The sequence below is a fragment of the Palaemon carinicauda genome, chromosome 8 (assembly GCF_036898095.1).
Source record: "Palaemon carinicauda isolate YSFRI2023 chromosome 8, ASM3689809v2, whole genome shotgun sequence".
Lineage (NCBI taxonomy): Eukaryota > Metazoa > Arthropoda > Malacostraca > Decapoda > Palaemonidae > Palaemon > Palaemon carinicauda.
The window spans coordinates 34,975,799-35,044,268 of NC_090732.1; the positions used below are offsets into that span (position 1 = coordinate 34,975,799).

Consider the following 68,470-nt stretch of genomic DNA (forward strand, 5'->3'; position numbering starts at 1 on the left):
GCTTATGTTTTTTCCTTTATCTTGCAAGTTTGGTGACATTTCTCTTGTATAGATTCACTGGGCGGCACAGGTTCGAGCCCAGAAAAGGGATTTTGACGTAGGAAAAATCTATTTCTGGGCGAGGGACCTGTGCCGCCCAGTGAACCCTCCCAGCTCCTCTCCCTTGGAGTCCCCAAACTTTGGGTGCTAAGGAGTTGCGTTCTGAGCGGATGCAGAGTTGGTGGTGCCGAGTGAGGTTGAACGGCTCTCCTCTATTGGGGTCTTTGTCGTGGATGAATCTAAATAGTGCGGGACCTCTGGATTATACGCCCAATTTTATACCGACACCAATAGGTGAGCGAGCTAGTTAACCTAGCACTCCTTTACATTTTTTCTCTGGTATATTTAGCAGTAAATTACCTAAGAATAAGTGCTAAATGGAGCTTATTCACTGGGCGGCACAGGTCCCTCGCCCAGAAATAGATTTTTCCTACGTCAAAATCCCTTTTTTAAAGTGATTGTGCTACATTTCATTCATCTGGTAATCATATGCTCTGAAATTCTATGGTTCCGTACAACTCTGAAAGAAGTGTAAACTCCACTATTTTGAGTGCAAAAGAATAGGTTATAGAAATTTATCATACTTTAGACATTTTTTCTAAAGCAATTGCATCTTGCTTCTTTCTGCTTGTGAGCATATATTCTGAAATTCTAAGATGTGTAGCAAAAGTAATTGTAAATTCTTTCTTTATTTATAGCTGAATTAGGGTTAAAAAGAATATACAGTATTTTATTGAGTTTGAAAAATTCCTTATTAATGAAATTCTATGATCATGACTTGGACTAAATTGCCCTGATTCACTGTGACCACTGAAATTACATACATCACACATATACCAAAGGCACTTCCCCCACTGAAATTACAGTACATAAATCATTTTCAAAGTAAGATCACGCAGTTACTTTGATTCCTTTTGATACTACTATAAATATTTTCCGATGCAAGTGAACTATATGCTTTCTCTCTCACACATACAGAATGTTTTTTACTTAAAATATTTTATGGTATTTTGTTTGTTTAAATATTGAGTAGTATATTGTACTTGTTTATATAGTTCTGGAGTGTATGGCTGAATTGCAGGCTTTGAGTTGCAACTACCGTCAAGCAGCCATATTATTTCCATCGATGGCATCAAGTTCCGTCTTCTGTTGGGTGCTTGAGTGCCATGGATTAGATTTGAATCGTTCAGTGATATCTAAGAACCCCAGTCATATTTTAATCTTCAAAGCTACCAACTTCCCAACCTCTTAATGAAAAAAGTTTTGTATCCCACTCCATCTCCCTCCCTGATGCTCAGTTGACCCACTGGCACCAAAGACCTATTACTAGCAAGAACTAAACGTAATCGTCATAGGACATCCTGTGTAGACCTGCCTCTTTTGCTTTGACTTGATCAAGATTTTGTAAAGGGGTGATCTGGTAGTAGATTTTGAAGAAATTAAAAGGCATATCTTTGATTTTAAGATATGTACCAAAGTTTCTTGAGAAACTTATGGCAGAAGAAGTTGAGGGGGTATTTCAAGAGATGGCGATAGAGCCACGTGAATTGGTAACAAACGTGAAGGACTGTTGAGTCATTAAGGTACTTGGTTAGTGGCATGTGGTAAAAAAGGGAAACCCCTCTCCATTGCCTGTCACAAACTGCATAAGCACTTTGATATTTAGGTTAGTGGGTAAGGGTTTAAAAAACAATTCTGTTTTTTTAGCATTTTTTTTTTCTTATAAAAATACTGTAGTCATATCAAAATAATGAACTTTAATATTAAAGGGATTTTGACGAAGGAAAAATCTATTTCTGGGGAGAGACCTGTGACGCCCGGTGAAAAGGGTCCTTCTTACACTTTTCTAATATAAATCTTCCAAATATACTAGAGAAAGATACAAGCATGGAATGCAGAGGTTACAACCCTCGCGCGAACACCTTGTTGGTGTCGTGTATTTATCAAGGGCGTGTGGAAACCACTATTCACAGGCTGTCTTCCATTTAGATAATCCCTTCATCAAAGGGGAGGGCCGTGACAGGCCCTAGAGAATACAGTTGGGCTACGCCACAGACACCTACTACTCGCGCTCTCCAGGTCATCCTTCTGCAAGAACATATGGCTTGGCAAGGAAAGGGTGGGTCCATACAAAAATAACTGGGAAGGGTTTCACCGGGCGTCACAGGTCTCTCCCCAGAAATAGATTTTTCCTTCGTCAAAATCCCTTTTCTGGGTCGATCTGTGACGGCCGGTGAAAAAGTACCAGAGAATGCCTTCCAAGCCCAACAAAGTAATAACATAATGCGGAGAATACAATCACCATGTACGACAATAATATAATATAATAATGTAAGAAACGTCCAATTACCAACTAGCCAAATGACATAGGGAGCGTAAGGCTAAATAACTAAGACGACAAGGAATCAACTGAGTGTCAAATCGCAAAAGGCATCAAACCTTACATGTCTAAGCACATCTAAACCTTAAAGGAACGGAAACTACAATAACAGTTAAATCATAGGAATTAAACATGGCAAATATCATAGGGCTAACGAACTACCGAGGAGAGTGACGACGTTGTGTGAGTGGCGGGTAGGAGGGAGAAGAGGAGAGATGGAAGAAAGGAAGAAGCCGAGATTAATGGAGAGGGAATAGGCTCCCCGCTGCCACCGTCGGGTATTTAAGGGCCTGTAAAATCTTTAGATAGTGGCGTAAGACAACCATAGGGGATTTCCAACCCGTATATTTTTTATTAAAAATCATCAAAGTCCCTGTTCTGGAAGTAATTGATGTAGGTATCTACTGTCCGTATATCATGAGCCTGGGGAAATGATCCCGGATTAGTATGTTTAAAGAAGTAGAGGATTTGTTGCCTGATGCCGTGAATGGAAATAGTACCTCCTTGTTCCCCGATAGCCAAGGGGCCAGACGAGCGGGTGGCAGTTCTAGCTAAAAAAGGCCTTGAGAGTAGTGACTGAACACAGAGAAAAGATCCTGGGGAAGAAGAATAATCTTCCGAGGGGAGCACCTATTTTGCGGATCCTCATTTCTTAGCTAGGAAATTATTGTCTGGAGAAAGGAGTTCTTCGGCTGTAGGGAGGAAATCTATGTTTTCCGGGTTCGTGAGAGAGCTGCTAGTTCTGATATTCCATCACCTAAGGCCAAAGCCGTTAGAAATAAAGTCTTCCTAAGAAGAGTGATAAGAGCAGGATTCATTGTCCATGTCCGGCGCAAGTTTTGAGGACAACGTTCATAGACCAGAGTCTTTTTGTGGCCAAACCGAAGGTCAAAGCCTAGCACATGTTTTTGGAATAGATGAGAAATAGGAATCAGCTAGGTTAATGTTAAACCCAACAAGGAAGATCTTCTTCAAAGCTTTCTTGATGGTGGTTAAAGTGCTAACTGTTAGGCCTTTGCCAAATAAGAACCTCAAGAAAGAGATGTCTATATTCGGAGACATACGAGTATGGTCTGAACTCTTAGGGAATCTGCTAGTTGTTAACGGCCGAATCATATTGGCGAATTGTCGAGTCCCTTTTGTCTGATTCGATGTAGAGATCGATTTCCGGTTCAATGTTCGTGTCTCTACGAGCTGCAATCTTCCTGTAGTCCCCAAAGTCAGAGTTTCGGCTACTCTTGAGCAATCTGACACAGTGAGTTTGGATTACTTGAGTCAGTTTGGGGAACGGAAGCTGGAAGGGATGGAGTTTCAACTCGAGGAGGAGAGGAAACCAACTGTTCTTGGCCAGTGAGGTGGTACCAAAACCACTGCCCCCCGGAAGGAGCGTAGTTTGTGTAAAAGCCTCATTAGAAGATTCACTGGGGGAAATAAGTAAACCTTCTTCTAATGGTTCCCGAGTATCCACCGGAATGAAATTATGTCTAGAAACCATTCTGACTCCAGTGGTTCCGTCCTGGCTAGTGAGTCTGCTCTCATATTCTGGACTCCCGCAAGGTGAGTTACTGACAGGATCCAGTTCTTTTCTGTTGGCCAGGCGAAGATAGTGACCAGGATCCGATTCAGGTTGGGTGACTTGGATCTTCCCCTGTTGACGCAGTGTACCACGTCTGTTCTGTCTGACACTACTCTGATGTGGCTCGACCTCGGAGGAGAGAGTCTCTTCAGGGTCAAGAACACTGCCATGTCTTCGAGAACATTGATATGGGTCTGTTTCATGGCGGGTGACCAAGACCCCTGAAACATCTGATGTTCGGAGTAATCCCCCCATCCACTTAGAGGCGCGGCTGTATGGAATGTCTCTTGTGGAGGTGGGAATTGTAGAGGAACCGATTTGGAGAGGTTCTTCGGTTCGGACCATGGGCGTAGTCTCATTTTCAAGACAGAGGGGATCTTTGAGACCTTGTCTCTTAAAGGTACTGTAGCTCTCTTTCTCCAAACTCGATTGATGTCTTTGAATTTTTGTTATTGAAGTGAATTGGAGAAGGCCGATGATACTTTCTAAGGTTCTTCTGAACATCTGTTTGTGTTTGAGAAAATTCTTGTTCTTGGAAGCTATTCCTCTTACCTTTTTGGAAGGGAGAGACAACGTGTGCTTCGAAAGGTGCCACTGAATGTCTAACCATTCTAAGTGGCCTGATGGTTGCAGGCGAGACTTTTGGAGATTGACCCGAAATCACAGGTTGTCGAGAAAACGAAGTACTTCCTTCGTAGCTCTGTTGCCTTCTATGGCCGACCCGGCCCCAATGAGTCAACCGTCCAGATAAGCCATGATCTGTATCTCTTGGTTCCTGAGCTGATCTAACACTGTCTCTCCCAGTTTCGTGAATATCCTGGGATCAATGTTGAGGCTAAAGAGCCTGTCTTGAACGCAAAGGCTTTCCTGCCTAGGCGGAAACCCAGATAAGAAGAGAAGTTTCGAGCTATAGGCACATGATAATAGTCGTCGGTAAGATCGACAGAGGTGGTGACGGCCCCACGGTGAAGTAAGGTCCGTACCTGAGAGATAGTCATCATCCGGAACTTGCCGCAGAGAATGTAAGAGTTTAGCTTTGACAAGTCCCGGTCCACTCTCAATGCCGACAAGCCTTTCTTCGGAATTGTGAACAGGCGGCCTTGGAACTTCGGTGATCGGTCCCGTTTGATTGCTTTCTTCTTGAGTAACTCTGTGGTGTACTCTTTCAGGATGGGAGTGGATTTCTGGGAGAGGGTCACTGGTGGAGGAGGAGGACCTTGTGGCCATTTCCACTTCAAACCTTTAGAGATTATGCCATGAGCCCACGGACCGAAGGTCCAATGGTCTTGAAAGTGGTAAAGTCTCTCCCCTACCAGGACTACCTCGTTGTGAGGGAGTGAACCTAGGGGGATCCGGATGCATAGCCGTCGAATCAGAGGAAGACTGTGATGTCGAGTGGGTAACTGACTATTGATGGCAGTGACCCCGGTTCGTTTTGTAGAGGGCAACTCTCTGCTTCTTCTTGAAGAAAGCTTGCTTTTGGTCTTTGACCTTCTTTCTGGCAGTGAGGCCCCGCCTTTCCTGCAATTTTGGGTTGCTCTCGTATCATCTTGTAGAACCTTGTTCACCTCCTCCTGAGGGAAGAGGGTTTTACTATCAGCCTGCTCAATTCCTGTCTGATAGAGGCCTCAGACAGAACGTATTTCCCACAACTAACCCGATCAGACCACCAAACATGTAGGTCGAATTGGAAGGGGAGAGATTGGTTCTTCCTGAATATCCGAAACAAAGTCTCAGTGGGATAAATCGGGGCTAGGGTCTCCCCGAGGTGGGGTCCGGCTCTTTAAGAGCCGGTATGGCCGAACCTTTTTTGTCAGTTTGAATAGTAAGACCTGTCCATTTATCCATATTAGGCAAGGCAACAATGAGAGCAGCTGTAGATATGGCGTATTCCCCATTGTGTGGGGTGAGCTTGAAATTATCGTACCCCCCAGACCGACAACATCCTGGTCCAGACAGATCGGGCCTGCCCTTTAGGAAATAATACCGTTACCTTCGTTACCTTGTCTAACCTAACCAAGGCATGCTCTTTCAATCGAACGAATCCGTTGAATGGGAATTCTAGTCCCTGAGAGTAAATTCTAGGTCCCCCAGAGGGCGGACGTCTATGCCATCCAGAGTTATGGTACCATCTATATATGGAACATGTAAGGCAAATATCTATGCGTTGTTTTTATCGACGGAGGTTACTTCGATACGCCTGGGGCTGTAGGGGGAGTCATCCGAGTTCCTGAACGGATCCGACTCACCACCATATCTTTGAGCTCCGTCATAGCCCCTTGGCTTTCCCTAGAATGTGTTGCTTTTAGCAGTCACGGTTTTATGCAAGGTAACATGAACATCAGGATCCTTTGAGGGTCCTAGGTCGGTGACGCAGGTAATTGCAAAGCTGAAGGCTCAAAACTCATCCCCACCTACCTGCCCGTCCATGGGGTCGACGTCCAACCTTAGAGAGGACACTCCGAGGAGATAGGGTCCTCTAGATGGAGCATTCCTTCCAAACCTTGATACCTTGCAGGCTGGAGAGATTCATCATCATCCTGAAAGAAGTGAGGGGATTAGTGATGAAGGAGAAGACTGTTCTCCTCAATAAGCAATGCATACATTAATCCGGATCAAATTAAATCATCGCCAAAGGATACCAAAAGGAAACTTATTAGAACCAACTTACATCATGGGTCCGGAGTAGCGAGGACAGCTCGTAGCAGAGCGTGCATGACTCCGGGAACCATACCATGTAGGCGGACCTTCTGTAAAAGAAAGGGGACATAACCAGAGTTTCAAGGAACATCCAGTTCCTTGAAACTCTGGTTAGTGATCCTATTCACAGGCTGGGATCAGCCGTATAACTGATAAAAATGCCTATATTTATGCATATATTTAATTCTAACTAAGTATAAATATGGATAAATATCCATACAACATCGTGTTCAAATAGAAATAAATTAATTATGCCTATATTTATGCATATATTTAATTCTAACTACGTATAAATATGGATAAATATCCATACAACATCGTGTTCAAATAGAAATAAATTTCCACTCAGTACTTGGAACCGAACGCTAGCCCCTTCTAATGAAAAGGCAGGTCGAAACCAACCATGCCATGAGAGGCTATCTACTGTTCCTTGAGACTCTGGTCAGTGAACAGATGAATCAATAGAATACTAATATCCAGTAACCACATAACATGTAACTATAAACCTCATCGGTAAAATAATGTTAACCCCGGTTCTGAACGTCTGAGTCAGGGGTGGCCAACCTATGGCGCATGCGCCAACAGTGGCGCATTTCACGATTACAAGTGTCGCACTATACTCCAAAGATAGTAAATTGAATGACTTTTCTTTAAAATTGCTAATTATGTTCATATATTTTCATTAGGACTTTCAAGAATAGCTAATGAATATTACCAACGCAAATTCAAAGTGTCATTAAAGTAAGTACAGTTTACTTTGTATTCATGTTAAATCCTTTCCTATACAGCTAAAACAAAAGATTGGCCACCCGTGGTCTGAGTGATCTCTGTTGCCACCGGAGATCCGGTGACAAAGGTCCATCATAATGAAAACGTGAACATCAGAGGAAATCTAATATTAACCTCAATGCTGAACGCCTGTACGATATCCGGTTAAGCCGGAGATTCGATGAAAAGGACCGTAATAACGATATTGTGATTATTCATGAAAAAGGGTTCATACCCTGGTTCTGATCATCTGATTGATCAAAATGTTAACTCCGGTTCTGATCGTCTGATTGATCTCTGTTTGTACCGGAGAACCAGTGACAAAGGTCCGTCATCGTGAAATCGTGACCCTCAGCGGTACGATAACATTCCTCAATACTGAATGTCTGTGTTATCTCCAGTGAAGCCGGAGATTCAATGAAAAAAAAGGGACCGTAATAATGTAATTGTGATCAATCATGACAAAGGTTCGTGTGCAAAAGGCCGCAGCCGGAGTCTGAGTGCCGGATTTGACCGTTGCACTCCAAATATCTGACTAGTTCACACCTAATGAGTATCCATTATAGCGGAGTAATACTCAAGGCGGAGCTAAGGGTGTCGGCATAAAGCGACCCCCAAATAATGACTCGTACACTAACGTAACCTATTAATAGTGCTAGCTCTATTAACAGTAACCACAACAATAAAACGTGAATATCATTAAACGTAATATCATCAACTCGGAGAATAAGAGGAGGCAGGAATAACTCGTGATCGTATAAAAACGGAAAACGGGAAATCCACCTCTCTTACTCGAGCTTAATAAAGAAAACGAGTGAAGGGGTAACTCATAACTGTAGAAACAGAAAACGAGCACTCTATGCTCACGCTCTCAAGGTTACATAATAACAACTAACATCACACAATAAAATAAGAAAAATAATAAATTTGATTGCTTTTTTCTTAGTAATTGTAACCAAGAACGAAGAATAACGACAACGTAACAAATAAACATAAAGATATAGTCTAAAACGAGCACCTTCCTGAGGTGTGAACATAACTATAACAAAGACTAAATTGCTATTCTTCGTAGGTCCAAATTGGACTTGCTAGCAAATAAATACCATAGTAAAAACCAATAATAAATAATGATAATAAAATTGGTCATAAAACATATGTGATATAACCTAGATGACAGAGTACCAGATGGGCAAAATTAACTTGAAAATCTACCGAAGCGAACAACACCCAAAATGGCTGCCGATACCGAGGCAGGCCAACCGCTTCCAAAACTAAAATCCACAATACTGGAAAAGGAACAAATGCCCGGTACTGAAATAAACTGTCAAAACAAACTATGGTACTTAACATTGGTAAAGGTGAAGTAGCAACGTCAGTCATGTTGAATTAACGACAATCACTTCCGAAAATCACTGGGCAAAAACTTATCAACTTTGCGGGCAAGTCCAAATCAGAAGGATGACCTGGAGAGCGCGAGTAGTAGGTGTCGGTGGCGTAGCCCAACTGTATTCTCTAGGGCTTGTCACGGCCCTCCCCTTTGATGAAGGGATTATCTAAATGGAAGACAGCCTGTGAATAGTGGTTTCCACACGCCCTTGATAAATACACGACACCAACAAGGTGTTCGCGCGAGGGTTGTAACCTCTGCATTCCATGCTTGTATCTTTCTCTAGTATATTTGGAAGATTTATATTAGATAAGTGTAAGAAGGACCCTTTTCACCGGCCGTCACAGATCGACCCAGAAATGAATTTTATGGTGTGACATCTTGTACTATTCTCTCCTACCAGAAGTACAACTACATATTGAATATGTTTCTTTAATAAACTTATGCCCGAGTCACATACATGCGATCTAAGGCTGCAATCGTTGTAACGGCCAAAGTTTAGCTCATTACGACGTAACAACTGTGTATTAACGACAAAATCGCCAGGCTTTGCCACCACATCGCGAGATGATGGCCATGATGATGGTGTAGTTGTTTATGTGCAAACACCTATGCTGTCGTGTTGTGACAATTTGTCACTTGTCCCCATTTACAGCAATGGTACACTGGTGTTGCATGATGTTGCGAAGCGTGTCTGTGTCGCCATGTGATGGCGCAAGCATGCTTTACCATGTCAACGGTTGCTCAACAAAGGTCATTATGGTGATGGAGCTAATTTGTGATGAAAACATAACTTGGCAACACAATCAAGTGACTGTCACCGAGCATAAAAGTCAAGAGGAAAAGTATTCAGGATTGACCCATTGTGACAGTCTCATCTCGTCTAATACTTCATCACTACACCACATCTCCAACAGCTCTTTGCTACTCTTCTGGATTTTATGCCTAACTCGTACCAAGAGCCTACCAACCAAGTAGATGATAATCAGGTATATATTCCTTGCGAGGTCACCCTTGAATAATCTTCCTCTGCAGCATCCATCCAGGGATCTTCCTCTGCTTCTGTAGATCCCACTGTGGATCCTCTTCTACTATCTTCGACAGTCGAAGAGACGTCAATGTCACTGATGCCGAGCAGCGAAACAGTCATCAGTCTCAGAGACGAGATACAGATCTTGTTCGAAGATGACCCAGTGGAGGATGATGACGAATCATTGTTCAAGGGTGAGAAAGATGACAGTGCGAATATCCTCCAGAAGCTGAGAAGGAAGACAGGTCAGTGTGTCCTCTGGACATTTATTCAGGAGCACATGTTGGGAGAATAGTTGTAGGGTTGTAGGAGCACCTCTCGTATGTCAGGGGGTTCCTAGAGTTCAAGGCCGTCACCAATTAAGACTCTTCAATTAGAAGACCCGAACCTTCTATCTGCCCTTGACATAAGTGCAGCTGAGCACCTGGTTGCGTTCCACCAGGACTTATGGCCGTCTGACAAAGGTCAAAAGTGGACAGGGAGCAGAGGTGGCAGGGAAGAAAGGGAGAGATGGATTCTCAAGGAACTTATCTTCTTCGGGAAACACATTGTTCATTAGAAGAAGCTAGAGACCCTTGGATTGAAAGAGGTACTTAAGCAAAATATATTGGTTTGACTGTGCTTCATGTTATTGCTTAACAAATAATTGTGTATAATGTTCTCACTGTTAATAATACATTATTTTTATCTATACATCCTTCTGCCACACCTGTAGAGGTTTTCCTTTTGTCTCCTGCTGGATGCAGAAATGATGTTGCCCCAGTGATTGAGAAGATGAGGCCTACAAAAAAAGCTGAGGTCTAAATTTCAGTATCAACAAGGTGAAGGTTTTGTCCTTTAAAAGATAATAGTACAGTATATGTTTTCATTGCAGCTTTTAATAAAGATTTTCAATGAACATCATTTTGTAAATTTTTCATTTTATACATATTTTTAAAAATTATTCCAATTTCCTTAGAAACTTGAAAATGCAGAGGATGCAAAGGCCATATTGGAAAGCAATGAATCTGATCTGAGCAAGGCCTATTGAAACCTTGTACTGAAGATTACCAGGGACTGCGCAAAATCAACCCTTTTTTCTACCTTTACCTGTTGTAAGTACGAAGGAAACGTTCATAAAGATGGATCAACATTTGTTGGCGAGATGCCTACCTTCACAGCCTCCAGCAACTTTGCCTTAAGTTTCCTTTGCTCAGCCGGAGTACTCTTTATGTACTGGTTGCATGGCCTACCTGTGGCCCTGTATGCATGTTGTGGATATGACTCCCAAGTTTCACTTTTTCTTTTTTGGTGAACTTGACTCCAACATCTAGTTTAGCATCTAATGGGATGGCGGACAAGATGTTGCCAACGCCATAATATATTGTAGGGAGTATATTATGTATATAATGTATAGTATATATTTTTCTTCAATGTGGTTTTTTGTTGATAGTTTCTTTCATTTGTGCTGCTTTTTTATAAGTTAATTTTTCAAATCTACTTAGTTTTTTCTTGCCATTATTTTCTACTTTTACATAACGTATATATTCAATCCAAAAATACTGTACTTTATTATAAATGTAAAGGTAATCCATGTTCTTCAAATATTGATACGATGAGAGTGGCTGATCTTGTTCCCAATATAGTACGGTTATATCAGTCACTATTGATGTGATTACGTGATTATATCCCCAATAGTCTATACGTTTGAGACCTACTCCATCAAATTGCAAATGTAGCATGTGGGCGTGGTTTAATCATCACTATGAGTGTGTCATAAGGTCACATACATACGTCGCCTCATAACGATTCTCGGATGACTTTGTTGGCTATCTGAGGAAGCAGAGACAACTCTTGGCAAACTATCTGAGACTTCCTGCTCATATTGTCTGCAAGGATATTTCTTTTGCCCGGAATGAATCAGGCTGACAGGGTGATTGAGTTGTCTTCCATCCTTCTTTGTATTTCCATAACCAGATGACATAACTGCAGTGAGAAAGAACCTCCTTGTTTGTTTAAATATGTCACTACCAACGTATTGTTGCTCATTAACACTACGGAGTGTTCTGAAAGGAGCTGTTGAAAGTGCTTGAGTGCCAGAAATTCTGCTCTCATTTGCAGAAAGTTAGAAAGTTTATGTGGCACTTCTGATAGGAGTCGGACCACAGTCCGTAGGCCATAGGTAGCAACTAGTGAGTCTCCCACCCCTCTTTTGATGTATCCATGAAGAGCATCAAATCTGGGGGAGGAGACAGAAGATCTATCTTCCTAAGGAGGTTGGTATTGTCTACCCACCAACTTGGGTCTCTTTTGCTTTGGGCTATCAGAACTCGGAAGTCTGGAGGATCACTGTGCCGAGACTAAAAGGTTTCCAGTTGCATATTGACCTTTAGAACGCCGAAATGAATATACAACACCGAGTTTGCTTGCTCGTGGAGTCTGGCAGGTGCAGGTTTGCCTCATCCCATGGGTAAAGGGAGATCAGGTGCCAGCCAGATGGGTAGAACACAGAAGATAGGAATGAATCCCTCGAGTTTGATTTGAAATTTGAGAAACTTCGGCTTCAAGAATATCAATGTGACTCGTAGGTATGAAATGAATCATCTACAATGTTCTGTTGAACCTGCCTGGGTAGATATAGCCTACTGCCACATTCCCCCTTACAATAAAAAAGCCCCAACTACTGAAATACTGGGTCATGAGAAGAAAAATCTGCTTTAACATTTTTTTTTTTTTTTCATATTTACAAACCTCTCCATTATAAAATCAGTATAGCACAATAGAATATTTTTTTTAAAATATTCATTATTATCCAATGATATGCTTACAATAAAAAAAAAAATATTGTTCATTACCATCAAAGATGTAGCTGCTTAACTAAAACTTCAAAAGATAACAATATATTTTTATTATCAAATAAATTCAGTCAGTGCATTATTCAATATGCTTATTTCATATGACAAAACAATGGGATAAATACATTGTCAAACATTGTCCCTCTAACTTGGAATGCTTAAGGTATTTTCTGGCAGCACCTGGGGAATTTTCTTGCATAATAAAGACAATAATGAATTTCAAACTTTGTCTTTATACATAGAACTTTATAATACCAATCATGGTAAACGTAATGTATTTATACAACATTAACTGGTCAATATAATGGACTTTATCACAAAGGAAACTTAATATGCTTTCATAGTTCTCATCTTTTCTCAAGGCTTGTAGATCAAACGTTGCAATGGGATGCCATTACGAATGCCGATATTGTAAACAATGCACAAAAAACAATTTAGTGAACTATAATTACCGGTTTAAAATCAATGTTGTAACTACATGTGATACACATTTTCAAGACCTTTTATTTCGATAATTTCTGCAATATGAGAAAAATGCCCTCATTTTTAAGGTATACTAGAAGATGAATTAGTTATTTTATTTATGACAAAGAAAATAATCATAATGACTATTTTGTCCATAGGTGACAAAAAACCTTTAATTAAATTACAGAAATGTGCAAGATTTCTTTGAAGGTGGTTTAGATCAAAGTAGGAGGAAAAAAAACTTAATAATCCTTGTTCCAAAGTTGAGCAGGAACCACAGAGGGTTCAGAACTAATGATGGAAAACTTGATAATGGCCGCTGCATTGTCAGTTGCCTTGCTCTTTGAATTTACTTTGCTATGTCTACATATTTCTGATGCAGTTCTGGCAATTTCATTTTCTAAGGCTGACAAAAGATGAAACTAGAATTCAGACAAATTATTTTAGGACTTCAAAACTGAAAATCTTTCAATAAACTGATATAGTCAATTCATTCCAATAGGTAAAAGGAATACTAAAGCGACAGACAAAACCATACCTTTTCAAACAAAATTTCCACTATCATTCATATATATGTAAAAAGTAGGAATTAATAAAATTCATATGAAGAATATAGTATCAAACTAATATAAACCCATAAAATCCGTCAAACAAAAGAAAAACAACTTTCCCATTACCGGATATAATAATTTTTTGTAAATGCAATTTCAGTACAGTAATGGCTTTGCACAGATGAAAACTAATACATAAGTATAAAGTCAAATATATTATATATATATATACATTATATATACAGTATATATAATTTATATATATATATATAAAATTGTGAAATATGTAAAAGGCAAATGATTTGGGGATAACTTAACAATTTACTAATCTAAAATGCCCCAACACCAAATTCCTACAAAAAAAAACTTATCTACGTAAACAATGAAGAGAAACTTGGATATCAAAAGTATAACTGCACCATAGTGGGCACAATCGTGGTTACAGAAAAAAAAACTCGGTATGGAGAACATATTTTTCTTAACTATCCACGTTACCATAGAATTATAAAAATAAAATTCCTTAACAGCCCTGACATGCTGTGCTTCTATACCAACCTTCCAGCACTGCTCTTGACCCAGACATATATATATAAACTATATATATATACATATATATACATATATATATATATATTATATGTATATATATATATATATATATATATATATATATATATATATATATATATATATATTATACACACATACATACATACACACATAAACCACAGGTAAAATTAAAATATTGAGTGAATCCCTACGAGATCTATCTCTGAAGTCATTGAGGCAAAACTAGTTGGCATTCCATCAATATTTTCTATTTCTGATTTTTTTTTTTTTTTACATCTGAGCATCATGTGTTCCTGTGAGTTTTAAACAACATACACACATATACATACATACATATATATATATATATATATATATATATATATATATATATATATATACAGTATATATATATATATATATATATATATATATATATATATATATATATATATAAATATATATTGTATATATAAACAAATACACACAGTATGTATCAGTTCATTAATTCACTCATTGAGTAGCAGACCCAGACAAAAAAGGTAGGCTTAGTACTACTGGTTACTAACCTAGAGCCTCTTCACTCAAAAATATTACACTTGCACTATTCCAAGAAATGTACATTCAGGAAAAACATGACCATTTTCTTCCATTAAATGCCATTTTCCCATCACCAGCAGGTTTTTGAAAAATATCCTATTGTACCCATTGAGTTTGCTTTTTTTTCCTCTCATAGTTCTTTGTAAGCATTTCTCATGTTTTTATTGAAAAAAAAAATTTGTGCAACTTTAATCTAAAGCAAAGAGCCACTTCCTTAAAAGCTACCCTGGACAAAATGAAAGACACTACTTTGTGGTCACAAGAAACAGATTTTTCAATACACTTGTTATTCAATTTATTCACAAATTTTTCAACTTTTTGATGACTGTTGTTGACACCAAATGAAAGTTACTTTCCTTAGAGCAACCTGTGCCAATTATTCAAGGTACAGACGTTACAGAACTTAAATTTTCATATGTTCATTGTAATATCAATTAAAAATTTATAAAACACTTTCAGTGCACCGACTGTTAATTCTATGATTGCGTAAACTAAATACAGTACTGGTGATATTCTATTATCAAGTTTATAATCTTTGTACAATATTAGCATCATATCTGCTTATTATATATTTTCCTTATATTACAGTACTGAACAGAAAAGAACTATACTGGTAAATGAAAATTATATATAATTCAGAACATAAGCACTCATACAAGACAAAGCAGTTTGAAAAAATTATGTATTAAAGTACCCCTGTAGTGCCAGGAAATGCCATATTTCAATGAACTGTCTGATACAGAGGTTCACAGAAAGTCACCATTGCTTAATTATTTTCTTGTATTACCACTCAACTAAATCATGTAAAGCCAAAACACCATTGCTATTGTCAAGTGAAAATAAAAACCCTTTTCCAAACGGAAATAACCCTTACATAGCCTGAAAAAAAATTAAATAAATTAAATTCATCTCTTCCTCAACTCTTTATATACCACAGCAGCTTTCTAAGAATATACAAGTCCCATAAAATATACAATATGCCTATGGGCATAGTTCCATCACCATGTTTAAAACAGCAATCCTTTTAACTAATAAATTTTAATAATCCTGCATGGTAGTGTTGTCAAATATGATATTTAGATGACAGTATAAATGCTAGGGCTATTTACATAATGAAATGTCAAGTCAAAAAAATAAATATACTGTACTGTTAGTGATGAATTATTCAATGTAATGAAATATTCATGCATAAAGATACATACACATATAAAAATAATATAGTTATAGTGAGAGCAAACATTCTGTAAAACCCACAAAAATGTTGATAATTACAGTACTGTACTATGATCAACAATAATTCCACAAAAATTACATTAAGTTTTAAGAGATGAGCCTCATTTTCTGTTCCCATAATAATGAAACTTTTCATGCCATAGAAAAAGATATAACAAGCATTGAGAAAACAATCAACGTATGACTGCCAACACTTCTTACCTATCACTATTTAGGTTTATGAGTAAAAGTATTCAGAATTATGGTAATTTAGTTTGACAGGTTTCTAGAGCACTATAAAGAATGGAAATCAAAATAGATCGTTTCACTACTTATAACCAAATCTTAATACAATAGACTTACGAATGAAAAATTTGCAATAGGTAGAAGAAAGACTATATAGATTAACTGGACTAAAAGATTACTACTTAGTCAAAAAGGTATGCGAAAACCCAAACCAGATTGCATTTGAAAAAGTGGAAAATATCTAGCACAAGCACATGTAGAAGAATGTGATGAAAATTTCTTAGTATGGCAGTTATCCAAAATAAGGTCAAAATTTGCATGGATTACAAGTCTTCAAAACAAATACAGAGCTACTTGTGAATGAAGTCTAATCTTTGTAATGTCATCAATAAGAGTCAATTGCTGCCACATCACAACCATGCAGGGTCTGGTGAAATTAGAACATGCACACACAACCTATACTAACAAACCTCACCCTACACAATATTACTGTCAATAGTAAAGATGAGATGTAAATACTGTAACGGGCTGACAACTTGTGCGCTTTTAAATATAAAGCACAGTAGTACAGTATACCGAGCCGACAGTACAATGAAATCATATCTCTTAAGGTATTTATGCTTAAATATCCATGGCCTAATAACAATTCTAACTTAATATTTTTCTTACAATTTCAAGTTAACTGTTAGGAAAATTCTTAGACATGTGATTATTCTTACTATGTAAAATATCTTTATTATAACAAAACTACAGTATAATATTGCTACTGCATAATTCAAAACTCTTACAGTGAATCTGAATAAAAAAATGCCCCAAATGCTTATATACAAATGTTCAACCAATGAAACACCAAACTAACAGAATTACTTCAGTGTTACCCATGGATTATACAATAAAACTAACTGAATATGGTAACAGTTTCCTCATTTCATATTTTCACTGGTACAATAGTCACCTTTATTACGCATGGTTAAAAACAGATAATGACAAATGGAGATTTTAATAAAAGCTCTGGTAACTTGTACAGAAGTTTGATGTGACATACCTGTCTCAGTACACATTCCCAAAAAAGAGGCCTTAATAATAAAATTGTGAAAAAATAGAAACTAATAGAAAATCTGCTGACAAAAAATGTGTGAAAAATTCCCATATTTCACAAATGTTTTTCTTATAAAAATTCAAAAATAGAAGACAAGTGGTGTTGACGAGACATGTGATTTCCGTACTAAACCCTCACATATATCCTGGCAACTATCCAGCTCTAAAAGGGATTCTTTACAAACAATGAATCAGCAAGGTTATTTGCCTGCAAATAAAGACTATTGGATCAATAATGTTCAATGACAATAACAATAGTTTCTGCTAATAAAGAGAATACTATAAGCAATAGTTAATCCTCTTTATTTTAGCTATGCACACATGATAGCAATTAGAATTTTACTTATTACAAACCTCTATTCAAGAATGAAGACTAAAACAAGTTATAATTGTTAATGGGATACCATGAAAATATTCCAACCTTATCACAATAACTTTTTATATAAATAGATCTAGTTTCCATCAATCCTTCCAATTAAAAGATATAATCACAGGCACTAATTAAAATCCTTTACTTCACACCATGTAGGAATTTATTTGATAAAAGCTGCAAAGACTGACCACATCAAGTCATTGGCATTTGGCTTTCCTGCTTCCACATCTAGGTCTAAATCCAAGAGGTCTCGCACACGCTTCATAGCAACCTGAAAGGAGCACAAAAAGTTACACAATTGATAATGCCATTTGACATCTTGTGGACTAATTTCAACACATATCTTACAAAATTCTTACAGAATGTGGAAATCAAAGTAACACTACTATACCAACAACTTAATTAAAAGGTGATACAGCAGTAAAAATATAAAAGCAATATCTTAATAATAATTTTAATAATAATAATAAAAAAACAGTCAGAATTATGAAAAATCTTATGCAACATACATAACGAACTAATTGAAAGACTGTGCCAGAAGCTATTTATTAAAAGAGCAACCAAATTTGTCTGGCAGTCTTAGTTTGATCTCACGGATGCCATTAGTTATCAATAGAAAGGTCTACAGCAATATCTTTAGCTACCCTGTTATTCCTACCTCATAGTCATCATCTGAAAGTGGAGCAAAGGCATTCTCCAGTACATCTGAAGCATGGGCAAGGTAAATTAGGGATAAGACCCTTCGATCCATCCTCTGGGGATCCCCAACCCATCGACTTAATACACTATCTTGTACCTGAAAAAATTATCCTTCAATTAAACAGGTTACTAATACATGCATGAAAGAAAATTCTACACTGCTCAACTAATTATGTTGACCACAAGACTTCCAAATATAATGCAACCAAAGTTTGCAGATCTAATTAAAGCTTGAATGTTATTTATCTGCTTGACATTCATGTCTTAACTTTTAAAACAGTATGATATGGTTAGATTCCCAAGTTACATAAAGTGCTTCAATATAGTTTAGATGACATTCAAGCTACTTTTCCTTCCAATAAAAGATGAATTACCAATTAAAAACATAAAAATTAAGTTTTCCTGCTCTAAAAGGAAAAAAAAATCACAAGATGACAACTAGCTGCTGATGACACATTCGTAGAATTGATTGTTAAAAAACATTACCAAGCTACAGTAAATTATTTTAAATTACGGAGGTCCATGACTACAAGACCACATCTGATTACCAGTGTGGCACAGTCACTATTGTAGAGCCAAATCACAAAATAGGCAACATTTGTCATCAAGATATACTGTAAGCATGCTGCACCTTATGAATTTGGACAGAATGATGGAATTTCATTGTGAAATTCTGAGGGTAACGTTCATATACTATTATAAAATCTTTACAATACTAAATATGGAGGGTACCTGCAAGCAAGGATTTAATGTTTATGTAAAGTTAAAGGCGGCAATACAAAGGGCAGAAAATTCTAACCTTGATATTGCAATGAAATTTATTGGCAGAAGAAGAACAATGCATTCCACTTTTACCTTCACTCCTTCATTTCACCATTCACTGACTGCCCTTCCTCATGCTGCCTCCAACAAACTTCTTGCCACACACATCACTTGCAATCCCAACAAAATTTTCTTTTACTAACTTCCACTCCTCCTCTAAATTACCAGTTTCTCTTACTTTCACTTCGTCATATGCCATTTTCAACTTTTCTTGATATATACTTTATACCCCCCGTTTTATTAGCTTTTAAACCCTCACTAGCTCCTTTTTACATCCACCTACTCTATTCCCCCACTATATATTGCATTGTAAATCTTAATATTTTTTGAGAAAAAAATATTTTTTTTTTCCATTTACACTAGAAGTCTGGCAATCTACCAAATATGAATCTTATTTATTTATTCAAATTTATTCTTTTGATAATTTTCCCTATGTTATTGGGTATTATTGAGCAAAAAGAAATAAAAAATCATTAGTTTAGCAAATTTTGATGGTCAGAGAACACAACTACTTCATTTACCATTAGTATGAATTACACTGTTATTCAGAACACGACCCTACATAAATAAATTAGTGCTTATACAATTTTTTTTGTAGTATGAGAATCTTTTGAATATAAAGTACCATAATATAAACCTTCAGGCCATAAGAATAAATGTGTGGTTACCTTCTTCACTAATTTGGTTTTCATTACATTGTCTGTAAGGGGGTGTGTTGTCATGTCAAAGACGAGAAAATTTTGCTTCTCTGTTGTAAGCACTCCCTTTTCCACCAGATTTTTTGCTAATCGCTCCCGTACATTTCGTAGCTGATATCGTAACTTCAGAGGATTCCATGACTCTCCTGTAAACATATGAAACTCTTGAGGAAATACATACTTCATCTTACAAATATGGAGGAAATATATGCAATAATTCCAGATTCATGGCTCTATGACAGATACAATCTCAACATTTTGAACTACTTTTTCTTACATGCTTACCTGACAGGTACTCAATCCAAGACTGTACTGTTTCAGGTGGATCTGTCTCTTTCACATGCTTTAAAGCTTCATCTAGCAGGACATCACCAGTAGGTTGATCAGACCGTAATAGAACCTGTCACAAAAGTCAAACAAATATTCCTCAATATTATAATAAAAGTACAGTACTTCTCTAATACACGAGAGAGAGAGAGAGAGAGAGAGAGAGAGAGAGAGAGAGAGAGAGAGAGCTTTAATTTTTGTCTTCAAAAGGTTTATTCAAGAACTAGTTTTATCTTTTTATATCGGCCCCACTTATTGTTATTATTACTTGCTGAGCTACTATCCTTGTTGGAAAAGCAGGATGCTATAAGCCCAAGGGCTCCAACAGGGAAAATATCCCAGTGAGGAAAGGAAACATAGAATACTGTCCCTGAGTTTACACTCAAGCAAGAGAATTTCAAGACTAGAGAACAACAGCTTGATTTTGGAGTGTCGTCCGTCCTCCTAGAAAAGCTACTTAACATAGCTTAAATCTAACTTCTACAGTTACATATTGGAAAGTAACCACTGAATAATTACAGTGCAGTAGTTAACCCTCTGAGTGGAGGAGAATTTTTCTTATTGCTGTCAGGTGTATGAAAGAAAGAGGAGAACGTGTAAGTAATAGGTCAGACTTTAAAGTATGTACAGTCTAAGCAAAGAAATATTGAGCCATAAACAGAGGAGGCTCCAATACACTGTACAGTGCTACTATCTGGCCAATCAAAGGACCCAATAACTCTCTAGCGCGAGTATTTCAACGGGTAGTTAGTGACATTGCCCTCTATATGAAGTACAGTCAAGACTGGAGAAAAACTTTCCCTTGTCGAGTTACACAAAATCCTTCCTGATGCCACTGTCTACTACAATGAATATGAGTGGCCTCGCTCTGGCCCCATGATAGATTTTGCAGTTCTTTGCCTTAGGAAAAAGAGGTAATGTTCTTCTTCGTCGTTATCCTCCTCAATAGCGTGCTGCTCCTCTAACAACAGAATTAGTTAAATTCATTTAGGAATAAGGTTAAGAGTATATGTAGTAAAATATCTTTTCCCTTTTAACAAAATAGTTTCAGAGAAATTTTCTATATCTCACAGCCTTAAATTATGTAATAACATTTTAGAGGATTTCTTCATGTCCCACAGCCATAGCTTACATAGTAAAGTCTTAGAAGTAATTCTTTATGTCCAGTAGCCTTAAAATATTCTACGTAATGCCGTGAGTAGTGAACGTGTATAGAACAATAGATTATCTGTGAGGTAGGCTAGGCTTCACATATAACATATTCAGCAAAGCCCTTACTGTATACATACAGTATAGCATATATTGTGCATAATCAAGTGTTCATAGAAGTGTGGGAAATTGTTATATGCGTATGGGAAATTGTTTTATGAGTGTGGGAAAGTGTTATAAGAGTGTGGGAAAATGTTATAAGAGTGTGGGAAATGTTTATAATAGTGTGGGAAAGTGTTATAAGTGTGTGGGAAAGTGTTATAAGTGTGGGAAAGGTTTATCCAAACCATTGTCCTCTAGTCTTGGATAGTGCCATAGCCTCTGTACCATGGTCTTTGATGAGATGCACAGATTCCAAATTATGAGGCATGGTATTTGCCTTAAAAGGTGATTTTATAAAGTAGAAGCTTCCCATTACCTAGTTTACATGGTACTGCATTTCTCTCTGGGTATATACCCAGAGAGAAATTTTAAGGCTTTGGCGTAACTTTCTGTTTGCTTAAAAGTTACCTAGTACATCCAACACTAATATGCTCTGCATCTGATTTCTGAACAGCTGCTTCTTCTATTTGATATATTGAGGACATTTCATTTCTTATTGGTTGGCTTGTGACTGGCTACAATTAGTGCACTTTGCAAGATCAAAACAATTGACACAAATCCCTTGTTTTCACATAACCTAATTGGATGTTCAAATTTGAAGCAACTTTAGCATTACAAAGGTTTCTGTTTGTAAAGGTGAACTGGTATTCTCTTATTTTCAATATATACATGAGAGGGTACGCCATGGTCTTCAAAAGTGAAAACAATCATAGGGGTTCTGGGAATCTTATGAACCTTCCATACTTCTTTAGGGCACGTACCTGATATTTCTTCCTCACTAAATTCATAAAGGTCCAAGTTAAAAATAACCCATCTTCCATAGCTAAAATTCAAACAGTTTGATATTCACCATTAGACTTTCTTCTATTTCTATACTGTATTACTGAACATAAAAGACTGCATTTTTTATTTGGCATGCCTCAGATCTGCCAAATCTAGAAATGTCACTATGTTCTATAGCACTGTACCTACTTGCCTTTGTATTAGCTTTCTAAATCTAAAATAATTATATTCTTATCTCTTTATTGCTGCAATAATCCACATTGGTGGTTTAGGCTTTCTTTCTGATATCAGATTTATTTTGGGTCAACAGGTTCACTCTCAAACCAGTAACTGGGGCAATCTATGTACAGGTTTCTAGAAACTGTATTGCATAGTGCTCCAGGGTAATTTTGACTATTATCAATATTTATTTTTGAAATTTCACAGATCACTTTAAAAGCTTCCTCATAATCATTATTAAATGGATTGAAATTTACCAGCCCATTGAGTGAATTGTGCCTCCTACAGAGCTGTTCAGGAGATAAAATATATATGTACAGTATAATAAATCTTGTTAATGAAAAAATAAGTTAGATATTAAGACCTATGATAAATAGTTTTTTAAATTTTATCTATTAAAACTGTGTTTCTTGAAAATAGAACAATACTTAGAATTAGAAAAAGTTTTTTTACCAAAACAAGTTTGTGTGTTTTTAAAGGTCCATTCATAAAATATATGTTGGATAATTAAAATAGTATTAGAGAAGCAGATCCATGCTTCCTATTTGTCACCTTCAAAATTCATCCTAATTTTGGAAATTTAACCCCATGGGTTAAATTAGAAGTAATCCATAGTGCTTCAAAGTGAATATTTACTATTTATCACGTATTTGAATGACTCTCAAATTTATTACAATAGCAGCACTTCTTTGAACATTGGAAGAGTAGTCCTTTTTAGTGCCTGTCATCAACAGAATTTTCCATAATCGAATTGGCTGAGGTCGTCATCAGTGTTGGGGTCCAGGGGTAGGGGTAACATTGTCAATGCTATTCATTATTATTTTGAGGGGATATGTATAATATTAAAAATAAAACAAATAGAAAAAAGTTTAGGGAAAAGAAAATTTTAGATTGCCTGAGACATACTAAAAGAGACCCTAATAGACTTTCATAGAATTAATTCCTCCACCAAGCAAATGTCCACTCTCTACCTTACAATAACGGGATGGTACCACTATGATTAAAGTAGCTGAAGTGTAAGCCAAACCTGGCTAATAGGACTAAGAGCACTCCAAGAATAAAAGCATTCCAACTTTAGTCATAGTTGCAGGAAAACTGGACAGATTGCTGGGGGGGGGGGGAAATAAAAAAAAAAAGAGAGAGAGAGAGAGAGAGAGAGAGAGAGAGAGAGAGAGAGAGAGAGAGAGAGAGAGAGAGAGAGAGAGAGCGCTGGGACCCGAGGGGAAAAATTCTGCACAAGATAGTTCTGTATGCCAACAGGGGAATCTTGACAATCCTTTGGTCCAAACATTATCAGGTCATTGGCAAGACCACAGCCGCTCCCACAATTGGTTTTGGAACAAACTCCAATCCAGCAATGACATCCTTTCCTGGGCAATCTTCGCTGGAGAATAAGAAATTAATCTGTTGGAGCATACATTGTAGCTATTCGGGCCATGCCCTCTAGTTATGTATATTTCTTCCCACCTCCCCCTGACAGGAGGATGGGGACATAACACATACACACATGTATGAGGTTGTTCAGAGAGCGTGAAAATCACCCACAGAAGAACGAGGTCAGCTGTACAGGGTTCCCCGAATGCTGCACCCCAAGAGAGGGGAAGATGAAGTAGGAAGTGGCCAGTCACTGCTACATTATTCATCCTAGACTTACTTAGCGGGTAACTTCCACCCTCGAACCCCTGATACTTGTCCAACAAGGGAGCCGAGGTGTTTAGATCACGTTATGAGCAACCACCACAGGACTTCGCCTGATACAGCGCAGACGACGACTCCCGGAGGTATCTTGCCATGTGACTAGCAACTGGCTTCAAAAAGCCTCTCTTGCGAATAGTTGTTGGATAGCCTCCAGGTGTGAAGACATAGCAATGGTATCGCTTGGTGGAAAATCGTTACGTGTGGTTGTCCGAGTAGCTTGGGAAGTAGAGAGAGCTCTCTCAATGCTTCTATGAGCAGATGCAGAAGGTCCAAAATCCATTCTGCATGCTGCCACAGTGGAGCTAAAAGGGTCAATGCTAGATCTGCAATGCCCTTACCCAGTTTAATAACTTCCTTACTAGGCAGAGGGAAGGGAACGCAATGACGTCCATTTTGTCCACAGGTGTTGAAAAGCGTCTTGCAAGAATGCTTGTGGTACCGGTAATGGTGAGAAGTACACCGAAAGTACCGGTTTAGGGACGTCGCAGACAGGTTGATTGCCCATTCAGAGCCAACTATCTGCCTACTCCTGCTCAGATTATTTACCAGCATGTTCTTCTTGCGCGGGATGAAGAGTGCTGTTAAGGCTACCAAATTCCCTTCCGTCCACCTGAGGATTTTCACAGCTAGCAGGCATAGGTGCTGTGACTAGGTCTCTCCTTGTTTGCTTAAGTGGGACAATACTGTAGTGTTGATGCTCATCAGCACTACATAGTACCCTAAAAGGAGTTGCTGGAAGTACTTGAGAGTCAGGTAGGCTGCCCTCATTTCCTGAAGGTTATATGGCAACGCCTTTTGGATTCGGACCAAAGTCCGGATCACATCAGGTGTAACAGATGAACCCCAACACCCTTTTTTTAATGCGCCTGTGAAGACCAACAAATCCAGGGGAGAGAGATCCACTCCTCTGGGGAGATTGGTGTCTAGCACCCACCAACTCAGGTCTCTCTTCTGTTCGGGTCCCACCGGTACTAGGGTACTCGGAGACAATACGTGGAACCAGCCGTGGGACACTAACTTCGAGGAATGTTAGATGGCCGCGCCGTTTTGACATTGGTGCTAGCAATTTGCCTCTCGGGAGAATGCTCTACCAGTACTTGATCCCCTGACGGAAAGACATTACCTAGTATGGTCTTGACCAAAGGTGGAACAGTCTGAGGATGGTTGGTCTGTGAAGGGGAGGCTACCTGCCATCCCTCTTCGCAAGGGCAAGCGTTGGCAAGACAAGGATCGGTAAAGCACGCTGGCTTGCGCACCTCTTCCAGTTTGTCCTGCTGGGAGCATATGCTCGCAAGGTGACAGCTGGAAAAAAGAGCATATTCAGCTCTTAAATGTAATTGCTATCTCCGAGCATTTGCGAGGGGTGTGTTCATGATTGTGAGGCAAGACTGGTAGAGCGCATTCCTTCCAGTGTGCCCAACCGCAAGATGAGAACTGGAACTGCACACTGGTTTTTGAGCTTTTCCCAGTTCTCAAAGGCAACAGATCTACCCGTGCATGCCTTTCTCAGCTCGCCCAGGTGCCGTGACATGGGACTCCCTTTTATGTCGGACCATGCTTCTTGTGTGTGTGGTTCTTGATGGAAAGACTCGCCCAAGAGAGCATTCCGTGTAGCAGAAGTGAAGTGCCTCTCTTAGTCAGGCAGATGAGCTTGTCCGCCCACCTTACTCGATGAGTGGGTGCGCAACACCGTGCAAGATTCCCTTGCGAAACTAGTGTGTGTTAATGCCTGAGTAGGATTAACCAATGTATTTTCCTAAGAACTGTCTCCTGCAGCAGCCTGTTGAGTAGCATTATGCGCTCCTCCAGGAGGAGACATTCCTTCATAACAGGCTTTTAAGACTGCAGGAGACAGGTTGTATCAGCACCTGTGAGGAAAAATTCCTCCCCATCATTGGAAAATGGGAAGGTCTCTGGACCACCTGGTCAACAATACCCAGTAGGATGTCACCAATACCTCGGGATTGTCCCTATTGCCATCCCCCCTAAGGGTTAGCAAGTTCCATCGAGTGGAATAAACAACCTAGACCTTCCAGCGCAAAGTCAATTCCCCCTGTTCCTCGCGAGGGGTCTAAAGATTGCGTAGCAAGTAACATCGCAAGTTGATATCAAGACGTGCAACAGTTTGCACACACATACTACGAGGGTGGGGATTTACTCTAACTGCCACCAAACGCTATGGGAGTTGGCCGAGTAAGTATGTTAAAATCAGTAAACCAGGGTAGCCAGTACTCCTTAGAGGAAGGGGTTATTACAGTACATCGAATCTCCTTAGTGATCGCTTACGGGCAAGAGACCGGTCGATAACAACCTATGGCACACAACTACTTCTGAAAGGTAAGATTGAGACGTATCTCCAATCTATTATTGGACAGGTAATGTATGCATAAGTCCATCTACTGACCCGTAACACAGAGCAGGAAGGCAGACGAACATATGGGCATAGCCCGTATTATTAGCAGTGTCCGGAACTAGGTTGCGGAACGTTGATAAGCGTTCGTAACCGAGACCTCCTCTTTCCTATGAACGATGAATGTATTTCTTCGTCTCCAACCGGCAACACTGGAATAAGTTTCAAATTTTACCTTTCAGGAAACCGATTCACTTTTGTGAAGTTTCTGGTTTTTTTTTTTTTCTTAAACCGAGACCTAAAATCGGAAGTTAGGAAGGAACTGCCTTAGATGCAGGGAGACCGCATGTCCAGTATGTCTGGTTATGGGAAGGAAAAAGAGTATTGCATAACCTGGTACCCCGTAAAGAATATAGCCATCAACACTAATGATTTACTACATACAGTAGTTCTAATTGTAAGATGGTCTCAAGTTCTCGTCGGCAGCAAGATTAGTTTGCCAGCACGTGCATGTCTGTCTGCGGCCGCGCATGCCTAACCTCTTGCCTCCAGGTAAAAATTTGATAAAGAGTTTGAGCCCGCTTGAGGGAATAATGCTTGTGCGACGAATCGCAACATTAATGCCCAAGGAATTTGATCGTTGACTACCTGTAGTATGTTTCAAGATGTTGCGCTCATGAAAACAACACACAAGCCTAGTGTAGCGAATATAACTCCATTCTCCCTCGTTAGAGTTAGAAACTATGAGGCGCAGGTCCAAAAGAGCTTTAACAGCTTTGTTGCGCCCAAGACACAATGTGGCAATAACCCCGAAGTTAAGGCCTATGAGACTCGTCGATGGGGAAGGAGGCGGCCACCAGCGCCCGGCAGTCCTAACCATCTGCGGCAAATATCAACGAGGAATAGGGCATTGATATTTGTTTCGTAACCTGAGGGTACAACTCAGGAGAAAATCTCTCTCCTCGCAAGCAAGATCATCAATCAACACCGCTTCCTTCCGATGGCGCATCGCCTCGCGTATAAGGGAGCTGCCGCTCAGAAGGGAGTGTCAGGGTAGATCTCTCTTCTCGCAAGAGATGACTGATCGACTCCTTCCTATGGTGCATCGCCTCGCAGATGAAGGAGCTGCTGTTCAGAAGGGTGCTGGAGAAGATCTCTCCTCTCGCAAAAGAGAGATATATCAACTCCTCTTTCCTATGGCGCATCGTCTTGCGGACGAGGGAGCTGCCGCTCAGAAGAGTGTGTTGAAGAAGATCTCTCCTCTCACAATAGAGAGGATCGATCAACTCCTCCTTCCTATGGCGCATCGTTTTGCGGACGAGGGAGTTGCCGCTTGGAAGGGTGTTGCATCGTCCTACCTCGGAAGGTCGAACTGCGCAACATTTTAAGAACCTCCCAATCGTACAGGTTGCATGTCCTCCCTTCAGGCAAACCCGGCTAGAGGAACAGCACCCCCATACAACCTCCAGGCTAAGACGAAACTCCTTCCCGAGACCTGGCTGTCCTGTGACAAGTCACTCTGAGGAATTCCTTGTCAGCCACTGCTCATGCCCGCCTGCCTTGCCTGGGGAATCCGTGTGAGAAAGGCAGCTGAAAAGGAAATTTGATAAACATCAGGCCAGGTGCTTTTAGCCGTAACTGGTTAAAAGGGGATTGACGGGTGAGAAAGACTACACCTTTACTCTACCAAGCCGAAATTAAGTAGGGGTTAGTTGCTAGTGCTGGTGTGAGCGGGAGGGTTAACCTACCCCACTCCCCCCTCTCTAAATAGCGGGTGGTAGTTACACGCTGACAAAAAAAGTTTATCGGCTCCTTTCAGCTTCGCAGAAATAATTCTCCTCGGTTAAGAGTGGAAGGTTTGTATTTTGCACAGGAACAATTCGAGTTCTGTACTTGAATATAATGTACTAACTGTGCAATCTCCAAGAAAAGATGCAACTCTAGTCTTACAAAAAGTAAAGAAGTTACAGCTTTCAGCCTTCAAATATCTATAACTACTGTAGTGCATCTTACCTTTCTATTTAATAATGATTTACGTCGAAGTCCAGCTTTTTCTAATTCAACTCTTCCTCTTAGTGCTAATTCTATTAGTATGCATCCACGAAGACCAGAAGAAATACAGTCATTCCAAAAACTAGTGTAACCCTGAAACAAATGAAAAACAAATCAATTAGACCACTAAAGCTTCAAAAGCACTTTTATTATTATTATTATTATTATTTGCTAAGCTACAACCCTAGTTGGAAAAGCAGGATGCTATAAGCCCAAGGGCTCCAACAGGGAAAATGGCTCAATGAGGAAAGGAAATAAGAAAATAAACAAGAGAAATAATGGGACAGTAAATATATAAAAAACAATAACATTAAAATAGATACTCCATTTACAGACTATAAAATCTTAAAAAAAGCAAGAGGAAGAGAAATAAGATAGAAAAGTGTACCTGAGTGTACCCTCAAACAACAAGAGATAAAAAGGGTTAATGATAATGTTAAAATGGAACAAAAAACTTTGTACAACTGTATACAGTACCTAGATACCTTGACAACATGATCCATGATATCTGGGATTACCCAGTGACTTATGTTAATTAAATAATCTTTCCTGCCGTTATCCCAATATCATATTGGTATATTATTATTAATAAATGGAGATTAACCAGCCAAATGAGTCAAGCCCAACTTACAGAGCTGGCCCAATTAAATTCGGTAAGAAAAAATATTCATATTAATGGTAAATAAATTAATAATATAAAATATATATATTAAATACAATAAAAAATAGTGATAAATAGAATTTTGAACCTTCTCTACAAAACCTATATTTCTTAAAAAAAAAAAAAAAAGTTAAAATCTTACATACAGTACATACATATACCAAGGCACTTCCCCCAATTTTGGGGGGTAGCCGACATCAACAAATGAAACAAAACAAAAAAGGGGACCTCTACTCTCTACGTTCCTCCAGCCTAACAAGGGACTCAACCGAGTTCAGCTGGTACTGCTAGGGTGCCACAGCCCACCCTCCCACATTATCCACCACAGATGAAGCTTCATAATGCTGAATCCCCTACTGCTGCTACCTCCGCGGTCATCTAAGGCATCGGAGGAAGCAGCAGGGCCTACCGGAACTGCGTCACAATCGCTCGCCATTCATTCCTATTTCTAGCACGCTCTCTTGCCTCTCTCACATCTATCCTCCTATCACCCAGAGCTTTCTTCACTCCATCCATCCACCCAAACCTTGGCCTTCCTCTTGTACTTCTCCCATCAACTCTTGCATTCACCACCTTCTTTAGCAGACAGCCATTTTCCATTCTCTCAACATGGCCAAACCACCTCAACACATTCATATCCACTCTAGCTGCTAACTCATTTCTTACACCCGTTCTCTCTCTCACCACTTCGTTCCTAACCCTATCTACTCGAGATACACCAGCCATACTCCTTAGACACTTCATCTCAAACACATTCAATTTCTGTCTCTCCGTCACTTTCATTCCCCACGACTCCGATCCATACATCACAGTTGGTACAATCACTTTCTCATATAGAACTCTCTTTGCATTCATGCCCAACCCTCTATTTTTTACTACTCCCTTAACTGGCCCCAACACTTTGCAACCTTCATTCACTCTCTGACGAACATCTGCTTCCACTCCACCATTTGCTGCAACAACAGACCCCAAGTACTTAAACTGATCCACTTCCTCAAGTAACTCTCCATTCAACATGACATTCAACCTTGCACCACCTTCCCTTCTCGTACATTTCATAACCTTAAGTCCAATAAAAGGCAAATAAAACTTCTCTTAAAAAACCATAAAGCTCACCCTCTCTTACAAAAACTTTACAGTCACTAAAAAAATGTGTTACAGTTAAAATAGTCACTCATTGCACCCAGGACCTGCTTCACGAGGTGAGTACATCAAATACCCATGTGTTAGTTTAGTGTGACCTAAATCTTGCTAAAATTACTTCAATCCTCCTTTATTTTTGTACTGAAGATTCCCATAAAGAAACAACTGGCTTTATTTCTTTCAACCTATTTTCAGTAGATTCGTTATTTCAGAGGCGAGGCTAATCTAAAGACTTCTGTAAGAAGTGACCGAAGAAGCTCGGCGGTATCTTGACGAACCATGTCTTCCCATGAGACTGAATGTTCCGATCGCAAGGATAAAGAGACCGCTTCCCACCCCATTAAGGAGGATGGAAGAGACGAGAGTATCTCATGCGGGATGGACGTGGACTCTGTCGTTGGCGAAAAACATGAGTCGAGTATTTCAAGTTCGTAAGAGGGGTTTGACAATTACTGGAAAGAAATCTCACTCTAGGATGAGAAAGGAAGACCTTCCTTTCGAATAACTGCGGCTGATCGGATGGCTCCGGATATGGAAAAGTGTCACTGTCCAAATTAATGAACAAGACTAAGTCTCATGAAGGGATGGGCATGTATGTTTCCAAATTAATGAACAAGACTAAGTCTCATGAAGGGATGGGCATGTATGTTTCCCCGGGAAAATATTTCGCAGATGGAGGGTGAAGGTGCTCACATGAAGGTCTGAGGGTGTATAGGCCAACGGAGATCGGGAGTACACAAGATGCCAACAATTTATGGTGTTCGGTCACCCATCTCAGGGATAACCGGAATTCTAGCAACTAAGTTGCCATAGCTGTCATGTCAGACAGCACTGAATTCAATTCTCTAGGAACGAGAGAATGAGGGGGGGATAACCCCATGGGGTTGTGCCTCCTGATACAGGGGGAGGAACACTCCACAACCGCATCCGAGATCCGATTAGCTGCCGGAGACTGCATAACTAGTGCAGTTCCTATCCATACAAAGTTCTGTAGTAGGAACGAAGTGTAGGTAAAGAATATACATTCATGAGGGATGAAGAAACTTAGCAACATGAATGCGGGTTCTTTGAAGTTCGCAGAAGGTGATGAAAACTTCGGAAACCGAAGAAACCCTGTCTGTGAGACACAAACAAAACCCAAAAGACGAGAGGGGTATTAAGCGCCAAGGTTATCCGTCATGCATTACCCGATTCGTTAATAGAATGCTGGGTTAGATTCCCAGAAGGAAATCTGCATGAAACTCCTCCTACTCTACCTGGGAGGGCTACCGAAGTACTGTAGTGTAAACCCAAGATAGAGGTGAAAAGATGATATATGTCGTCTAAATGAGAATACTCTCCGAAGAGAAACTTGGAGCAGCTCCGTCAACTCTACGTGGGAAGGCTACCAAAGTATCGTAGGCCCAGAGAAGAGAGAAAATGACCTATGTCGTCTAGATGAGAGTATTCTCCGAAGAGAGAGACTCCGAAAGCCCATGCCTCAATAAAGTGAGTCTCTGACAGAACGGATCACTCTGGAAGTGTCTTCACCCCAGAAGGCAAAATATCCAGGGCTAATCCATTAGATATTGGTAGTAATTGCTCATTCTAACAGCAGCCTATAGGAGAGTTGACTAGTGACTATCTTGAGCTGGCGAGCAGCGAATGACGAGTTTACTAACGTCATTCGGCTATCGGTGTGATCAGTACGAAGCTGGAGATGATCTAGCCATTGAATCGGCGATTGGCGAGCTGGCGATCAACGAATAGGTGATTGGCGAGCTGGCGACCAGCGAACAGGTGATTTGAGAGCTGCAAATAGGCAATGGTCTAGCTGTGAGCTGGCAATCAGCGAGCTGAGATCTGAGATGATGCTCAGCAAGCTAGCCATCGATTATCGGTGAGCTGAAGAACAGCAGTGTGGTTCAACAATCGGCAAGTTGGCAATTGACAAGCTGACGATTAACGATCAGTGAGCTAGCAATAGGCTATCGGCGACATTACCCCAATCATCAATGGCAGTTCAGGAATCCTAAGATTCGATGGGCAACGCCGAGCCAAGAACAGCAGTTTGATGGCAAGATGTCGGAGGAGCGTTGAACAGGCGAACGACACAAGGCTGGCAAAAGGCGAGTCCGAGGAAAATCCGGTGAGACAGGCGAGGGTTGGGAACCAGGGGGTGAATAGCAAGACTAACGAGACTCGTCAAGCTGACGATACCTTGGCAAAGGCGAAAGCTGAGGAGTTGGCGAATGGCAAGGTCCTCGACTACTCTCCAAAGGGGATCGTTCGGCAGATGTCAACGACGAGCCAAACAGACGTCTCTTTGCCATAGGCGAAAGAGCACATCTGAGGCGACAAGCAAGACCACAACTCAGCAAGAATGACAATGACGATCCTCCACAAGGGTAGACTGCTCAGCAGGAAAATCTCTGAAAGGTCTTCGGATAGTTGTCTCTATGGGGGTTCTCACTCACAAGCGAGAGAGGTGACCAAGCGCATTAGAGACTTACCTCGGACATTGCTTCGTCCCCGACAGAAGAGTCAGCTTAGCATGGGGGGAGGGGAGCGTAGTCTTTGGCAAAGAAACAGCAGCTGCCGATGAGATATAGCTGTCAGCAATTCTTCCCGCAGGCAGAAATGACCAATTCGTAGATAATTTGTATTTTTCCCAACTTAGCTATTTAATAGGGGTATTACTTTCGGCGTAGCTGAAATGACGAGCCATTAATTTTTAACGAGGGTTTACTACCCACACCGCTAATTAGCGGCGTTAGGGAGGGTAGCTTGCTACCGCTCCCCCTCACACACCTGTGATTGAGCTCACTTTACTTGGAGGTAGGACTTCAAGGGGGATAGGGCTGGCGGGCAAGTTTGATTAAATAGCTAAGGTTTGTATAGTTAGGAAAAAATACAAATTATCTACGAATTTGTCATTTATTCCGTAACTGGAATACAAACCACGCTATTTAATAGGGGTGACTCGCCCATTAGGAAGGGTGAACGTTCCAGCCAGTCTGGCTTTTTGGCTTTGCCCAGGGGCTCCTTATCTGAGTGTGTTAGCACTCAAGAAATAAGGAGCCTTGCACGTCGCTAAAACCTTGCTACATAAGGTCTGCGGCCTACGCAAGCTGTGTGTGAAGGTATGTAGAAGTGTGACTCGTCCTAGAAAGTTGTTCCGAAGTTCTTTAGATGGAAACTTGTACACTAGGACGTTCCCAATACCACCTCGTCAGGGTATGGGAACGTAACAGTATTAACCTTAATACTAGGAAAACAAGGAAGTATGGTTTACCTGCAGTGGTTTGAGGTCAGATATGCAGAGAACCCAGGATGCTGCTTTCCCCAAGAGAGGGGATGATGAAGAAAATAAGGGCCAGTCAAACCTTTTCATTCATGCAGACTAAAAGCGGGTAACAATGCCCTCAACCTTTTGCTACTTGTCCAATAAGGAGCTTGAGGTTTTAAACCAGCTGTTGTGCTGCCACCACGGGACCGATAGAAAAAGTATCAAGTCTCCTGTGAGTCCCGTCTTGCAGGTAGTGGGGTGTGAACGTGTTCTGTCGTTTCCACACCCCAGCGTGAAGAACCTGCGTCACTGAAAAATTTCTTTTGAAGGCCAGGGACGTAGCTATGCACCTGACATCATGTGCTCTGGGGCGAAGTGATGGAGGGGGGTCTGGATTCAGTGCAATGTCAATGACCCTGCGAATCCATGCAGAGATGGTGTTCTTGGTGACCCTCCTCTTAGTCCTTCCTGTGCAGACAAATAGTACTGGCTGCGGCTGTTCTCTTGAAGTACAGCCTTAAGCTCCTTACTGGGCATAGTAAGAGATGGTCTGGGTCATCTGTTACAGTACGGAGACTAGAAATCCGGAAGGAGTCGAATCGAGGATCCTCTACTCCCGAGTTCTGAGTCTTAGCAATAAACTCAGGGACGAAGCTGAACGTTACCTCTACCCACCCCCTTGAATGGGCGATGTCATACGAGAGACCATGAAGTTCGCTGACTCGCTTGGCCGAGGCCAAAGCTAGCAGGAACACCGTCTTCCAAGTTAGGTGGCGATCTGATGCCTGGCGTAATGGTTCATAGGGAGGTCTCTCAAGAGACCTGAGAAATCGAACTACGTTCCATGGGGGAGGTCTCACTTCCGACTGGGGGTAGGTAAGTTCATAACTACGTATGAGTAGAGAAAGTTCTAGCGATGAAAAAATGTCCATTCCTTTCAGTCTGAAGGCGAGGCTTAAGGCTGAGCGATAGCCTTTCACTGCCGAGACTGATAGACGCATTTCTTCACGCAAATACATGAGGAACTGCACTATTGCTGGAATAGTGGCATCGAGTGGAGAGACCCCTTCTACGACACCAACCACAGAAGACTTTCCACTTTGCCTGGTAGACTGCTGCTGATGACTTCCGCAGATGTCCAGACATCCTGATCGCAACTTGTTGCGAAAATCCTCTCTCAGAGAGGAGATGCTGGATAGTCTCCAGGCGTGGTCGTAGTGAAGCTACGGCTTTGGGGAAGATGTTGGCGTGTGGTTGTTTGAGTAGATTGTGTCGTGGAGGGAGTTCTCTTGGAGGCTCCGTTAGGAGTTGCAGAAGGTCCGGGAACCATTCTGCGTGATGCCATAGCGGACCTATGAGGGTCACTGAAACATTGACCGATGTTCTGGTCTTGTTGAGTACCCTCCTCATCAGACAGAAGGGGGGAAAGGCGTAAGCGTCGATGTTGTCCCACCGTTATTGGAAGGCATCTTGCCAGAGAGCCTTGGGGTCTGAGACTGGGGAACAGTACAACGGGAGCCTGAAGTTCAGGGCCGTTGCGAAGAGATCCACAGTTGGAGAACCCCACAAAGTCAGGACTTTGTTGGCTACTAGATGATCCAAAGACCACTCGATACTCACTATCTGAGATGCTCTGCTCACGTTGTCGGCAAGCACATTCCTTTTGCCTGGAATGAAGCGTGCCGATAGTGGTATCGGGTGGATTTCGGCTCATCTCAGTATCTCTACTGCTAGATGGGATAGTTGCTGCGAAAAAGCACCTCCTTGCTTGTTGATGTAGGTCACTACTGTGGTGTTGTCGCTCATCACCACCACAGAGTGACTTGCCAGGTACTGTTGGAACGGTTGAAGGGCTAGAAGGATGGCCTTCATCTCTAGGAGATTTATGTGGAGGTACTTTTCTGACTCTGACCAGAGGCCTGAGGTCGTGTGGTGCAGCATGTGGGGCCCCCACCCTTTTTTTTTTTGAAGCGTCTGAAAACAGCATCAAATCCGGGGGAAGGACGAGAAGATCCACTACACACAGATATAGGAATTGCAACGCAACAGTTGACAGACGATCGGCGAGGAGGTAGAGATGGTGACTGCGATAACGTACCGTAACTTACTTAAACTTACACTACGGAAACTTTAACCTAACAACTTATTTATTATTTTTCATTTTTATATTTCATATTTTTAAAAAAATTTTTCTTTTTGATTTTTAATTTTCATCACTTTCAGTCATGAGTTACGGTGCGTTATCGCAGTCTCCATCTCTACCTCTTCCCCGACCGTCTGTCTCCTACTGCGTAGCAATTCCTACACCTGTTTGTGTGTTTGTGCATACGCACACGAGTGTGTTTGTATCTATACTTGTTTTAGTTAATAAAGGAATTCAGATTCGCTGATATTACTTTCTTAGTTACCTTTGATTGTCTTTCAACTCGTTGACGCTGTTTAAAAATCATACGTACTCTAAACACATTTTTGTTTGATTCTCTCTCTCTCTCTCAGAAATAAATTAATGGACGTCTTTAACACTCCAAAAAAAAGAGAGAGAGAGAGAGAGAGAGAGAGAGGAGAGAGAGAGAGAGAGGAGAGAGGAGAGAGAGAGAGAGAGAGAGAGAGATGAGAGAGAGAGAGAGAGAGAGAGAGAAGGAGAGAGAGAGAGAGGAGAGAGAGAGAGAGAGAGAGAGAGAGAGCAGTTAATGCTATGTTTTAGAGGAGAACCAGAAATAGAGAGAGGACTTTTTAAAAAGAGCTTTGTTAATGTTATCTTAGTTTTTCCTTTTCTTCACTTTTCTTTCTTTCTTCTGTTCGTCATGCTGGCCCTTCTCACAAATGATCGTTGCCAACATTCTCTTTGTCCTTTATCCCTATCAACAAAAGGCGTTCTTCCATCTCTTCTAGGGTAATGCTACGGACGTTTTGAAATAATGGTGATCCCCTTCGAGGTTTAACTGCTTTAATGGCTGCCTTTTGCTTGATGATCATCGAGATCAAAGACATATTCCGGCCATATTGTTTAGCCAGATCACTCACATGCACACTGCTCTCATGTTTTTCTATAATTTCTTGCTTCAATTCTAATGAAAGAATTGCCTTCTTCCTTTTCTCACCACTACTAATACCTGTAGTGAAACTTAACTTCTTAGGCACCATGATTATAGGTAAAATCAAAAAAGAAATGTGAGAAAAGGAAGATAATAAGCACGGTTAATAACAGACCAAACAGAGGACAACCACACGATACACATGAGAACAGAGAGCAGACCAACTCGACGCTCGATGGCGTCCCTCTCACGTGCTACCATCTACCGGCGTAAACAAGATCTACATCGGATGTTGGAGCTTGATTTCGGGTGTCGGGACAAAAATTTGATCAAATTTTACTTTGGATGTTGGAACAATCGTATGTAAAGACAACCGTATGTAGAGGTTCCACTGTACTTCCTTGAAGACGGATGGACTGGGATCTGTAAGTACGCGTCCTTTAAATCCAGTGTGCACATGAAGTCTTGCGGTCTTACTGCCAGTCTGACCGTGTCTGCCGTCTCCATGCTGAACGGAGTTTGTTTGTCAAACTTGTTCAGAGCTGAGATATCGATGATTGGTCTCCCTCCTCCAGACGCCTTCTTTACAAGAAAGAGTCAACTGAAGAAGCTTAGGGATCCGTCGTGGACCTTTTGGAGAGCGCCCTTCTTCAACAGGGTTTGGACTTCTGCCCGAAGGGCTTGCCCTCATTGCCGATCCCATGGCAAGGGAGTTCAATGACACTGGATTCGTAGTCAGGGGAGGTAGAGATGTTATGAACTGGACGCGATATCCTAGACTGATCACGGAGATTGTCCAGGAATCGGCCCCGAGTTGCTTCCACCTGTTTGCACAAATTTGTAGGCATACCCCCACTGGTGGAAATGCAGGGGGACTGCCTATCCTAGCGTTTGTGGCCTCGGCTGCTCCCTCTAGGATTTATGCCTCCCCTGGAGGACTTTTTGCCTTTCCTTTCTTTGACAGGAAAGGGCTTAGACACCATTGTCTTCGCTGCAGTTGTCGTCGTAGTGGTCTTGGCTGGACAGGACTGCTGTAGTGCTGGAGGCATATACTCGTAGGGCTTAGATGTTAAAACCCTATGGAGGAGGGAGTCTTGATGTGACTTCCTCCACCTCTCAGCAGCATGTTCCACATCCTTAGGCTCGAACAGAACAGACCCCTCTATGGAGGAATATCTGAGCCTATTGATCTCGGCGCTAGGGACCTTCTGGTGGAATCTCTCAGCTACTGCATCCCGACGTTTCAGGATGGTATTTGTCCATAAGCTCGAGACTTGGTGGGTCAGAAACTCGATTGTGCGAGTACCTGAGAGGAGGAAGGTTTCCATAGCTTTCCTGGTACATTCCTTGGAGAAATCCTCAGAACGTATTAGGATACCTAAGGTCCCCAACCAGATATCAAGCCACGAAGTAGCTTGCATAGCACACTTCGTGACGTTCTCCTGATTGAGGATCTCGGCTGCCGAGAACGAGACCTGCCGGTTGGAGTCTCTCTCAAGGAGGACTACCCTGGTTAGCTCTCCCAGCGAATGGTAAGTGGAAGAACTAAACAAGGCTCCTCCAGGATTTCAAAGTACCTCCTCTGCTGTACGCGAGGAGGTGGGAGGAGCTTGTTGGTGGTACCGGAACGGTTGGAGGAGGACATCTCGGAGAGCTGCTGGGCTATCTTGTCCCTGGTACTCTTTACACCTTGAGACCAGGGCAGGGCTGCACTGGTCTTAGAGGGTTTTTGAGTACCAAAGACTCAGTCTAGGACCATGTCTTTGCCCTCTCAAGGGGGGATCTATGGGTCGGAAAACCCGTTGAGAGCCCTCATTAGAGTCAGAACCTGCCAAAACATGTGTCCTGACTCCTGCTGGTCTCCTCCTGTTGTAGGACTTGCAGCGAAGTCTCCTTCTATCCCCAAAGGCTCTTCTTGGGGAGAATCGATGACATTCACTGAGTGGCTGGCTGGCTCCATCCTAGCCCTAGTGGAGGACTTAGGCAATGTTTTGTAGTCTTTGGATTCCTTCTGGGGAAGGATGTAAGACTACAACATTGATGAGGGTGGCATGTCCCTTCTAATCCCGAACAGTGTGGAACTCTTGGCGTGAAGAGAGGTTACCTCCATTGGTGCGATGGGGGAAAATCTCTCTTCGCGTGATTCCTTTGTTGATGGGAGATCTTCGTCTGAAAGGAAAGGAGAGTTAGTCCGAGGAATAGGAGGAACCTGCCTTGAAGGTCTGCATGGAGTCAGTTTCGCCGTCGGGGAAGTGACCGCGTCCAGAACTCCTCTTCCTCTTCAGCGGGGTAGAGGAAGCCATGGTTCCGTGTCCTAGATCAGAAAGGACAGGCTTGAAAGCCCGAGTTATGGCTCTGATCAGGGTACTGAACCCGGGCTGTTGGCTGACAGACGTACTGTCAGACATATCCCCTGACGGGAAAGGGATTGAAGGATCCCTGGGAGGAGTCACTGGAATAGGTGTGTTCGCCTTCGGTAGCTTTGGGATCCTGAACCCCTCTGCAAGTTTCCCTTCTCCCACAATTTGCGGCGGTATGCGCTTGCGGGGAGGGGAATGAGGCGATGGCGACCTTGCCGGACGTCGTTCCTTGTGATGCGCAGGCTCACGCGCGGGAGACTGATGGCACTTGCGCGAGGGAGACTGATGGCGCTCGCGCGAGGAAGACTGATGGCACGCAGGAAAATCACGATGTGCGCGGGAGAGTGTTCGCGCGCGCAGGAGAATGTTCCCTAGCGGGCGGGCGCGCAGTAGACTCATGATGGGCGCACATCCTTAGAAGATGGATGGCGTGCATGTAGGAGAAGGCTGGCGCATGGGTGAGGGCAGCATGGCTGTCTTATCAATGAATTTGCGTGCAGGAGAATGTTGGCGCGTAGGTTTTACCTAGAGCGTAGGCTGGTGCGCAAAATGGCGCTCAGGAGAGCGTGATGTAGGGCGCGCGGGAGAGCGCTGTTACGCAGGAGAACGATGGCATGCAGGTGAGCGTTGGCGCAGGTGGGCACTGGCGCCTAGGAGATCGTTGGCGTGTAGGCGCAGGGCGCGTCGGAGCAGGAGAGCCCTGGCGCGCAGGAGATTATTGGTGCGTGTGAGCGCATGGCGCGTGGTTTAACTCTGCTCCCGTAGGAGCGTAAGCACTTTAGGTTGTTGCCCTGTGCTAGACCGAGCAAGATGAGTGGCGCGCTGTAGAGATGGGGCCTGACGAGCTACTAGTGAGCGCTGGTCAGGTTGCGTGGGCGCATGGTCTGTTGGCGCGCAATAGCGCGTTCAGGTGGAGCCTTGTTAGGTCCATGCAGGAATGGTAATGGCAGGTCGGCAGAACTGTCGGGTGGATGGTCAACGTGTCCTTTAAAAGGACGACCTTCCACCGAAGGAGATCGCGAACGATCTGCAGAGAGGTCCAGGACCAATGCAGGTGCAGTGATGGAAGATCGGTCTAGAGGCTCCTCTGCAGGGACTGCATAGACGACATTGAACCAAAGAGGCGCCTCCTCACCGCAGGTGAAGGAAGGCCTCTATGGCGAAGAGGAAGGTGAGCCTTCCGACAGATGCGCCCTCAGGGGGCCGTTGGATCAGCAAGCTGACCACCAGCAGTCCTCCGAAGAGGAGTCTCTGTAAGCGAACTCCCCCGAGGGAACACTAGCAGGAGAGACTGATGATGAACTTAGTTTCCCCCTCGGAGGATGGTCAGGAACGGGGGAAACTAAGCCGTCATCAACCGTAGAGTCTGGAGTGGCAGAGGAGATGGGTGAACCGCATGGGACACCTCTGACACAACAACGTCGACAAGAGTCAGGGGATCTACCTCTGACGGTGACAATGATTGCTTGACAGCAGCACCCAGGCAGATATAATCAAGCAAAACCTCATTGGAGGGCGAACCCGTGCGCCCCAAGGAGGACCAAATCTTAAAGAGGGAATTTAGTGACACAGCCTCCCTGGGGGGAGAGGTGGAGCTGCTTTGCTAGAGGAAGCAACGTCATCTCTCAAGACCCGAGGTTGGTTAGAAATAATTTGGTCTACGCAACTACTCGGCGGTCTCTCGAAAGAGACCGACCGAGTAGAAGCTTCGGAGGAGGTTTGGGTGACAGAAGAGGCCTTGGGTTTTTCTTCCTTCGAAGCAACCTTCGAAGGAGAAACATCCCGCTTGGACTTCTTCTTCTGCCGTCGCGAAAACCTCTTCCACTGGGAGGCAGACCACTCCCTACACTCACTACACTTGTTGACACTATCACGCCGTTGGCCCCTACAAGAAGGACAAAGGGCGTGAGGATCGGTCTCGACCGCCGACATTAATGTTCCACAGGGGCGGTCGGGAAGACCAGGGCAGGTGCGCATGGTTGCAGAGGCCAATTTCACGTACACAGTAATCTAGAACAAGAAAGAACAAAAAGCGTTAATGGCTGCCAATATGACGGCGAGGATGAGAGCAGACATGTCCGTCCACTATCCGAGCCAAGAGCAAAGTGAGCTCAATAACAGGTGTGTGAGGGGGAACGGTAGCAAGCTACCCTCCCTACCCCAGCTAACTAGTGGTGTGGGTAGTAAACCCTCGTTAAAAATTAATGGCTCGTCATTTCAGTTACGACGAAAGTAATACCCCTCTATTAAATAGCATGGTTTGTATTCCAGTTATGGAACAAAGGTTGCTAGACGGAGGTGATGAAGGGAAGTTCTCCCTCGGAAGGGAGACCAGCCCAACACCTGGGGAGGATAAATCTCCCTCAGATGGAAAAGTAGTCCAACCCCTGCAAGCATACCTCCTGGCAGAGCTCTTTCCTTCCCATCAACAAGCATTGTTCAAGTTGAAGATCTGCATTGAGCACTACCTGAGAAAACGTAGCTGGAGCTAATTAGCGTGCTGATCAAGGGCTGCCACAGGCGCAGGCAAACAGGAATGTGCTGGCGCAGGGACAGCAGATTCCACAGGAACGAAAGGCACTGCTCTTGTAAGTCGGCTGTCTTAGCTGAACGAAAAAGTACAGCATCTCTTATTGAGGAATACAGTATACAAAAATTATGTAAGAAAAACTCCCTCCGGAAAAGCACACCTAATCTGCGGATGGGAAAGGTATCCCCCAAATATGTTATTTTTATTAATAAAATAAATTTTTGAATATACTTACCCGATAATCATGTAGCTGTCAACTCCGTTGCCCGACAGAATTCTATGGAGGGATACGCCAGCTATCACAATACTAGAAGGGGGTGTACTTACCAGCGCCACCTGTGGCCAGGTACTCAAGTACTTCTTGTTGACACCTCCTCAATTATTCCTCGGTCCACTGGTTCTCTATGGGGAGGAAGGGAGGGTCGATTAAATCATGATTATCGGGTAAGTATATTCAAAAATTTATTTTATTAATAAAAATAACATTTTTCAATATTAAACTTACCCGATAATCATGTAGCTGATTCACACCCAGGGAGGTGGGTGAAAACCAGTGTACAAGATTAAAGGATAGCTAAGTATCCCATATTTCATATAACAGTTATCTCAAATAACAATGAAATAATAAGTACCTGGTAAGGAAGTCGAATTGAACCGTTACTCTGCCTCTTTTTTAAGTTCGTCTTCCTTACTGAGCGCAGCGTTCCTCTTGGAGGCTGAATCAACCCAAAGGTGCTAAAGTATATAGGGTTGCAACCCCTACTAAAGGACCTCTACAAAACCTCTAACCCAGGCGCTTCTCAAGAATGAATAGACCACCCGCCAAATCAAAAGGATGCGGAAGGCTTCTTAGCCTACCGTAACAACCATAAAAACAACAATAAAAGCATTCAAGAGAAAGGTTAAAAAAGGTTATGGGATTAAAGGAATGTAGTGGCTGAGCCCTCACCTACTACTGCACTCGCTGCTACGAATGGTCCCAGGGTGTAGCAGTTCTCGTAAAGAGACTGGACATCTTTAAGATAAAATGATGCAAACACTGACTTGCTCCTCCAATAGGTTGCATCCATTATGCTCTGCAGAGAACGGTTTTTATTAAAGGCCATCGAAGTAGCTACGGCTCTTACTTCGTGGGTCCTTACCTTCAGCAATGCAAGGTCTTCCTCCTTTAAGTGAGAATGGGCTTCTCTAATCAGAAGCCTTATATAATACGAAACCCCGTTCTTGGACATGGGCCTCGAAGGTTTCTTGATGGCACACCATAAGGCTTCTGACTGTCCTCGAATAGGTTTAGACCTCTTAAGATAATATTTGAGAGCTCTGACAGGGCAAAGAACTCTCTCTAGTTCGTTACCTACCATGTTGGAGAGGCTAGGTATATCAAACGATCTAGGCCAAGGACGTGAAGGAAGTTCGTTCTTTGCTAGGAATCCGAGCTGAAAAGAACATGTTGCAGATTCGGTCGTGAAACCAATGTTCTTGCTGAAGGCATGAACCTCACTGACTCTCTTAGCTGTTGCAAGGCAGACGAGAAAAAGAGTCTTGAGGGTAAGGTCCTTGAAGGAAGCTGACTGGAGAGGTTCGAACCTAGATGACATAAGGAACCTTAAGACTACGTCTAGGTTCCAGCCTGGAGTGGATAGACGACGCTCTTTAGACGTCTCAAAAGACTTAAGAATGTCTTGAAGGTCCTTGTTGCAAGAAAGGTCCAAACCTCTGTGGCGGAGAACTGAAGCCAACATACTCCTATACCCTTTAATCGTAGGGGCTGAAAGGGATCTCTCATTCCTAAGATGTAGAAGGAAGTCAGCTATTTGGGTCACAGAGGTATTGGTAGAGGATATTGAATTGGCTCTACACCAGCTTCGGAAGACTTCCCACTTAGATTGGTAGACTCTACGAGTGGAAACCCTTCTTGCTCTGGCAATCGCACTGGCTGCCTCCTTCGAAAAGCCTCTAGCTCTAGCGAATCTTTCGACAGTCTGAAGGCAGTCAGCCGAAGAGCGTGGAGGTTTGGGTGCAACCTGTCTACGTGAGGTTGACGTAGAAGGTCCACTCTTAGAGGTAGAGTCCTGGGGATGTCGACTAGCCATTGAAGTACCTCTGTGAACCATTCTCTTGCAGGCCAAAGGGGAGCAACCAGCGTCAGCCGTGTCCCTTCGTGCGAGATGAATTTCTGCAGAACTTTGTTTATTATCTTGAACGGTGGGAATGCGTAAAGGTCGAGATGGGACCAGTTCAGTAGAAAAGCATCCACATGAACTGCTGCAGGGTCTGGAACAGGGGAACAGTACAGCGGAAGTCTCTTGGTTATGGAGGTGGCAAACAGATCTATGGTAGGTTGACCCCACAAGGTCCAAAGTCTGTTGCACACACTCTTGTGGAGGATCCATTCCGTGGGAATGACCTGATTCCTTCTGCTTAGGCGATCTGCTGAGACGTTCATATTGCCCTGAATGAACCTCGTGACCAGAGTGAGGTTTAGACCTCTTGACCAAATGAGGAGGTCCCTTGCGATCTCGAATAGGCTCCTCGAATGGGTCCCTCCTTGCTTGGAGATGTAAGCCAAGGCTGTGGTGTTGTCTGAGTTCACCTCCACCACTTTGCCTAGCAGGAGGGACTTGAAGTTCAGCAGGGCTAAATGAACTGCTAGTAGCTCCTTGCAGTTGATGTGGAGCAAACCCTGTTCCTCGTTCCACGTTCCCGAGCATTCCCGTCCGTTCAAGGTCGCACCCCAGCCCGAGTCCGATGCATCTGAGATGAAGATTGGGGGTCTGAATAGCCAACGATAGGCCCTCCCTGAGAAGGAGATTGTTCTTCCACCACAGGAGAGTGGTCTTCATCTCTTGGGTGATTGGGATAGAGACTGCTTCGAGAGTCGAACCCTTGTCCCAATGAGCTGCCAGATGGAATTGAAGAGGGCGGAGGTGGAGTCTCCCTAGCTCGACGAACAGGGCCAGTGATGAAAGAAGTTTTGCCAAGGTGTTGCTTAGTCTGCAGCCACTCCCCTAAGATCCTTAACGCTCTCTTAGAGGACCTTGCTAGGACTAGCTTAGTATAGGTGGACTTAGCTTGTTGTATGCCCAGCGAAAACTCAGATGGCGGAGAGCGGGGAATAGCAGAGACAAAGTGGTCTGGGTAAACCTCCCTAAGCAGAGCCAAGACCTTACGAAAGTCAATAGACTGTGGAGAAGGCTTGGATTCATCCACGTCTGACGAGGGATCCAGGTGTGCCTCCTCATCATCAGACGCCTCATCACCAGAGTGTAGCGAAGAGATCGGACAAGAATGCTGAACAGCAGAGTCAGAACGAGTAGGAACAATATCAGTGGTTTCCTCTTCAAGTAACTGTTGAGGGAAAACCTGAGGCTCAGACTGCAAAGGCTGAATAAAAGACGAAGCAGAAGGAAGGCGCATGGGTGGAGCAGGCTGACTCCTGGTTGAACCCAAGGGTTGCGCTTGCTGAGCTGTTGGCGGAAGCGGAGTAGCAAGTTCCTGTTCCTGTGATGTGAGCGGAGCCCGATGAGGTAGAGGCTGCGCAGAACAAGGTAAATGTCTCGCAAGCTGAGGCTCCTGAGGCGCAAGGCTAAGGTGGAGTGGTGCTTGCCTTGTGGAGGGTTGAGCTCGCTGCAGCGAGAGCTGAGGAGACTGACTCATGGACGGGAGAGTTTGTTGTACCTCAACCGAGCGTTGCACCACTGGTGGAGCAGCAAGTGGAGGCGGAGGAAGAGAGGTATAATCCTCCTGATCCCATTGTAAAGGTTGCCTTAAAGAAGGCGGAGGCTGAACACCACTGGGAACAGCAAACTCAGAACGAGGCTCAACATCGTACGCCTGGCAGGTGGTACTGCGATCAGGCGGAGCGAGCGCAGGCGGAGCGAGCGCAGGCGGAGGGAGTGTAGGCGGAGGCGGAGGCGCAACACTCTCAGCCCGACACTCACGCATCAAGTCCGAAAGCTGTGCTTGCATGGACTGAAGAAGAGTCCACTTGGGGTCGGCAGAAACTACAGTAGGCTGAGGTAAAGCCTTAACAGTCGAGCTCTGTTGTGGCAGAACCTTACTCCTCTTGGGCGGAGTGCAGTCGACAGATGACTGCGGCGAGTCAGAGCTGAGCCAATGACTGCAACCTGGCTGAGCACTCGCGGACTGGACTCTGCGTTTAAGTGGTCTCGAGACCTGAGACCAACGTTTCTTCCCTGACAGTTGATCAGCGGACGAGAAAAAGACGGGCTCAATCGTCTGCAGGTGGGAGTGACGGTCTTTGGAAGACACGCCCGCAACCACCGAGGATACTTCTGTGCGCCTAACAAGGCCTGCCGAACCCTTATGCCCTTCGACATTGCTTCTCCCCTGGGCTTGGGAGCTTGCAAGAGGTCCCGGACTGGGAGGACGACTGGCTCGCACAGAAGTATCCTCACGCACCACACTGGCACTGACACTAGCACTTGGCACTGCAATGACACTAGCACTCGTCACAGCACTGGCACTAATTCCACCCACTGCACTCTTGACCTTAAGTTCCTTGACTTCGGCCATCAGAGACTTATGATCACTTACCACTGACTCTACTTTATCGCCTAAGGCCTGAATAGCACGCAAAACAACAGACATATCAGGCGGAGGGCAAACAGTAGGTTCGGGGGTAGCCACTACAGGGGTAGGAAAAGGTAGGGGATCATGAGGTGAGGAAAAAAGTGAAGAGTGAGAAGAACTCCTCCTAACTCTACCTCTCTCTAACTTAGTTGAATATTTTAAAAGACGGACAAATTCCAGTTCCGAAAGTCCGGCGCATTCCTCACATCGATTTTCTAACTGACAGGGCCTGTCCCTACAGTCAGAACAAGCGGTGTGAGGATCTACCGAGGCCTTCGGAATACGCCTATTGCAAGACCTACATCGTCTATGAGAGGGGGCTTGCGAAATGTCAGACATCTTGAATCCAAAGAGTTAGCCAAAGGGGTTTCCAAAATCAAGCAAAAGATCGTTAACCGTTAATCAGGACTATATAAAAGCTATCTAGCTAATATAAGAAGGTTTCCAGTAAAGCGACAGCCGAAATCTGAGAGAATACTTCACCAATTAGCCGTGAAAATACTCGAAGATCATAAGCGTATCCCAGAACGTCTTGCCGGAAGCACGACAGAGGAATAATTGAGGAGGTGTCAACAAGAAGTACTTGAGTACCTGGCCACAGGTGGCGCTGGTAAGTACACCCCCTTCTAGTATTGTGATAGCTGGCGTATCCCTCCATAGAATTCTGTCGGGCAACGGAGTTGACAGCTACATGATTATCGGGTAAGTTTAATATTGAAAAAAACAGATATTAAGGATTGCGCACTTTCTTCGCCAGTCGACATCGTCGGGAGAAGGAGAGCGGCAACAAAACAAACTACTCGGGAGAACCACTCAAGGCCCCCAGCCTATGGGTTGTCCGTTGTTCAAGGGGAAGAATGTTAGGGAAGGTTCTCTGCCCTTGAGATCCTGCTGCACTATGCTGTCCCACAAACTGCAACATTCACTCTAAAGAAAAGCTTAATATATATATATATATAAAAACATTAAGAATGTTTTCATATATATAAAAGAAAACATAAGAATAGGAAAAAATACGTCAAATGGCTAACTAGCAGGTGGATAGCTAAAGGCCTGGTCACACCGCCCGAACGTTGCTGGAGCGTTTCTTGAAGGGTAGGGAGGTGGACCAAACCCTCAAAAATTTAATTTAACGTTTTTACGTTTGGTCTTTATTAGGCTGCTGAATGTAGCAAATCCTCGCATATTTCCTGAGTTTTCTTACACCTCTATTATGGAAGTTGCTAATTTATGCAATAAGGGTATTGGTACATAGGACGTCGAAAAGTTTGTCGCTTTTTTTTTCTTTAATAAACTTAAAAAAAAACCGTAATTTTAATTAAGATAAAATGACTGTAATTTTTACCCTACTTTGTTATTATCTTTTATAGGTTGGTGACTGTGATATCACTCCGCTACGCTTTTCAACATCCTGTATACCAATACCCTTATTGCATAAATTAGCAACTTCCATAATAGAGGTGTAAGAAAACTCAGGAAATATGCGAGGATTTGCTACGTTCAGCAGCCTAATAAAGACCGAACGTAAAAACGTTAAATTAAATTTTCGAGGGTTTGGTCCACCTCCCTACCGTTCAAGGAACGCTCCAGCAACGTTCGGGCGGTGTGACAGGGCCTTAACCCTTGCCTAAAGTCTAATGACTTGTCTTTCAGCTTTGCCAAAAGTAATACCCCTCTAAATAAAGTTTTTTCTATTTTAGTTACGGAACAAATAATAGTTGATAGTTCGATTGTAAATATTGATGCGTAACTAACTGGGTAATGAAGGGTGATTAATTTTCACTGGGGACACTGCAGCATAGCCAGCACCCATTGAAGATATACAGTAGAGCCCTTTGTACAAATTGTATAATGAGGTCCTTTCCTTTTAAAATGTTCCAAAGAATGTTGTTTATGGTGACTAGGAGTATAATAATATTTCTTTAACAGTTAATAAAGATGAGAGCATATTTTTGTTTTCTTTAAGGTTCAAGGTAGGGGAAAGAGAGATGGATGAACAATGTTCCTTCTGATGTTTATACATTTTAATAGCATATTTGCTCTTACTGGATATGGTGGTTCATGATTGTTTATGAATGTCACTGATGTTGAATAGCTTCTTTGTTGGAGAACTTGTGGATAGGATCTTTCACGCAATTTGTATAATCACAAGATCTCGATGTATGGACAAGGGTGGTTTCCCCACTTTCACATAGCACCGAGATATTTGGAGAAGACCTGATGGCTCCACAACAAAGTCTTAAACCTTGCCTGTGTATCGGATCTTAAGACTTCAAAGTAACTTCAGATCCTGATCCATATTCAGTACTGGGCTACTTTAATCTATTCTCGATAACATTACTGCTTTATAGATCATAAGTTGATTGCTTTGCACACCATATTATATTAGACAACTTTTTCATTAGATTTAGAGCATTATTACATTTGGATTTATGTAAGATACATGAGCTTTCCAACTGAATAAAGTATTGGATATTAGTCTCAAAATTTCAATTTATCTTGGAATTGGATGTGAGTGTTGTCTAATGTGAGGATTATTTCTTGGCTTTGCTTTCATCTAATATACTTACAAAACATTAATGCTCAAGTTTTTTCTGAAGAAAGACTGAAACCAACAGACACAGAGCAAACCTCTTGGGGTTGTTTAAAATTCTTTTTAGGTTACAAAGAGTTTGAGAAGCAGTATATTGCAAAGTTGTCCATGTATACGCTACTTTGCACTCCATGGGGCATTTGAGCAGCCATGTCATTAATTGCCAATGCAAAGAAAGTCTCACTTAAACACTATTGTTGTTATTATTATTATTAATAGCCAAGCTACAACCTTAGTTAGAAAAGCAAGATGCTATAAACCCAAGGGCACCACCAGGAAAAAATAGCCCAATGAGGAAAGGAAATAAATAAACGATGAGGAAAAAATTAACAATAAATCATTCTAAAAACATTAACAACATCAAAACAGATATATCACATATGATTTGCTGACGATTTTTCGAAAAACAATTATTCGAAAAGAAATTTTTCAAAAACAATTGTTCAAATGTGCAATTGTTCAATTTTACAATTGATAGAATTACAAGATATTCGAATAAGCAACTTAAGTGACTAGTTGAGCAAGAGTAAGAATTCAATATCTTTACGATTTATAATCAAGTGAGTACTGTAGTTATATGAGAAATAACTCAATTGAATTGTTTGTCTTTTAAATATATTGATAAAATGTTATTTTTATTAATAAAATAAATTTTTGAATATACTTACCCGGTGATTATATAAGCTGCAGCTCTGCTGCCCGACAGAAAAACCTACGGTCAAAATACGCCAGCGATCGCTATGCAGGAGGGGGTGTACATCAACAGCGCCATCTGTCGAGCAGGTACTTAGTACTCCATGTAAACAAAGAACCAATTTTCTCCTCGGTCCACTGGGTCTCTATTGGGGAGGAAGGGAGGGTCCTTTAATATATAATCACCGGGTAAGTATATTCAAAAATTTATTTTATTAATAAAAATAACATTTTTCAATATTAAACTTAGCCGGTGATTATATAAGCTGATTCACACCCAGGGGGGTGGGTAGAGACCAGCATTACATGTTTACATTATTATGAGCTAAGTATTTTGTATTTCATTTTAGCAGTTATTCAAAATAACAAACAAAATAAATAAGTACCTGGTAAGGAAGTCGACTTGAACAATTACTCTGCCTTTTTTAAGTACGTCTTCCTTACTGAGCCTCGCGATCCTCTTAGGATGCTGAGCGACTCCTAGGAGCTGAAGTATCAAGGGTTGCAACCCATACTAAAGGACCTCATCAAAACCTCTAATCTAGGCGCTTCTCAAGAAAAGAATTTGACCACCCGCCAAATCAACCAGGATGCGAAAGGCTTCTTAGCCTTCCGGACAACCCAAAAAACAACAATAAAACATTTCAAGAGAAAGATTAAAAAGGTTATGGAATTAGGGGAATGTAGTGGTTGAGCCCTCACCCACTACTGCACTCGCTGCTACGAATGGTCCCAGGGTGTAGCAGTTCTCGTAAAGAGACTGGACATCTTTAAGATAAAAAGACGCGAACACTGACTTGCTTCTCCAATAGGTTGCGTCCATTATACTCTGCAGAGATCTGTTTTGTTTAAAGGCCACTGAAGTTGCGACAGCTCTAACTTCATGTGTCCTTACCTTCAGCAAAGCATGGTCTTCCTCATTCAGATGGGAATGAGCTTCTCGTATCAACAGTCTGATATAGTAGGAAACTGCATTCTTTGACATAGGTAAAGAAGGTTTCTTAATAGCACACCATAAAGCTTCTGACTGTCACTCGTAAAGGTTTAGTTCGTCTTAAATAGAACTTAAGAGCTCTAACAGGGCATAAGACTCTTTCTAGTTCATTTCCAACCAAATTAGAAAGGCTTGGAATATCGAACGATTTCGGCCAAGGACGAGAAGGTAGTTCGTTTTTGGCTAGAAAACCAAGCTGTAAAGAACATGTAGCCGTTTCAGATGAAAATCCGATGTTCCTGCTGAAGGCGTGTATCTCACTGACTCTTTTAGCTGTTGCTAAGCAGACGAGGAAAAGAGTCTTTAAAGTGAGATCTTTAAAGGAGGCTGATTGTAGTGGCTCGAACCTTTCTGACATAAGGAATCTTAGTACCACGTCTAAATTCCAATCTGGTGTGGCCAAACGACGCTCCTTCGAGGTCTCAAAAGTCTTAAGGAGGTCCTGTAGATCTTTGTTGTTAGAAAGATCTAAGCCTCTGTGACGGAAGACTGCTGCCAACATGCTTCTGTAACCTTTGATCGTGGGAGCTGAAAGAGATCTTTCCTTCCTCAGGTATAATAGGAAGTCAGCTATTTGGGTTACAGAGGTACTGGTTGAGGATACTGATACTGACTTGCACCAGCTTCGGAAGACTTCCCACTTCGACTGGTAGACTCTAAGAGTGGATGTCCTCCTTGCTCTAGCAATCGCCCTGGCTGCCTCCTTCGAAAAGCCTCTAGCTCTCGAGAGTCTTTCGATAGTCTGAAGGCAGTCAGACGAAGAGCGTGGAGGCTTGGGTGTACCTTCTTTACGTGTGGCTGACGTAGAAGGTCCACTCTTAGAGGAAGAGTTCTGGGAACGTCCACCAGCCATTGAAGTACCTCGGTGAACCATTCTCTCGCGGGCCAGAGGGGAGCAACTAACGTCAACCTTGTCCCTTCGTGAGAGGCGAACTTCTGCAGTACCTTGTTGACAATCTTGAACGGGGGGAATGCATAAAGGTCTAGATGGGACCAATCCAGTAGAAAAGCATCTATATGAACTGCACCTGGATCCGGGATTGGCGAGCAATAATTTGGGAGCCTCTTGGTCATCGAGGTTGCAAAGAGATCTATGGTAGGTTGGCCCCATGTGGCCCATAGTCTCTTGCACACATTCTTGTGTAGGGTCCATTCTGTTGGGATGATTTGACCCTTCCAACTGAGGCAGTCCGCCCTGACATTCATGTTGCCTTGAATGAACCTCGTTACTAGAGACAGGTTTAGATCTCTTGACCAGGTGAGGAGGTCCCTTGCGATCTCGTACAACGTCAAAGAATGGGTCCCTCCTTGCTTGGAGATGTACGCCAAGGCCGTGGTGTTGTCTGAGTTCACCTCCACCACCTTGCCTAGAAGGAGGGACTTGAAGCTTTTCAAGGCCAGATGAACTGCCAGTAGCTCCTTGCAATTGATGTGTAACGCTCTTTGATTCGAGTTCCAAGTTCCCGAGCATTCCCGACCGTCTAATGTCGCACCCCAGCCCGTGTCCGATGCGTCCGAGAAGAGAACGTGGTTGGGGGTCTGAACAGCCAGGGGCAGACCCTCTCTGAGGTAGATGTTGTCCTTCCACCAAGTCAGTGATGACTTCATCTTCTCGGAAATGGGGATCGAGACCGCTTCTAGCGTCTTGTCCTTTCTCCAGTGAACAGCTAGGTGAAATTGAAGGGGACGGAAGTGCAGTCTCCCTAACGCAATGAACTGGTCCAGGGATGAAAGCGTCCCTATCAGACTCATCCACTGTCTGACTGAACATCGGTCCTTCTTTAGCATGTTCTGGATGCATCCTAGGGCTTGACTTGTTCTGGGGGCCGACGGAAAAGCCCGAAAAGCTTGACTGTGAATCTCCATCCCTAAGTACACTATAGTTTGGGATGGGACCAGTTGGGACTTTTCCATATTGACCAGGAGACCCAATTCCTTGGTCAGATCTAGAGTCCACTTTAGATTCTCCAGACAGCGACGACTGGAAGAGGCTCTTAGAAGCCAGTCGTCCAAATAGAGGGAGGCTCTGATGTCCGCTAAATGCAGGAATTTGGCAATATTCCTCATCAGTTTCGTAAAGACAAGAGGCGCCGTGCTTAGGCCAAAGCACAGGGCTTGAAATTGGTAGACAACCTTCCCGTAAACGAACCTTAGAAAAGGTTGGGAATCTGGGTGGATGGGGACGTGAAAGTAAGCGTCCTTTAGGTCTAAAGAGACCATCCAGTCTTCCTTCCTGACCGCTGCTAGCACAGACTTTGTCGTCTCCATGGAGAACGTCTGCTTTGTGACAAAGACATTCAGAGCACTGACGTCTAGCACCGGCCTCCACCCTCCTGTCTTCTTTACCACTAAGAAGAGACGGTTGTAGAAGCCCAGGGATTGATGGTCCCGGACTTTGACTACCGCTCCCTTTTCTAGTAAGAGAGACACCTCTTGCTTCAAAGCTAGTCTCTTGTCCTCCTCTCTGTACCTGGGAGAGAGGTCGATGGGAGACGTTGCTAGAGGGGGCTTGCGCAAGAACGGGATCTTGTACCCCTCTCTGAGCAACTTCACAGATTGTGCATCTGCGACCCTGTTCTCCCAGGACTGCCAGTAGTTCTTGAGTCTGGCTCCCACTGCTGTCTGAAGAAGGTGGCAGTCAGACTCTGCCTTTAAAGGACTTGGTACCTTTCTTCTTAATCCCACGTCTCCCTTCGGCACGAGCACCTCCTCTGCTGGAGGCTCTGCCACGAAAGGGCGGAATAAATCTGGATGCTGGAGTATCCATCCTGGGTCTAGACACGGTAGGCAAAGGGGTGGCTTTGCGGGCAGATGACGCAACCAGGTCATGCGTGTCTTTTTGAATCAAGGAGGCAGCAATCTCCTTGATCAACTCCTCTGGGAAAAGGCACTTTGAGAGAGGAGCAAACATAAGTTCCGATCTCTGACATTGTGTTACTCCAGCTGACAAGAAGGAGCAAAGGTTTTCCCGTTTCTTGAGGACCCCGGAAACGAACGAAGCCGCAAGCTCACTGGAACCGTCCCGTATGGCCTTGTCCATGCAGGACATAATGAGCATGGAAGTTTCCTTGTCAGAAGGAGAGGTCTTCCTGCTCAACGCTCCCAAACACCAATCCAAAAAGTTAAAAACCTCGAAGGCTCTGAACACTCCTTTCATCAGATGGTCTAAGTCTGAAGGAGTCCAACAAATCTTGGAGCGTCTCATGGCTAGCCTGCGGGGAGAGTCTACTAGACTTGAGAAGTCGCCCTGGGCAGAGGCAGGAACTCCCAAGCCGAGAACTTCTCCCGTGGCATACCAGACGCTCGATCTGGAAGCGAGTTTCGCAGGGGGAAACAAGAATGCTGTCTTCCCAAGGTGCTTTTTGGACTGCATCCAATCTCCCAACACTCTTAAAGCTCTCTTAGACGAGCGGGCGAGGACGAGCTTCGTAAAGGCAGGCGCGGATGACTGCGTGCCTAAAGCGAACTCAGATGGAGGAGAGCGTGGGGCTGCAGAAACAAACTGATCAGGATACATCTCCTTGAACAGCGCAAGAACTTTCCTAAAGTCCAAGGAGGGAGGCGTGGTCTTGGGTTCGTCGATGTCCGTATGCGGGTCGTCAAAGTGTGCAGCGTCGTCATCATCAGAGTCCATCGTCTGAATACTGAGGAGGAAGCGGCAAAGGAGTAGGAATTGGCTGGTCAGCTGTGTCCGGCAGCACGGGTGCATGCGTGACTGCACTGGACGCAACGTCATGGAACTGTTGGCCAGTCTGTGAGCTGGCAACAACCATAGCAGCGCGGGGGCGCAAAGCGTCTACTCCTGACTGTCTAGTCTGCTGTGGGTGAGTAGTGGTAACCACACTGGGTTGCGGAGGTTGACGCACCGCGTCAAAACAAAACAACTTAGGTTGTTGTTGTAACTCGCGAACGTCAACGGAGGGTTCCGTGCGTCGCTGAACGTCAACATGCGGCTGGCAGGGTACACTGCGCATGGGTGGCGGGACTCTCACAGCTGGAGTGCGGGAGAAGGTAGCCTCAGCGTCCACTGGACGCACAACCGTGGTTGGTTGTAGGCTAACGGGTGCAGCGTCAACCTTCTCCGCACGAAAGTCCTGCATTAAAGACGTTAACTGCGTCTGCATGGCTTGCAGCAAAGACCACTTAGGGTCTACAGTAGCAAGTGCGGCAACAGACGGTGTTACTGCCTGTTGCGGTACCGCTTTGCCTCTCTTAGGAGGTGTGCAGTCATCGGAAGACTGCAGCGAGTCCGAACTGACCCAGTGGCTACAACTGGGCCGTTGGACTTGCTCGGAAGGGACCGACTTGCGTTTAAGAGGCCGTGAGACCTTGGTCCATTGTTTCTTCCGAGAAACATCTTCCGCAGACGAGGAATAAATGGGCTCTCTCGTCTTCTTGTGGGTGGGGCGATCTTGGTAAGATACGTCCGAAACCACGGAGGGAACGTCTGTCCGCTGATTAAAGCCTGTCGAACCCTTTGGTCGTACGACATTGCTTCTCCCCTGGGCTTGGGAGCTTGCAAGAGGTCCCGGACTGGGAGGACGACAGGCACGAACAGACGCACCCTCAAGCGCAACACTAACACTTTCCACAACACTACCACTCACTTTGTCACTACCCACTGCACTCTTACCCTTCAACTCCTTGACGTCTGCCATGAGTTGGTTACGGTCACTCGCCAATGAATCGACTCTCTCACCCAGAGCCTGGATGGCACGCATCATATCTGCCATCGAAGGTTGTTGAGTGCTAGAAGGGGGATCAGGAGCAACCACTACAGGGGAAGGAATAGGTTGTGGGGCATGAGGAGAGGAAATATCAACGGAGCGAGATGAACTTCTCCTGACTCTATCTCTCTCTAGCCTACGTGAATATTTCAGGAATTCGAGAAAATCGAATTCCGAAAGCCCAACGCATTCCTCACATCGATCTTCCAATTGACAGGTTTTACCCCGACAATTGGAACAAACGGTGTGCGGATCGATAGAGGCCTTCGGAAGACGCCTTGAACAGTCCCTAGCACTACACTTTCTGTATTTAGGGACTTGAGAAGGGTCAGCCATCTTGAATTAGTCAAAGGGGAATTCAAAATCTATCCAAGTCGTCAACAAATAATCCAAAAATCAATAAAAGAATGCAAGGATGTATTGAAGATAACCTTTGCAAAGCGAAAGCTAATAACTAGAAATGTGTACTTCACCAAAATCTGTGAAAACCAATCCAGTAAGCAACAGCGAATTTAGTAGGTCTTGCCGGTGGCACGACAGAGAGAAAATTGGTTCTTTGTTTACATGGAGTACTAAGTACCTGCTCGACAGATGGCGCTGTTGATGTACACCCCCTCCTGCATAGCGATCGCTGGCGTATTTTGACCGTAGGTTTTTCTGTCGGGCAGCAGAGCTGCAGCTTATATAATCACCGGCTAAGTTTAATATTGAAAAATAAACATTAATAATTGAATGAGTAGTTAAATGAGAAACAATTCAATTGCATATTTTTTCTTAAATACATCTATGAAATGAAATAAAAATAATTAATTGTACATAAATCCTCCTTTGGAAAATAAAATTCTCACTGTTATTTTGGACGATTTCATATTTAGCACAAATTTCCTAAACTCTATAATGGCTGAGTTCATTAAGGGTGAAAACGGAAAGCCCATGTTAGTAGTGAATGGACATTTATTTGTTAAAGACAGGCAAATGCAAAATTAAATATATTGAAATTGCCATAAATTTTCAAATTACTGTAAATGTCGTGCTTTAACAGTAAAAGATGTTTCCATTTCTAAAGAACATAATCATTCAGGTGATACAGCTGAAACAAAAGTGCGAGAATTTATGGAAAAAGTTCAAGATGACGGAAAAGGTACACGTGACTAACCTCATTTGACTTAAATGTGCAAAGATGTGTAAATGAAACTTCAATAAATCTAAAATATTCATTAATTAAAGAATGACTCCTCTATGGTTAAGTAAAGTATGCTTAGGATTCGAATAACATAAATTTCGAAAAATTGCTTATTCGAATATCTTGTAATTCGATCAATTGTAAATTCGAACAAATACACATTTGAACAATAGTTTTCGAAATACAGTAAAGTTTCGCGACCAATTGTCCTTCGAATAATTGTTTTTCGAAAAATCGTCCGCATACAATCACACATACATTTAAACTATAAAAAGGTTGTGAGTTTTGGAATAAATATTCTCTATATAAGTTTGAAATGTTCTTCCCCTAATAAAAGTTCTAGTGAAAAGAGGGAAGTGCCCACATACACCATTATCATATAAGAATTTAAGTATTGAATGTCTCCAAGTAGTATCATATGGCTTCTGAATATCAAAGAATATGGCAACTGTGATTTACTTTCATTCAAAACCTCTACACCATTGTTTCTAAGGGAAGCAACATGATCTAGATCTGAAAGTTGTGAGGGAGAAAAGACACATCCCCCTTACTTATTCGGCCTCCAGAGAAGACCAAATGAGCACAGACAGGAAGGAGGGGGATACCACAGAAGATGAAAAGTCTGGGAGAATCTCTTTCGACTTTTCTTCTTCGGCGAAACAGTTCCCACTAGAAGGATGGCTGCTCTCAATGCTAATCACAGGGAGACACCTCTTGCAGGAAAGTTCTCTGCACAACAAACAAGGGTCTGTGTCTAAGAAAGAACAAAAGTGCCACAAACAGAACCAGATGTAGCCGGACAGAGCTGCAAGCAGTTTTCTCAGATGACAGTGCAATCATCCCCAAAGCTATATAATAAACAAAGTCTGAACAGCAACAGAAAAACGGAGAGAGAGTGGAGCATGTCTGCACTCACCTGAGGCTAATCAAAATGTAGTTATCAATGGTAACCACCGCTTCTGCTAGGGGGTTGGCTGCCACTTTGCTGTTTTTTTTTTTTTTTCTTTTGCACAAACACTAGCTCACACTGATAAATCTCCAAATACAGTAAAAGAACGAGAGTTTGTATAAGCGTCGGAACAAATAATGTTTAATTGCAAGCGAAACGAGCTACAGCAGAGCAAAATGACAAAAACCAATAAATTATTACCTCAATTATTAAGGAGATAATTGAAATACAATGAACACTGCTTCAAACGACTCCATAGAAAATGGGATGGAAAATCACATTTTCTATGTGGTCGGAAATTCTGGGAAACAAAAACTTGTGTTTTGACCATGTTAGAATAAGCTTTTTTTTCTTTTTAATGTGATGACTAGGTTATGTTGATGACTGTCAGAAGCAACATATAGTGGTACACAGTATTAAGGTTTTTCAAATGTAACTGATGAGGATACCTAGAGCAAAGCCATACAGGTAGCTTTTCAGTTATGATAGTTGACCCACCATAACGCAAAAACTGTTTCATTATAAAAAGTGTTCAAACCATCACAAGATACTGTATTTTGAAAACCAGTCCTGTTTTCTACAAACCATTTATTGCACTGTTCTATAATTTTACCTATTTATTCACATAGTTGATTTGATAGACTAATATTATGTATTGAAAACTTAAAAGGTGTTTCTTTAGAAACATTATTGAATGTCTCATAACACAATATTAATTCATTGAAATAACACTAAAAAAATAGCCCACGGGATAACACATGTAGTGAAACTTATTATGCTTACTTGAACGTAAGGGGCAATGAGATATTAAATTACGATTGCTGCAAGTTACAGCTGAGCAAAGACCAATTGTACCACATGATAAGTCAGACTATCAAAATAATGCCAAAATACTAAAATATGGGGTAACGTACGTAGTGAAACATGTTCCACTTGCCAGAACATGCGAAAGAGATAATGTTAACTTCAGAACGAAGCAAGCTATGGCAGAGAAAATAGCAATACACAATTAAATAGTGCTAATTTGGTTTATAAACATACAAGTACATACATTAATCATGTAAGGAGGTTTTTGTAGTACTGTACATAGAACATGGTATTGAAAAATCACATTTTTTGATCGGATGGGCTGGAAAACAAAAGCTCTAGTGTTCTAACCATTTATCATTTTTATTCATTACGGTAACCTTTCTTTTGTTACGATGACTGCCATTCTATGACTGATGGAATCAAAATTCTAAAGAAGTTAATATAAATATCATGAAATAAGACTAATACACTGTACATTCTAAGGAGTTCCAAACATTATTGATGATGATACCTAGCTTGAACAGATAGATTTTCAATTATTGTAGTTGACACATCATAATTCAAAAAACCATGTATTTCCGACATAATTCATTACTAAAGAAGATGAAAAACACCAGTAAATAAACGTCGTAGCAATGGTGTTTTCTGCCAATCGTTTATTGTACTATTATATAACTTTACCGATAGAATCATTCTGACAGTTGTTGCTTGTTTAGGATGGCCTAATTCTACCTTGTCATACCTTGCCTAGGATATGAAGGCTTTAATACCAATAAGATAAGGAAAAGATCTATCTTTACAACCTATAAGTGGAAGTAATATTAAGCTAAAACAGCAAACTTTGACTTATAGTGTCGCAATTTGACAGGTGAAACGGCCACGTCCGTACAATGACAAACATCCCCGGGGGCAACCTCTGGCTCTGCCAACACACTTAACGCGCCCACATCCACGCCCTTTCCGGTCTGCCAGGCAGACAAAGACCTTAGCGAGAGACAAAACACAAAACTCACCTCTTTGTCCTTAAGTCCGAGCAACAAAACTTCTTCCATTAAAGTCAATCTGGTCTCCTTTGAATCCCCATCTTCCATATCATCATCATCGCCACCACTCGAGTGTCTCCTTTTCTTCTCATCATCACTGTCGTTTAATCTATTACTCTCCTGCGCATCCTTCGGCACATTCCTACGCTGGATGAGTCCGTCTGGGCGATTCATGGTGTCAGACTTACATAAATGCAATAAAGAATAGTTTAAAAAGGCGTACACAAGTGCCAACTCAACACATAGGAGGAGACCATAGTACCGTAAACACTACACTGACCCTTATCCACATTACTACTACGCATGCTCAGAAATGCCTCTCTCGTTCAACCACAATAAGCGAGTTATTTCCTCCTACGTGGGATAACAATGTGACGTAGTATTTTCAAAATATAATTCAAATATTCACCAATGACACTTTATATGAGTTTGTATATAAAATATTGGAATAAATACTAAAAAGAGTAAGAGGAAGCCTATAACAGAATACAGAAAACGGATAACTTTGATGTGTTCTACCATTTTCTTTTATACTTGTCACTAATAGTTATTTATTTTTTAAGAAATTTCTACTAACTTTACTATTATACTACTGTTCATGAAAACCGTCATATTTAACAAGAAATAATCCTTTTACATAAAAAATGCAAAATAATGATAAAATTCTTTTGAAAGATAATATATATATGATACTAGGAAGAAGAATGGAAGGCAATGCATATAGAAACAGTGGATTTACCGTAACTAGACATTTAATTACCACATGCATGGACATCCGTTTGATAGAGTTACAATGGAGCAAAATTATAAGTTTCCACACACACACACACACACACACACATATATATATATATATATATATAGAGAGAGAGAGAGAGAGAGAGAGAGAGAGAGAGAGAGAGAGAGAGAGAGAGAGAGAGAGAGAGAGAGAGAGAGAGAGAGAGAGAGAGAGGCCTATATATAATTTCCTACACCCATTGACGCAAAGGGCTTCGGTTAGAATTCGCCAGTCGTCTCTATCTTGAGCTTTTAAATCAATATTACTCCCTTTAGCATCTCCTAATCTCCTATTTCACGTTTCATAGTTCTCAGCCATGTAGGCCTAGGTCTTTAAACTCTTCTAGTGCCTTGTGTAACCCAATTGAAAGTTTGGTGAACTAATCTCTCTTGGGGAGTGCGAAGAGCATGCCCAAACGATCTCCATATATCCCTCATCTTAATCTCCTCCGCAACATAGGGCACTCGAGTAATCTCTTATAATTTCAGTTCTAATCCTGTCCTGCTATTTAACTCTCAATATTCTTCTGAGGGCTTTGTTCTCAAATCGACAATATCTGTTAGCTATTGTTTTATTGCCATACCACGATTCATGTCCATACAGTAATACCGATCTCATTAAACCAATATATAGCCTGAATTTTATATATAATTTCAGGCGATTTGATTTCCAAATTTTACTTAACCTAGCCATTATCTGATTTGTGTTTTTCCAATTTTTCATTAAACTCAAATTCTAAAGATCCTGTGTTGGAGATCTTAGTTCCTAAATATTTAAATGATTCCACCTCATCAACTATTTGTCTTTCCAATGATATTTCTTCTTCCTTTACATATTCCGTTCTCATCATCTCTTTCTTTTAGTTATCTAGAATCCAACCTCATGTGATATTTCACGCATTCTGGTGAGCACGCTTCGCAAGTACTGTGGTGTTCTGCTAATAAGGACAACATCATCAACATACTCTAGGTCAGCTAACTTCCTGTTACCAATCCAGTCCAATACTTCACCATCCCCAATTGTTCTACACATTAGAAAATCCATGAGGATGATAAACAACATAGGTAACAACACATTCCCTTGAAGTATTCCACTGTTCACTGGAAATTCATTTGATAGGACACCACTAATACTAACTTTGCATTTGCTATGCTCATGAACAGACTTGATAAAATTGACACATGTAACAGGAACTCCATAATAGAGCAGGACTTCCCACAAAATTGGCCAGTGCACATAATCAAGGGCTTTTTATAGTCCCCAAATGTCACCAAAAGAGGATTTATATATTCTACACATTACTGTACCACATGTCTTAAAATGAACATTTGGTCCATACAACGTCTACCTTTTCGAAATCCTGCCTGTTCATCTCTCAGGTTTTCATCAAACTTTCTCTCTCGTCTCTTTAGAACGAGCATACTATATATATATATATATATATATATATATATATATATATATATATATATATATATATATATATATATAGATGTATATATATATATATATATAGATGTATATATATATACATATATATATATATATATATATATATATATATATATATATATATATATATATATATATATATATATATATATATATATATATATATATTCCCGACAACTGGCGTAAGTGTGATGCCTCTGTAATTATTGCAATCAGTCAGATCTCTTTTTTTGGGGGGCCATTTTCACCAACATTCCTAACTCCCATTCATCAGGTTTTAGTCTCTTTCTGCCATATTCTACAATGTAATCTTGTAAGTATTCTGGGAGTCACTTAAATGTTTTGCCAATATCATCTCAGCAGTTATTCCTTCGTATCCAGGGGCTTTCCATTTCTTGAATTTTTTTTAAAGAATAGCTTCAACTTCAAACACACTGAATTCATTCATGGACACATCAAGGTCTCCCCTTCCTCAGCTTCAGGTATATCAATCAAATTAATCCCTTCATCTCTCATATTCATGACCTCACTAAAGTGTTTACCTCCAACGTTGTCTTTCTTCATCTTCTGTTGTTATAACAGACCCATCTCTCTTTTTGATGGGTATATACTTCTTCATTGCACCAAAAGAGAATTCATTAATAATTCTATGAGCAATTCTCACACCATAGCCACTTCCTGAATTCATTACTTTGTCAGCCTCATCTGCTTTCCTGTCTAAATAATCTCTCCAGTCATTCCTGGCTTTTCTTTTAACTTCACTATCAACACTGGAATAATTAGCATGCTCTACCTTCTAATTTTCATTACTTCCTCGAAAACTTTCAACAATCAATTTCTGTCTTTGTCTCCTTTTTATAGTATCCTAAGTATCATTTGATATCCATAGTTTCCTCCTTGTAACTGCATGTCCCAAAACTTCACTACCAACTGACATATATGTTCTTAATATCACACTATTCTTCATTAATTGTCTGCTCTTTGTCTCCTAAAGTCTCTAAGACTACAAATCGATTCCTACATTCAATTGAAAATATTTCTCTGTACTCATCTTCTAAAAGCTTAGTTGTATCAAACCTAAGTATTCTATCTACATTTCTATTTGGTGCTTTCAGTTTTAATTTCAATGTGGCAATGAGCTGGTGATCACTACTAATATATATATATATATATATATATATATATATATATATATATATATATATATATATATATATATATATATTTATATATATAGATAGATAGATAGATAGATAGATAGATAGATAGATAGGAAAGGAAAAGGAAAAGACTTGATTAAAGTTGTTACGGTAATTTCTTCTTATTAGTGAACATCGACGGACTCACAATGAAAACAAATATATAAAAGATATCGTATTTATACAGCAGAATAGATCCCTGGTGATCCCAGCCAGTGGAAGGCCAAAGCATTATTAACAGAGCACATAGAAACGGCCATTTTGTGCTGGTTTTATTCTGCAGAAATTCCTTTAGATGTTTGTGCCGACATAAATCAAGTTACATTCTTAGCATAGAGTACTATTTACTATGTTATTATCATCTCTAGAGATATTCTTAATCAACATATTTCTTAAAGTACAACTTTATTTGAACACTGCCTTTCTATCTAATTTTTTTTAAAGAAAAAATATTTGGGATTACAAAAATTAGTAGCAATTTCTTCGATTTTAGTAAAACTTTCCTGTATGTAGGCTACTCAGGGCTGCATATTCTAAGCGCCCTAAAGTACATAGGCTAGAGGAAAACACGAATACTTAATTTTTCAGTGCCCCTGAATAAGATTCTATATAGTAGTTATTTTGTGGCTACAATGCATATTTTATGCCTACCACGTGTTAACTTTCATGGTTTCTACACACACACGCATATATATATGTTTGGAAGATTGAAAGACGTGCACGTGTTTAGGGGTATGGCTAACGGTATGTCTGATAATTTTTTGGTGGAAGGAAAATTAGTTGTAGCAAAAGAGTGGGGGAATAGAGTAGGTGGATGTAAAAGGGAGGTAGTGAGGATTGAAGAGCTAATAAAACCGGGAGTAAAAAGTAAATATCAGGAAAGGTTGAAAATGGCATATGATGAGGTGAGAGTAAGAGAAACTGGCAATTTAGAGGAGGAGTGGAAGTTAGTAAAAGAAAATTTTGTTGGGATTGCAAGTGATGTATGTGGCAAGAAGGTTGTTGGAGGCAGCATGAGGAAGGGCAGTGAATGGTGGAATGAAGGAGTGAAGGTGAAAGTGGAAGAGAAAAAGAGGGCTTTTGAAGAATGGCTGCAGAGTAATAGTATAGAGAAGTATGAAAAATATAGAGAGAAAAAGGTGGAAGTAAAGCGCAAGGTACGTGAGGCAAAGAGGGCAGCTGACCTGAGGTGGGGTCAGGGATTGGGTCAGTCATATGAAGAGAATAAGAAGAAGTTTTGGAAAGAAGTGAAGAGAGTAAGGAAGGCTGGCGCAAGAATTGAAGAGACAGTGAAAGATGGAAATGGAAGGTGGTTAAAAGGAGAGGAAGCAAGGAAAAGGTGGGCGGAATATTTTGAAAGTTTGCTGAATGTTGAGGATAATAGGGAGGCAGATATAATTGCTGTTCCAGGTGTTGAGGTGCCAGTGATGGGAGATGAGAATGAGAGAGAGATTACAATAGATGAAGTGAGGAGAGCACTAGATGAAACGAGAGTAGGAAAAGCATCTGGTATGGATGGTGTGAAAGCTGAGATGTTGAAGGAAGGGGGTGTGACTGTACTTGAATGGTTGGTGAGATTGTTTAATATGTGTTTTGTGTTGTCAATGGTACCAGTAGATTGGGTTTGTGCATGTATTGTACCACTATATAAGGGTAAGGGAGATGTGCATGAGTGTTGTAATTCAAGAGGTATTAGTTTGTTGAGTGTAGTTGGAAAAGTGTATGGTAGAGTATTGATTAATAGGATTAAGGATAAAACAGAGAATGCGATTTTGGAAGTACAGGGTGGTTTTAGAAGAGGTAGGGGTTGTATGAATCAGATTTTTACAGTTAGGCAGATATGCGAGAAATATTTAGCAAAAGGTAAGGAGGTGTATGTTGCGTTTATGGATCTGGAGAAAGCATATGATAGAGTTGATAGGGAAGCAATGTGGAATGTGATGAGGTTATATGGAGTTGGTGGAAGGTTGTTGCAAGCAGTGAAAAGTTTATACAAAGGTAGTAAAGCATGTGTTAGAATAGGAAATGAAGTGAGTGATTGGTTTCCGGTGAGAGTGGGGCTGAGACAGGGATGTGTGATGTCGCCGTGGTTGTTTAACTTGTATGTTGATGGAGTGGTGAGAGAGGTGAATGCTCGAGTGCTTGGACGAGGATTAAAACTGGTAGGCGAGAATGACCATGAATGGGAGGTAAATCAGTTGTTGTTTGCGGATGATACTGTACTGGTAGCAGACACAGAAGAGAAGCTTGACCGACTAGTGACAGAATTTGGAAGGGTGTGTGAGAGAAGGAAGTTGAGAGTTAATGTGGGTAAGAGTAAGGTTATGAGATGTACGAGAAGGGAAGGTGGTGCAAGGTTGAATGTCATGTTGAATGGAGAGTTACTTGAGGAAGTGGATCAGTTTAAGTACTTGGGGTCTATTGTTGCAGCAAATGGTGGAGTGGAAGCAGATGTACGTCAGAGAGTGAATGAAGGTTGCAAAGTGTTGGGGGCAGTTAAGGGAGTAGTAAAAAATAGAGGGTTGGGCATGAATGTAAAGAGAGTTCTATATGAGAAAGTGATTGTACCAACTGTGATGTATGGATCGGAGTCGTGGGGAATGAAAGTAATGGAGAGACAGAAATTGAATGTGTTTGAGATGAAGTGTCTAAGGAGTATGGCTGGTGTATCTCGAGTAGATAGGGTTAGGAACGAAGTGGTGAGGGAGAGAACGGGTGTAAGAAATGAGTTAGCGGCTAGAGTGGATATGAATGTGTTGAGGTGGTTTGGCCATGTTGAGAGAATGGAAAATGGTTGTCTGCTAAAGAAGGTGATGAATGCAAGAGTTGATGGGAGAAGTACAAGAGGAAGGCCAAGGTTTGGGTGGATGGATGGTGTGAAGAAAGCTCTGGGTGATAGGAGGATAGATGTGAGAGAGGCAAGAGAGCGTGCTAGAAATAGGAATGAATGGCGAGCAATTGTGACGCAGTTCCAGTAGGCCCTGCTGCTTCCTCCGGTGCCTTAGATGACTGCCTGCGGAGGTAGCAGCAGTAGGGGAGTCAGCATTATGAAGCTTCATCTGTGGTGGAAATGTGGGAGGTTGGGCTGTGGCACCCTAGCAGTACCAGCTGAACTCGGTTGAGTCCCTGATTAGGCTGAAGGAACATAGAGAGTAGAGGTCCCCTTTTTGTTTTGTTTCATTGTTGGTGTCGGCTACCCCCCAAAATTGGGGGAAGTGCCTTGGTATATGGATGGATGGATATATATATATATATATATACTTATATATATAAATCTATATATACATATATGTGTATATACTGTATATATATATATATATATATATATATATATATTTATATATATATATATATATATATATATATATATATATATATATATATATATATATATATATATATAGGTTAAAATGAGTAGACAATACTGTATCTCAGTGGCGTCCAAGAATCGAAGATAGTATTTCTTCTGAAAAGTTGAGCTCCAGAATCCATATTAACTCATTGGGGGTATATCAAATTAAAAGCTATCGATTGGGTCTCTTGATGAGTCGGGAAGTTGGGAAAAACTAGGTGGTATGAAAGGCTGTGGTCTCTCCAGTTAAATCCAGAAAAGAAGTTAGCACTTAGCTTCCGATTATTTTTATAGCCTCTGGTGTCATGATTAATAGCAACTTTGCCTCTCATATCATGAAACTAGGTTTCAAATCCAAGGATGAGGTAGAAATTTATTACTATTTGCACATGATACTGTGTTGATTTATATCCATATTGAGTCATTGCAGGTAATTCGAATTAGAATCTATAAATTGGGTTACCTGGTGGGTCTGGAAGATGGACAAAACTAGCTGGTAATAAAGACTGTAGTCTCTCCAGGTAAATACTGAAAAGCAGTTTATGTTACTACATCTTTTAGAGACTCTGGAGGATGCACTTGATTGATAGCCATTTTGTCTTTCATTTGAAGAGATTAGGTTTTGATTCTAGGAGTGTGTGAGATCGGGGTTTGCCTCTTCACGCCACATTCTACAAAATAATCTTCTAAGTGTTCTGGGCGTCACTGCATTTTCGGCTGACATCATCTCAGCAGTTATTCCATCGTTGTTATTATTATTATTATTATTATTATTATTATTATTATTATTATTATTATTATTATTATTAGCTAAGCTACAACCCTAGTTGGAAAAGCAAGATGTTATAAGCCCAAGGGCTCCAACAGGGAAAATAGCCCAGTGAGGAAGGGAAATAAGGAAATAAATAAACTACAAGAAAAGCAATTAACAATTAAATGAAATGTTTTAAGAACAGTAACAACATTGAAATAAATCTTTCATATCTAAACTATTAAAAATTCAAAATAACAAGAGGAAGAGAAATATGATAGAACAGGGTGCCCGAGTGTACCCTTAAGCAAGAGAACTCTAACCCAAGACAGTGGAAGACCATGGTACAGAGGCCATGGCACTGCCCAAGACTAGAGAACAATGGTTTGATTTAGGAGTGTCCTTCTCCTAGAAGAGCTGCTTACCATAGCTAAATAGTCTATTCTACCTTTTTTTAAGAGGAAAGTAGCCACTAACCAATTCCAGTGCAGTAGTTAACCCCCTGAGCGAAGAAGAACTGTTTGGTAATCTCAGTGTTGTCAGGTGTATGAGGACAGAGGAGATTATGGAAAGAATTGGCCAGAGTATTTGGTGTATGTGTAGGCAAAGGGAAAATGAGCCGTAACCAGAGAGAAGGATCCAATGTAGTACTATCTGGCCAGTCAACGGTTTAAGTTAGGTTGATTGTATGGGTTACATGTACAGGCCTGCTTTGGTATACGTAAAATACGAAAGGTACGTTAATGTAAGAAAGGTAATGACAAGTAAGGTAAAGAATGACGGCGATTGTAAGTCTTTTAAGTTAGAAGAATGAATTAATGTGGATATAAATGTAAGTAACGTCGAAAAGGAATAATTGATGAATTTTTTATGGGAAAATTTGATGGTTTTGAGTTGCTGTGATGAGGATTATGCTGTCAGAATTTAGAATACTTTTTAGTGAAAATACTTCCATATGTCTGCATTCCTGGCACTTTTTGCAGCCCATTGCTGAGTAGATAGAGGAGCAGTGTTGGAAATTGGAGTGAGCGGGTTTAATAGAATGGAGTAAATGTGTCTGAAATAGCTCTATTGCCCCTGTACGGAAGCTTAATAAAAGTATGCGTATGTATCTTGACTAAAGGAAAGCGAGTAAGGTGACTATTAAATGAAAGTATTTACCAAATAAGATTTAGTTTGATGGCTATTTTCAGATGTCTCTTGCAGAGGGAAGTAGGCATATTATAGTTTTTGTAGTACTAATTATTATGATCACTTTAAAAGGTTAAGTTTCGGCCTTGCATAATGCGCCTGCTGCCTTCCAAAAGGCAATGAATGTTGTTCTGGTTGGGTTCGATCAAAAGAATGTGACTGGTTTTTAGATGATATTTTAATCCAGAGTGAGGCTGTTAAAGAACATATGAAGTTGTTTGAGGCAGTTTTAAGACGTATAAAAGAAATTGGAGGAAAGTTAAAGTTTGAAAAGCGTATATGGTTGGCCAGGGAGGCGAAATTTCTAGGTCATAAGGTAGGTGAATCAGGGATAAGAAAGACAGATAAGTTTGTGAAAAACGTAAGAGAATTTGCATGTGTGTGTGAGTTGTGAGGTT

General features: G+C 41.7%; 1 protein-coding gene across 1 annotated transcript; it reads right to left on the bottom strand.

Annotated features, from left to right (window-relative positions):
* Nucleotides 1-15,037: 15,037 nt before the first annotated feature.
* On the bottom strand, nt 15,038-59,657 carry sau (Golgi phosphoprotein 3 homolog sauron). Its single transcript, XM_068378558.1, has 6 exons — nt 59,320-59,657; nt 28,729-28,860; nt 20,313-20,427; nt 19,998-20,173; nt 18,467-18,604; nt 15,038-18,079 (listed from the first exon to the last, which is right to left on the bottom strand). Exons 1-6 carry the CDS (start codon nt 59,521-59,523, stop codon nt 17,969-17,971), a joined length of 876 nt encoding a protein of 291 aa, XP_068234659.1. The 5' UTR covers nt 59,524-59,657; the 3' UTR covers nt 15,038-17,968.
* Between the last annotated feature and the right edge of the window lie 8,813 nt (nt 59,658-68,470).

Bases quoted from the DNA above. Each gene is read 5' to 3' on its own strand.
- sau (XM_068378558.1), bottom strand. From the start codon at position 59,523: ATGAATCGCCCAGACGGACTCATCCAGCGTAGGAATGTGCCGAAGGAT. The intron at 20,174-20,312 runs GTAAGCATGTAA...ATATGTTTACAG, and splicing joins TTGGATTGAGTACCTGTCAG to GAGAGTCATGGAATCCTCTG. The intron at 18,605-19,997 runs GTAACCACACAT...TAATTTTTTCAG, and splicing joins AAACCAAATTAGTGAAGAAG to GTACAAGATAGTGTATTAAG.